The following is a 72,089-nucleotide window of genomic DNA, read 5'->3' on the forward strand; positions in this document are numbered from 1 at the left end:
AGTAAATAAAAAAATAAAAAAGTTAAGGTCACGATTCCTTGATTTAAATTCGAGTCTGCCGTGTGAGGTAAACAACAAAATAGGAAGTGGCGAATTCCACGGCCGAGAATCCATGAACCGTATTATTTTACCGTTTTCTAAGGCTGCACGATATAGGCTAGTAAAGCCATTTAAAAACTACTATAGCATAGTGTTATTGTGAATTCACTAAGGCTGCGATTCAGTTGAAAAAAAAAATATGCCATTAAAATATATTTTCACACGCTTTACACAATTAAGAAACATCCTTGCAGATTATTCTGGCCTAGAAACGCCTGCAGGCTAATTCTGTCTAGCCCACATGAACAACAGAGCACTCACCCTGTACCTTCTAAACAAACTTTATTTCCAGATGGACTAGTGCACCCCAAATGTCAGAAATTGCTTAGAAGCATAGAATCGGATTGACTTGCCTGTGATTATGTATCAGGCTGTCAGTGGATGTACTGTGGGCGGTCCGACTAAGGTTAGGGATTTGATGGATAGGATGTTGATCCCAACAACGTGTCTGTCTTGTGTAAATCACATTGGGCTCCTATGGACAGTGTGGTGAACAGTGATTCAATATCTGCAATCTCTTTCTTGGTCTGTTTCGAAAAATCTAATCATCATAAAACATCTAAAGCTGAAAAAATCCTGCTGCTGCTTCAATACAGACTGTATCTGTATAGGTTTAAAATGAAAGTTTTAAAGGGGTCATCGGATGCAAAATTGCATATAAATGTGTCTTTGCAGTGTGTAGACACAACTACCATACAATGTAAAAAAAAGAAGAAGCAGTTGCTCATTATCATTTAAAGAGACATGAACCACATCAACTTGAAGGACACAACATCAACGTGTCGCTGTGAACAGAGCTGTTTTTGAGGAGGTAAAAAGGGTGTTGTTTTACACAACCATTAAGGAAATTTAACCAAAGTATGTAACAAACTTTACACTAGGACTTTTAAGAATCTTACCAACTTGTGAAAAATTGGCATCCGATGACCCCTTTAAGAATCCAATAAACTTTCATTCATTAGCATAACCTCTGCTTTAAATTCATGACAAAGAATTCTCTTGTCCACGCCTTCACCTTTGGCCTCCTTGACAATATACACTAACTCACAATAACTCTTGGTCTTGACCCCTTAGCCTTTCAAATTAGAAGCAGCTAAATTAATGCAGTAAGATTCTGCTAATTACCAAAGACAATACACTGTGAACTTCACTTTATTTGCATATGATAATACGGTTGTCTGAAGCTGAAGTAATGGCTCAATTAAAACGAGACAGATAAGACCCCAGTTTCTTGACAAGTTTAACTAATCAAAGTTATCGAATTATTGCAGGTTAGCAACGTGCCCAAATTGTTATTGAACCTGGAATTGCTGTGGTCGATGTCGTTGTCAAAATGCTTTTTTGAGTCAGCATTTCGGGCTCTGTACATTGGAGGCTTAAATCATCAGTGTAAGGATTACACAGTAATCCTGTGTTAGTAAATACCCAGCCTGATACATACAGAACGTTATGAATAACTCACTCAGCGAAACTGCTCAACTCTTTTCTAAGGATTGAGGTTTCTGCTAGGATTTCGTGTTTTACAGGAAGTGAAATGACTAGGTATTCTACCACAGAATAAAGATTCTCAATTTGTTTGATTTTTTTCCCCCCATCTTTTTCAGCGTGGATTGAACACAAAACTGATATATAATATATTTAAATAGAGGTTAAATGCATTGACAAAGTATGTATCATTTTTTTCTCCCATTATATCAGTTTTAAAGGAATAGTTCACTTAAAAATTAAAATTCTGTCATCATTTACTCACCCTCAAGTTGTTTCAAACCTTTATAAATGTATTTCTTCTGCTGAACACAAAGGCAGATATTTTGAAGAATGTCTGTAACCAGACAGTTGATGTACCCCATTGACTTCCATAGTAGGAAAAGATTTCAGTTTGGTTACCGAATATCTTCTTAAATATATTTTAAGAAGATATCTTCTTTTGTGTTCAGCAGAAGAAAGCAATTCCTACAGGTTTGAAACGACTTGAGGGTGAGTAAATGAAGACAGCATTTTCATGTTTAAGTGAACTATTCCTTTAAGATAGTGTAAATGATCTCTTACATATGCTCAAATATAAAGTTTCTCCAAAATGCATTTCCAGTAAGATTGTAATGGCGATAAAATGCAGAGCTGATGGAATCTGCTGAACATTTGCTGTTAAGGCTGGATTTGATATGCTGTACTGCTCTTTAATGCTGCTTATTTATCTCTTCATTTTCTATTTCCACAAACACCCGATTTATACTGCCACAATTTAGAGCAGCTTTCCTAGATGATCACAGACGTTGTAAACCTTCTATGCCTCGCATTTAGAAAATTCATCTTTTAAACTCTGCTTATCGGCTGTAGAAAGTGGTATACATATAAGCCTACTATTATGTTGATGTCTTTCCTTTGTTTTTATAGTGAGCTAATGACATTTTCTTTTCCTTACCCCTAGACGTAATCCTTGCACACTCCTTTTTGTATTTTTAGATTTTTATGAAGGCATTATTTATTGTGTTTATTAAGCCGTTTCCTCGTGGGGGTCATTAGCTGGTCACCACAAAATGTGTGATAGGTTTAACTATCCTTGTGGGGATATTTTGGTCCACAATGAAGGCAAAACGTGACATTTCATATCATAACAGCAAGAGTGTATTTTCTTCATCAGGGTTGTTTTCACAAAACCATTCTCTCAAACGCACCAGTTTAATGAGCTTTCCTGCTGTTGCCCGACAGTCTACAGAGTTTTTATTCATTTTCAGCCGGCTAAAGCCATTCCTGTGAAATAAACAGGAATTCAAGATTATTTAGCGCCACCGCTGTCTCTTTCTTCTTCTTCTTCTTCTTCTTATATGGAGTGGAAGATCAGTCATCTTAACAACAAAAAAGAGTTTCTATGTTTCACAAGGAAGAAAAATGTAGCATTACACTCTCATGTAATTTTCAGGATATGGCTCTGTTGCTTCAGTAAACCCACCTGACACTGTATTAACCTTGGGATGAGAAACTGATCTCCCCCTTAGTGGAAACTATGTACTGGTTGAGCTTTTCATAGCCCATATGCAGACTGATTTATCTCTGCAAGCAAAGATTGGGATAGAATTGAGTTCGGATGAACTCCTCTGAGGGGAAAAAGGGGAAGGATGTCTAAAATGTTACATATTTTACTTTAAAATGACGTCACAGGTTTGTCAGCTAAAGCAGGACTGGCAGGTTGTTAGTCAGACGGAGGAGGAAAGGAGAGAGAGAGAGAGAGAGAGAGAGAGAGAGAGAGAGAGAGATGGAGTGAGGGTGGATAGCGCGCGCAGTGGTGATAACACTATCTGTCTATCTACCAAATGACGAGCGTTGCTTTCACGCGCTCTACTCATCACGGGCGTCCGTGAAGTGGTGTTTCATTCCTCACTCTTGTTTTTTTCCCCCCCGCATCACCAATTTATTTGGGCTCTTGGAAGGTTGCGCGAACTATCGAAGATCTTCTACAGCCGATGTATGACATGCTTTTTCGCCACGGAAATCTCAATGTTTTGTCTTGTCGTTTTTTGCCTGCGCTCGGTCTCATAATGACAATGTAGAAAAAGTGCGCGGTGACCGCGAGCGCAGCGCACGGGCGATGTTGACGCCGTCACCTTGCCGCCTGGTTCCCATCGCTTCTTGACTTTTTTTCTCCAGTGGAGTATAATCTAGATGAACTTGCGAATGTAAAAGAAGGCGGCTGTTGAGAAGCAACTGAACCGTCCAGCTGCCCACGCTGTCGCTGGGTCGCTCTGCACGTCCGTGCGCACTTCTGAGGAGAAAACAGCGAGCAACTAAAAAAGGGGACAGGACGCGTCCTTGTTTTTTGTTTGTTTGTTTTTTTTGGTGAATATTTCGCACAGTCCTCGTTTGGTGCGCTCTGGAGAGACGTGGAGCTATTTCAAGCGTTCTGTTTCTCGGATATAACATTAGAATGCTAGCATCCATAACATTTGGAGTAAGGTGTCTAACTTAAGGTGACCATTACGCTTGAGCGTCGACGTTTGTTGGAACGCATAAATGGACGAATACCAGAAGGACTGATTCGGAATTGTTGTCTGGAAAAATGTGGCTGAAACGGTGTGTCACACGCAGGTAATAAATATCCCTTTTGAGATCTGTCAGCTAAAGCCTGAATGCAATAAACGCCCATTGCCAAAATCCTGTCATCTGTGAAGACTTTTGTGGCAAGTTGATGCGCGTCATGCTGTTTTCACTCAACTTGTTTTTAATGTGATGTCTTACTTAAACCTCACAGCTTTGCTTTGTTATTATTCCTTTGGAAACCTTTTAAGTGATGCTGGTTTTTATGAATAACTAGAGGGCTCGTAATTAACAAGATTGCAATCGAGTTGAAGTTATTCACACAGCTCTCGCTAGGGGCCGCCAAATAACCGCCATTCAATACCAAAGACTTGACGCGCGCAAATTAGGTCGAGTATCAGCTAAACACACCCTCACATACCACAGTATACCATGCTAGAACAACATTTTCTGTGTGGTCAAGACATTTATGCCATTTTATGAATCACATCTCTCACTGTTTGTGTGACATTTTGATCATAGGGTTCAAATGGTGTGCAATTTGCCAGTGAAAAGTCAAGTTGACTCAGAATCATAAGAGCTTTAATGGCCAGGGGTTTATTTATGGTTAACAGGAGATCTTAGAACTTATATGGCAAGAGTAGGATTAAATCAGACATGCATGCAACACATCTTTATTATACATTCTGCATGGACAAAAAGTCAGCCAAATGTTAAGTAATACACTAAGCTCTTGAATTACAGCAGCCCATGCATATAAGAGCCACAAAAAGGAAGCACTTTTCATTGAAATGTTCATTACTCCAGTCTAAATAGTTTCCTAGCACTCAGGAACCCCATTCCAAAGATGATGAAAACAGCACAGTTAAAAGTTCGGTTATTCAAAGTGGCAGAATTTGACTGCTGTCCTTGCCATTACATCTGTTTAGCAGCTGTTCCAGAGGCACGTGGAGAGCATGTTTAAGGTGGGAATGATGATGGAGCCAGGTGAGCATCATTGTTCATTCTCTACCTGATGAATGCAACATCTTGCATTCACCGTTTCTCCAGAAGGTGCACTCTTAGCACAGTGACATACAAGAAAGTGTATATTTTACATATTATTTTGCTACATGTTCTGTTAAGATGAGTTCTTACTTTGTAGAGCAATGTCATACTGTCCAGAATGGTTTGTTTGGCTTACTCAAACATTTGTGCAAACTCGTTGTTGGTTTATGTTCAGAGACAGAAAGTGTACAGAAACTCAAGGATCTTGGGTTTTAGTGGCTTTTCTCTGCGCTTTGTTGATTTAAAGGATCAATAATTATTAACAGTTCAGTATGGAATGACAGTAGCAAAGAAGAAAGTTTAGAGTTTAGCAGTGTGTTACATATGGAGAAAATTAGGTATGAAATTGCTGGTAAACCAGAGGATTTATTTTTTTCTTTAGATCTGGGTGATCTTCTGCTAAAAAAACACAACGAAATGCAACAAATGTAGCCTCCCCATGCATTATATATATATATATATATATATATATATATATATATATATATATATATATATATACATACACATATTTTTTTGTAATTAATTTTACAATACACAGTGGCAATATTAAGGCATGCTTTGTTGCACACCATCAAGGTGTGAGGTTGATCAGCTGCCAAAGTTATGAGACAGCGGGGAATGTCTCTCTTTTGCGGTTTATAAAATTCCTCACTATCCCGAGTAAGCTGAATAGCCATGATGAAGATTATTAGCTGCATCTCTTAATTGCTCCATCAACTGCTTTAATATCTTCACATCAAGGTTATGCATCCTCTCACGGTTCTGGCTTTCTACCGAGAGCCTTGATTCTCCAGTGCACCTTGAGGAATTACGCTGATGTTCTCATATTAAGACAACCTGGCGGAAGGCTCCTCATATGCAACAGACTGGGCATGTATCTCAGTGTTCAGTTAACTGACCTGGAAGCCGTTAGGGGAGTAAAGAGTGACGTGGGAATGTGGGGAATATCAGCCCGTGTACTGACCTGAGCAGCAGCTGGTTCATTACGGGCTCTGTCACTGGAAAGGATTAGCTTGTTTTTTTTTGCTTCGACACGAGCCGGTGGGTAAATTTCATTTTTTTTAAATGTTTAAACGACCCAATTTGATCATATTTTTACATTTTCTTCTTCTCCCTGTCAGACGGGGCTCTTTAAGTGCACGCTGTACAGCCGTCAATGTCTTGTATGGCAGCACACAACTATTGCATTACCATGGACACTGTAGCGTGTAATAGCATGCCACTTCTGTAATTTTTTTTCTTCCTGGATGTAAGCTCACTCGCTCGCTCTCACACAGTAATGCATGCCTGTTTAGTGCGAGGAGTGCTTCTGCTCTTCATTTGGCACTCTTGATGGTTTGATATAATGGCAGGACGATTTGATTGCGCCCACCCCCGCTTAAACTATTATGTAACAACGTCTTCAATGGTTCAATAAGCCAGAAACAAGTCTCCATACCACAGCTAATGGCGCAAAAGTCAGTAAAGCTGAAGTTATTTTAATCCAGGAGAGTTTTTAAAGGCCAGGAAAATTTGAGTCTGAAAAAAATGTCTACGATTCCACTCAGGAATAGTCACTCAAGGTTTTGACTACTTCAAAGGCATAAATAAAATTGAGACACCGTGTTTAAAAAGTAGAGCTCGACACATACTGGTTATGTAACTTTTGCCATTTCACAAGGGAAACTGCCGGCATTAGCATATGCACATTCAGAGAGTTTCTTCAAAGCCTTGATCGGAGTCAAGTAAAATATTATATAGCATCCCGTCAGATTGAAAGCATACGTTATAAAGCAGAGGTAATTAACATACAGACTCTCGAGACGTGCACACTCTTAAAAATAAAGGTTATTTATTGACGTCTATAATTCCATGAAGAAACTTTAACATCTGTGGATCCTTTCCATTGTACCAAAGGTTCTTTGTAGTGGAAAAAAGTTCTTCAGATTATTTTGTTTAAAAAAAAAAGATTATTTCTATTCATTGACAGGTTTTTTGGGAAACCAAAAATGGTCACTGCAACACCCTTTTGTTTGGAACCTTTATTTTTTAGAGTTCGATGTTGAGTCACCATGGCAGCCGAGTGCCCTGTACCCTTCAGCACGGCCTGTCTAACAGGGCAGAGGGGGCACACCTGAACCGCACACACACACGTTTCATGTAGTGCCTTTGTTCAATCAATACCACCTCTATAAAGCCTCACATTTATCCGTCATGGCACAAGACCAGCAGTGGCTTGCTAGCCCTCCAGGGCCATGTCTCTCTCCCTCTCCTTCTTTTTCCACACACAATCTTGAAAATGAACGGTAAACACTTTCATATGAGGTTAAAAGGACTCTGAGGATTTTTCCAAATATCCAGGATGTCTAGGTTCGGCATGAGAGCAAGAAAGGAAACATTTAGTAATGCAGAAGTGTATGGGTTTTTTTTTAAGCTTGAATGTATGTGCACATGTTTTATTGAGACTGTGGGCCGTGTACACAGTTATGCTGAGGGATTTTAGTAATGGGTCTGTAAATGCCGGTGGCTGTTCTGGCTCTTTTATCTGCAAACTTTTAGTTTGGAAGATCCCTGCAGTACAAATGCAATGCAGATCTTTTCATCCGTAATAACAGCTGATCCTCTCCTCCAAGCCATGTTCTGTATTAGACACAGATAGAGAGTTAGGTTGTGTGTGTGTGTGTGCCTGCACATTTTTGTTGTTGTTTACTGTGTTAAAGAGCCACTTGACTGTACTTACTTGACCTACTATAACACACATACACACACACACATTATAAGTCATCCAGCGGTGGACACAGTCTGTTAACGCCCATGAAGAAAAGGATAGCAAGCGGGTTCCTATTTACTTCTGAGGCAGTTTAAACCAGTTTATATTGGCTCGATGTCATTGGGAAAGAATGTCTTTACTGGATTATTTGTGCATAAATGGCATCAACGTTCATTTTCACCTGAACATCTGTTTAACAATCTGTAAAATTACATCTGAAAAATAGCTATTCTTTACCATTAAATAAAATGTGTGTAGATGCTGATGAAATTTTTTAATTTTTTTTTGCACAGTTCCACTTATTTGTATTTATTTATTTGAGAGGTGATCTCCATTTCAACCAATTTAATCCGCTCAAAGGTTTCATTCTGCCATTCTGCCTAATTATTGGATTACAATTTGGATCATTCGTCAGGTTTCTGTTTGGCGTTCACTGTAGTATTTGTTGGATCTGATCTTAGCATTGTCTTGGCATTTTGGATTTAATGGGAGTAAACAGAATGTAGAAATATGACATTTCACGATTCAGCCAAACAGTTGTCTTGGGGGAGATGCTAGTGGCATCAGTCCATTATTCATCCACTCAAGAGGAAAGAAAACCATTACATTTATTACGATCAAATTATGTCATAATTTTCCACTAATCTGTTCTTGTGAATCTGCTAGTAGCAGAGGTGGCAGCTAGCTGTAATGGCTCACAGACTTCTATTCATTCATTATCCATCGCTGGCCCTTGCTTGAATTTGAATAATATTTAATCTACTCGCACTGAGTTTTTCAGTTTCACTTATGACTGGTTCAGGGGTGGATCTATGGGTGGGATCTATCAGCTTGCCTCACCCTGTTGTTGTTTTACAATATAATTTTCTAACGTTTAACAATTCTTTAATAATTATTTTAAATGTGATTTGTTTTATCATGCATTAGAACTGTATTCTAATATTAAGTATAAGCTATATAATCTCTTCAGTTACGTGCCATATGGATTCCAACATGCAGCGTCCTTTTTATGTTATTACAAAAATGTGATGTCCATCTGTGATGCATTTAAGAAAGAAACACGTCGAGACAAAGATGACAGGACGCCGTTACAACTTGGCACTTTTGTCTTTTGAAAGAGAACTAACAGATAATTAGGATTATGATTGACAATATCAACATCTCTCTCTCCTGCTTTGTTTTTGTTTTAATTTTCATGTGCAGACCGTTAGCAATTGTGCAATTAGAGTCGGAGCTTTAGTGCTTAAAAGTGAAGTATGTAGTTTCTGCGACACTAGTGGAACCTAGCGGAATTTCCATGCGTCACGCCTGAGCCTCAACACAAATATTACAAACACAGCTCGTATGTGGGCTTGAGAAGGCATGTCTCAACAAGAAGACTATATTAAAAGACAAAAGATAATAAAAGGTCCATCATATGAGGAATACTTTTAGCTGTGTTGCTATGTGTCACGAGTAAGCAGTTAAGTAGGCAACACTGGCTATGTTTACATGCAAACATTTTGTTTCAATTGAAAGGAAGTTTAGATTTTTTTTGACATGCAAATATACAGAGTTTCCCTCTTGCATACTATCAAAGTCCTTTTCTGTATATAAAGTATTTGATAATATTCTCTTGCATTGCTTCTTTTCATTGCTTTAAAGATATATATATATATATATATATATATATATATATATATATATATATATATATATATATATATATATATTTCGGGAGACGACATGAACAGTTATGCCGTGCTGCTTATATTACAGTATATCAAATTGTTATTATCAAAATATATTGATCAAACAGTAAAAATGGCCCTTCCCGCACCCAAAATAAAGTGTCTGTGGATGAGAGTATGAAGTGAGGACTGATGGAACGTTGTTCTGCTCCACTTCACAGACAATTAGTGGTAGGAGAATTTTAGAAATTTCTATTTAACAACAACAACTGCAGCTCGTTCCGCGTGTCATAGGCGTGTCATTACGCCATTTCTACATCATTGCACATGCGCAGTCCTTTCCGGTATCGGTTTTCAATCCGATCAAGTGTTTGCATGTGCTCTCGATTTGGATTACAAAAGGAATAAACCACCCCTTTTCAGTCCAAATGAGCCATCAATCCGATTACTAATGTATTATTTGGTTGCATGTGTCTCTAGAATACAAGCGTCTCGCTTATAATAAATCCATCCAACATATCTGCACCAGGAGTATTTTTTGACATGACGCACCACAACTATTTGAGGCTGTTTGCTTTGACGTGTACATGACCTGTTTAATCTTTATCTTGCATACTTCACCTTTAAGTCATGGGCCTTTATAGTGCCATGCAGGGACCAGTCCATACATTTTTTCTCTTCCAAAACGAAAAGATGTGTATTATTCTGGCCCACCCACACTTTTAGATGCCCACCCATCATCCACTTTCTGCCTCTGCCAGCCCTAATTCACATTTACAATACTGACAAAAACCTGAAAAATATTGAGATTGCATTTTTCTATAGAAACATTTTTCAGGTTTTTTACAATATTTGACAAATACATCTCAGTATTTATTTATTATATCTGAAAATGCTGGGTGATATTTATTTATTTATTTAGTTTGACCAAAAAGCTATTATTGTTAAATAAATTCAAAAAATGTAATGCAAAAACTGAAACACACAGAAAAAATATGTTTTCCTTACTATTTTTCACTAAATTTACACTTGGAGTGATATCTAATCCTTATATTGACTACATCAATATTTAACTTCTTCAGAAAACCTTTTTTTTATTGACTATGCAAACGATTAAGAAATGATTCAATGAAACAGACAGTTAGAGATTCAGAAAAATTAAATAAACTTGCCTAACTAAAAATTATCTTTGCTCTTTTTTAAGGTAGCAGTTTTCTATTTTGTTTTATATATTTTTAAGATTTTATTTTTCATTTTATATTCCTAGGATTTTTTCAGTCAGCCCTATAGTTTGATTAATTGAATAAGTGAAACAATTGTCCTCAGTCTTTAAGTTTCTTTCAGGTCAATGTTTTTTTGCCTGTGATAATGATTTGCGCTCGAGTTCCCCATAACACCACATCAGAGTGCGCAGACAGGGGAACTTTAGCTTACATGCTAATTACAAGTCTCAGATAGTTTAGAAATGTAATTGGACAGTGTAATTGCTAACTATGCGTGACAGCAATATGGACACCAGGGACACATAAACTGCCACAGAGAGTTCCTGAAGCTAACTGGATGTTTTACATACACTGTGACTTATTGAGGTCAAGCAGGGATCGTTTATTTTGCGTGACGAGGCATTAATGTGCTGAAATGCCATATATCATGTTAGTCCAAACATGAGCTTCTGTTGGTATAGGAGCTATCAGAAGAGATATAAATTAATGTGCTCTGTGCACCAATGAATCCTCTGAGTCCATATCAGCTGGTGCCCAAAGAGTTGTTTGCGTAGCCATCCACTGTAAGATACTTTGCACACTGAGGGTATGGATATACCAATAAAGCCATCCTTTCACATTTAATACATAGCAAACAGAGGTAAATCTGGTAGGATCAATGCACTCTACCATGGCTTGGATTGTGTGTGTGTGTGTGTGTATAAATAGATTATTGGTAAAAAGATTTTGTAATTCCTCATACTCACTAAGGCTGCATTGATTTGATTAAATACTGTAAAACAACTGTTTTCTATTTTAATCTATTTGAATATCTCATTTATTAATGTGATGGCTAAAACTGAATCTTCAGCATCATTACTCTAGTCTTCAGTGTCACGTGATCCTTCAGAAATCACATTTATGCTGATTTGGTTCTCAATTATTATCAGTTATTATTGGTGCCCAATTATTAATAATGGTTCTTATTATAAATGTTGAAAATCAATGTTTTGCTGCTTAATATGTTTGTGGAAACTGATACATTCTGTTCAGGATTCTTTGATTAAAAGAGTTTAAAAGAATAGAATATTATAGAATATAGATTTATAACATACATGTCTTAGCTGTCACTTTTGATCAATTTAATGCATCCTTTTTTTGCATCCAACTTTTGCATGGTACTAAATCATGGTTTCCACAAAAATATTAAGCAACTGTTTTCAACATTGATAATAATAATAATAAATGTTTCCTAAGCAGCAAATCAGCATGAAAAAAAATCAGCTTTGCCATCACAGGAATAAATTACATTTTAAAATACATTAAAATTGTTTATACAGTTAACATTATGAACGGTAGTACTTTGCCATTACTGGAACTAAACACTAGGCTGAAACTCAATCAGAATTGGTAAGTCAAAATGAATTCAATGAACTTGCGTTGAAGCTTGTGATGTCTCTATGGAGATTTGATTGACATCACATTTGATTGGACATGAACAGTAATGACAAAGTAGTATAACGCTTGGCAGATAGCAGTAGAGGAGTATGACAGAGAGAAAATAGATGACTCTGCCCCAGATTCTGTCCAAGGAGCACGCCGAGTCATCTGATGGACACTTTTCAGGTAAAAATATCCAGCTCGGGGGTCAGTTAGGAGTTGCTTTGATCCAGCGGTTACTGATATTCCATATACTCAGATCCGTTAAAAGATCTTATTACAGGGCTCTGTGGAATACTTGATTCTGATTGGTCAATCACGCCATCCAGCGGGAAGTTATTCCCAGATAACAAGCGCTCCAAACAGATAACGCAGGTTCATCCGGGTCACTGAATTCAGCAGTGCTATTCGCCTGCTAGGAACGTTTGGTGAGCTAATAAAATATTAAAACTCAGACAAATCAGTATTTTGTGTACATCCAGTATCATGGACTCGCTCTCTCTTGTTTCATACAAACGCAGCTGCTGCCATTTTGTGACTATTGTTTTGTAGCCTACACTGTTGGATTATGAGATACAAAGAGGTACGATTTTAAAACAATCAATATATCTTATCCCCATAATTATTTGTGTGGCGAAATGCTGTGTAATAAGGGTGGGATATGAATGACGGTATACCGTATCTCTTAAATGTCCGTTTACTTTCCAGGTTGCAACAGCTCTCTCCGCGGAAGCTTTGATTTTAAAAACCGAATAAAATATTTAAACTCAGATCAATATTTCGTGTCTTATTATTTACTTATGTGGCAATTAGCCGTGTAATAAGCGGGATAATGTACATCCAGCCGGTGGTTCTCTCAAAATAACCCCCGACAGGATGATGAGGACACCGACGAGAAGCAGAGGTGGATGTTCATTATCCCTTACCTAAATGTTGATGAATCTCGCCCCTTTGAAACTTGATGCCCAGTTTGAGATTTGAGTCATGACCTTGAAACCAGACAGCATTTTAGATCAAATTCAGCTTCAGTGACGGTTTCAGACCCCCATGGCCCTCTCCACACTTTTCCAAATTTGCCTTCAATGGGGAGCTTTCTGCTTAAAGATGATTCCATCAAACCGGCTTTATGCTTGGTTAACCAATTAATTTTCTACTGAAGACTTCAATATGAGGAAGATTTGAATATCCTCACATGGGCAAAACTAAATATTTTCTCCCTAAGAAAAAGAAGACAGTGGTATTCCTTGACAGAGCTCAGTGTTTTGTTCCTGATTAGCAGTCGGCTGTGAAGTCAGGGACACACTTAACGATTGTAAGGCCGATTATGAATGTAATTTTATATGTACGACTGAACATGCTCAAGCGCACCGAGTCAGAGACTGTTGCGTTCAGTCTGCGTTCACAGTCTGTGTTTAAAATCTGCTCCAGTCGTTGGAAACAGTCTGAAAGTGTATTAAGTTCAGTCTTAGAATGTAGTTAAGTGTGTAAGTTAAATGCTTTGATATTTGAGGCATGCTTCAACAGTATGCAAGTATGCAATATGACGTTGCGTTGTGCATCAGGGTTCCTGCTGTTTTTGGAATGCAAGTCAGTTTTATTTATGCCTTTTTTTCCTGCAGTTATGCAAAACAGCATACTCAACATGAATCATTTATCTATCAGATGACTGATTCTGGAGCTCGATGGTGTTTTAAGCCCCCAATGGCTCCTTAGAGGCAGCTAACCCTACCCTCAACCTTAAACCTACCCATCCCCTCGCTGCCTGGAAGGCGCTGTTGCGGGCTTAAAACACCAAGTGCCGATTCTGGAATGCTACACACATTTTTTTTTAGATGCACTAGCATGAATTTAATATGTTTAAACCCAAAAGTAATTTAAATAATATTAATGTATGATACCATATTACCCTAATTTACTTATACCCGAATTTAATCTATACAGTAAATATTTCACTTGGCTAACAAAATAAAACCTTTAATTAGTTGAGCTAGTTTAAATTCTTCATTATTCTATTATTAGATTATTTATTGAAAAAAATTAATATTTTACATTCTTCTTCTGACCCAAAGACTATAGAATAACACAAGATTGTAAAAAAAAATATGAACGTAGTGTCCGTGACGTCTAGCCTGACTAAGTCAGACTTCGTACTTCCGCTCAATTTCAGTTCGCTTCAGTACTCAGTCTGAGATAGCGACCTGTCTATCAGTTTTCCTCCGGCCTGAAAACAGCCGGCCAATCAACGAACAGAGGGCGGGCTGAGAGCCGTGACGTAGACACTGATTGTACCGTGGATGCGTAGATTTACTTCACATAATCTGCAAAAGTCGTTCACAGCCATGTTCACTCCGGTATTTCGCTCGATGCCTTTTGTTTTCGCATCATACATGTGTTTACAGTGGAAGTTAGATGCGCCTGAGCCAGCGCATAACAAATGTCATAACCAAACGTTATGTGATTGGCTTACGGGTAACCAATGATTTTAAACTTCAGACAAGCAACGGTACCGCAGAATGAGTGTAGCCTCTATATCTATAGACGTTTTTAATGAAAACTCCAAAAAGCAACGAAATTGTCAGACATCCATTATCTCACTGCGCAATGTGACGTCGGAGTGACGTCTTTTCTAAAGTAATTTTTGGACGTCCAATTTCGGTCCACTAAAGGGGTTGTTTTGTAACGCCAGGCGACGTCTTTTTTCAACGTCTACCGCACGTTTAATGTTGTCGTCCGTGGGACCTCCGTGTAAGGGCTATTTATAGTCCAAATGTGGTCGGTTGTGGACGTCTTTTCAACATCAAATTTAGACTAATTTAAGACGTCGTTTTTATACAACTTCTATAACTGTAGTCCCATGTTTCAAAAGAGTGGAGGACATGTTTTCTGTACCATGTATTAACATTTACATTTATGCATTTGGCAGACGCTTTTATCTAAAGTGACTTACATTGCATTACACATTTACATTTCTATCAGTTCTTGCTTTCCCTGGAATCAATCAAACCCATGATCTTGGCGTTGCAAACAAGAAAGCTATATTAAGCTGTATTAATTTTCCTGTAGCTTTGTTTGGCTCAGCAGCTAGTTTCAGCAGGAAATGCATTATCACCTGCTGCTGAGACAATCAAATGAGTTTTTGGAAAATTATCTTAAATAATTATAAAAAATCTGTATTCATATGTATTAATCATGTTGATAACAACAATGTTGATATTTGTAAATAAAAAAATATTACATATTAATCATGTAACTTTCCTGCACCTGTCATAGACGTCCAAATGACGTCCAAAAAAATTACCCAGTTCAAAGGTCAAATGTTGAACGTCAATATGACATCCAAGTTGGGTCATGGTTGGATGTCCAAATAGTGGACCTAGTTTGGACGTCGAATAGATTGTCCAGAACAACGACGGAATTCAAAGGCGTGGGCGAAGGTATAATGGGTGTATTAAATTGTATGAAATAATCCCGAAAAAAAGTACAAACACGGCAGAGATGCCAAGTTCAGCGGCTAAATTTAGCTGAGGTGACGTGACGCTAACAGCAGACAAACTGCTAGTAGTGACAGCAGCGGCAATCCACCTGTCACTCAAGTGGCCACGCCCTTAATTATGCTGAACTTAAGGCTTGATATAATTTAAATGGATGAGTTATAAAAAATTCACCCCCTCACAGTTTTCATGAAGGGCAAAATTTGCTATATAGACCAAAAGCAATTTTTGTACCAGGCTGTAAATGTTTTTTTCTGCTGTTAAGTTGGAATTGACTCCATCTCCAAGACGCATCACTCGTATAATTTTGAATGGGGAAAATTGCAACGCTTAATATGTCTGAATAAGTCCCGCCTTCTCAATCGCCAATTGGTTAAGTCATCGCGTCACTGCAGCTGCCGTTAGGAGCTCCGGTTCCCATAGTAACAGTCAGACGCGCGCTTCCACTGCTCATGTGCATTAGCTTGATCCAGCCTGAAAATTTTCGTTTTCTGTCATGATTCCAGCGTTTAGAAACAACATTTTTGAGACAGTTGTTGTGAGATTTCATTGGTGATTTCAGATATTAAATTTAATCGTAAGCTTGGTGAACATTGGAGAATTTGATGTTTCCCCATTCAAAGAGATAGGAGCTGAACTTGCATTCCTTGCATCCCTTTCAAAGATGGCCACTGAGTGAAATGACTTGTCTTAAAGGGACTTTGTTCTGACCTCAATGAATCAGACATTAAGTGACAGCTAATGTTAAGCCTTGATTTTGTTTCGGGGGTCTATAGAATATGTTTTCATGCGTGAATGCTCTAAAAACACCCTATTTTATGTTGTTGCAGCTCCTCTTTTTTACATTCTGTCAGTAACGTCTGTTTAGTTCATGTCCCTATGAAGGCCCTCCTTCCAAAAAGCGCAATGTGCTCTGATTGGTCAGCTGGATCAGTGTGTTGTGATTGGTCAACCGCTTTGAACGTGTTTCGGATATGTCTCTCCCCTTACCATAACCATGTTAGAACCGTGTGTGTAATTTATGTATTGATGAATTTTCTGGTGTGCCGAGTCGTAAATTGCTTTGACCATCAAATCAAGTTGTGGCATAAGGGCACATTATACACACTCACACACACACACGCACGCACGCACGCACACACACACACACACACACACACACACACACACACACACACACACACACTCACACACACACACACATCCACATTCATCATCTCAGCAGTACTCCTCTACACTGATCTTCCTTTATGTTCAGTAAGGTCAGTAATCTCATCTCACAGATCTGCTTAGGGAAACTCTCTCTCTCCTTCTCCTTCACTGTCGCTTAATTAGTGTCTTGTCTTTACTGCTCCATATGTGTGTGGTGGGAGACTCATGAAGTAGAATGGCAGGATTAATCTGGCAGAGGCGGTGCAGAAGAAAATGGAGTCCAGCACTGCTCATAATTTGCTTTTTGCTCCTCTGGACAGGCGTTTTGCTCAGACGCTTGAGCCAGAACTGACCTTAAGGCTTTAAAATTCAGCAGTGTTGACCTCTCTCCTCTCTCCAACCGTTATTATTCTCATCCACTCTGCCTTAAAGGTATAAACTCTTATTAAAGACAGTGAAAAGAACAAGTCATTGTTTCTTATCTATTGTGAATCCTTCTTCTCGGCTATCTCGCTCACTTTTTTTTCTCTCGGGAGCCATTTGAGAGCTTTTTGGAGTCCTGACCAGCATTTGATACCAATAACCAAAAGAATAGTTTCTTTAGTACAAGAAAAGACAAAGACTTTAAATAGTTGCTATTGAGATACGTTTTGTAAAATACACAACTATTAGTTGGTAAGATTGTTTTGTTTTGTGTTTGAAGTCTCTTATGCTCACCAATGCTTTCTCATAACAGCGGAAACAACTTAAAATACACTTTTTGTCATACAGAAACGAGTAAAGCATATTTTTTGATGCATCATACTTATATTTGTGTACACTCACAATAACAACAAAACTTGCGCTTTATTTGTAAAATAAAGAAAACAAACAGGGTGTGCTTTCTGCCGTCTCAATGTCTGTGAACTTCTTTCTGAAACACGTGACAAAAATGAACCGAAACCCAGCGAATACTTGCCACACAGACATGAGAGATATGACTTAGAATAGTTGAAGTGTCTACTTTTAAATTTAGTAATTCATATGGAAAACAAATATTCTCTGTTTATGTAATCCGTATGAAACCAACGAGAGGTACAGTTTCTCATGTGTCTTCTCATTATTTTTAATGTGACCACACGCTGCACAGGCTTATTCACATGGCAATCGTCCACGTGACGTGAATCACACGAACCTGTAAACGCCCCCATCACCTCTATAAACAATGCATCAAGCTTCATCATTCCTCTGCTTTTCAAAGAGTTTTGAAGTAGATGGGCTGTGTGGAATAAGCCTTGAATTTACCTCAGAAGAAGAATAGCTTTTTTTTTTTTTTTTTTTTTTTATATATATATAATTTATCCCTGTGATGTGATGAGTTTTCATCAGTCATTACCCCAGTCTTCAGTGTCACATGATCCTTCAGAAATCATTCTAATATCCTGATTTAGCGAACAAGAAACTTTTCTCATTATTAACAATTTTGAAAACAGTTGTGCTGCGTAATATCTTTGTGAAATCAGATTTTTTTGTTGTTGTTTTTTCAGGATTCTTAAACAGTATTTATTGGAAGTAGAAATCTTTTGTAACATTATACATTTCTTCACTTTTGATAAATTTAATCCTTTTTTAATAAAATTATCGTTTTTTTTTGTTTTTTTGTAAGAAATCTTCTAGTTCCCCTCTTCTAGTTGTATTTCATGCTCCCTCACGGCTTGCTGTTTGTCCGACCTTAGTAAAGCCTGTGGGCATCGCAGACAGGTTACAGGTGAGGCCATGTGCAGGTGAGACAGCGCATTTCCCGTCTTGCTCCCACGCCCCGTGCTTGAGACAACCTCGTAGTGCAGCCGAGCTGAAAGCATAGATTATTAATAGAGCACATATAGCCTGTGGTTTTAGGACCAGAATTAAACAACGTTGATGCTTGTCATTTAGAATTACACTGAGCCACTGAGCATTAAAGAGGCCTATTTTATAGACAGGTACTCAGTGATCCGGAATAAGCGAGGACATGTGGGCTGTCCATTCCATTTTACTGATGAATCCACAGAAACCACATTTATTTCATTATTATTATAGGTCTTTTTGCATAATTTTTTTTGGGAGAGGCGGTTGTCGGTATTATTCCTGTCAGGCACTAAGAAATCCGTCCTTTTCTCTGTCCAAGTGTAGGGGAGATGCCAAAAGCAAACTTTAAAGTCTCCTTCTATAATGCAAGAAGAGAGGGATAAAGTGAATGCACTGGAGGTCATCAGTTATCTGTTTTCCATCAGACTGCTTTTGGAAAAGGCAAATATCACTGTCAGATAAAGAGAAGAACGGTTGATGCTGTTGTCTCTCTGTTTCTTTCTGTCTATCTATCTATCTATCTTTCTGGCTTTTCATTTAGGCAGTTCCATCCTGTCAGATGAATAGGCATGTTTGATCACGAAGAGTTGCCCCCGGAGCAAGAAATGCGTGAGGGGAGTGAAAGAGAGAGAGAGAGAGAGAGCAAAAGGACCCTCATGGAGCTATTCATGAGCTTCTTCTTGTAACGCAATGCAAATGAAAGGATTCTTGTATCTGCGGAGTTCTATTTTAGGTGTGTGAAAAGCAGCATGGAGACTTGCTCAGGGAGATACTCACTATACAACCCAGGAAAGATGGGCTGAATGGACAGGAACTGTGTGTTGTGTGTGTGTGTGTGTGTGTGTTCTGGCACACATTTACTGTATTCATGTGCTGCTGTGTATGTGTGTACAGTGCTGAGTGTTTGGAGGATCTCATCATTTCAGGGCTGCTCGACCCACTTGCTCACTAACACTTATGCTCTCTTGAGCCACAAGCCATGATGCTTATCAGAAATCCCCAACACTGTATGAACACATGATGGATTATGCCGTTGCGGTTTTCAAAATGACCTCCATCTTTACTTATTTTTACGGTTTCTTCTCGGCATCTTCAACATAGTAAGGTAGTAAGGTAGTTTATTTATTTTATTCAGCAAGGACACGTTACATTGATCAAAAGTGTCTTTAAAGACTTTTAAACTGTTACAAAAAATACGTTTTAAATAAATGCTGTTCTTTTGCACTCTCTGTTAGTCAAGGAATCCTGAAAAAATGTATCACGGTTTCCACAAAAATATTAGGCATCAACTGTTTTCAATATTGATAATAATAGTGTGTAATAATGTGCATTCACACAAATTTCACGATTCGATTCGATTTAATTTACAAAGTTGCGATTTGAGATTCAATTCGATATTGATTAATTAGGGGCTATCATTAGCAAATTTAAATATCTCTCAACTAATGCTATAAACTATACAGGGAATATAGTATTAACACTATCACATTAAAGGTTAAAATTAAAACTTAAAATTACACAAAAGTACGTTTTTAACGTTATAATAATACATTATACAGGTTACATTATTATTTAATGATAATTATGTTTCTACTTGGGGTTTTTTCCAGACCAAATGCAGTGATTGGAGGTTGCAAGATGTATACATGAATGCAAGTGGAGGTTTGCCGCTCATTCAGAGGAACAGAGAGGGTGAGACTTCTAGAAAGTCTCATTGTGAAGCAACCACCAGTCACAACCAATTTACTGACAGTAAACAAACAAAAAACAAACAAATGAGCTTTCTCTCTACTCTTGCCCACCCATGCCTTGCCCTGACATTTTTTCCCAATGTTGTGCAGTTGTGACTGGCAGCCAGAAGCCGAGGCGCTGTCCAAGGTGCTGAAGAGAGACCTGCTGCTCATTTGATTTGAGTCTCAGCTCCAGACAGCACCAGCTGTCTAGCACGTCTCTGAAACATTTCAAGAAAATGTTGTTCAGTCTTATCCCAGTGCACTTTCTTGGGACTTTTATGTCTTATTTCTGCAGGTATGGCACTTTTTTTTTTTTTTTTGCTGATTCATAAATCTGTTTGGAGAAATAACATCTTTACACTGAAGTGCTCAGGCATGTCTTTGAAAAACTGGGAAGATAATCTCACTGATTTGCTGTACTACTTAAGACCTGTCAGCAGATTAATGTGTGAAATCTTTCCTACAGCGAGTAAATGGCAGGGCTTTGCAATGACGTCACATCTCCCCAATGAGAGAGCAGGGATTTGTCCTTTTCCTTGGCTAAGCCTCATTACACACTCACATACGCAGACACCCCTGTCATGTCTTTCCAGTTTGCTTCTGACGCTTCTATATTCATATAATTACTAAGAGATACTTTATGAACAGCTTTCCACTGGTCATTTCTAAGCCAAACAAATAAGCACTGCAGTCCAGTTCAATACAGTATACACAATGTAATATTTGTGTACGTGTTCTATTGATCATGGTAACAGTAATTCATCAAATAATGGAGGCATGGAAACATTGTTTGTTTCCCTACTTTAATACTTATAATACTAATAATACCTACTTTAATACTAATACTTAATATAATACTTAATAATACTTAAAATATTTAAATTAACTTTTTTATTCAGAGGTAGCATTTAGTTTTTGCGGCAGCATTTCATTTTTGCTGTGGTTTCAAGAAAAGGTTTAGAGAATCTGTAAAGTTTCATTGGCAATGATTGGCATACTACAATTTTATTATCATTACAAGCCTTAAGACTTTTAGTTCTCTCTCTCTCTCTCTCTCTCTCTCTCTCTCTCTCTCTCTCTCTCTCTCTCTGAGGCATTGTGTGTGTGCGTGTGTGTGTGTGCGTATGTATATGTGTGTTGAGAGGGTGTATGTGTGAAGAGGGAGTCATGTTCTGTCATCATTGTGTCAGGGATATGAAATGTCAGTGCAAGGCTGTTGGAGATATCTCCCCCACAGTCACAACACACACAAACACTCACACAGCTGAGCTCTCCAGTGGTACACACACACACACACACACACACACACACACACACACACACACACACACACACACACACACACACACACACACACACACACACACACACACACACACACACACACACACACACACACACACACACACACTTGTTCTGTAGCACACAGATCAGGGCATGTGAAACAGCCATTTATATCCCAGTGGTCCAGCAGGAAGCATATTCTGATGCGGCGCTACCTATACGCTCATGTGCTAATAGGCCAGTGTGAGGGCAACAGCTGCCTGTTCATTACTGCCAGTCTCTAAATATGTAACGTGAAATCCTTCCAGTTCATTTACGAACCATATATGAAAGACAAGTGCAATTGTGTCCAATGATGGTATGTTTTTGCAGTGCGGTCTAATTGGTATTCACGTTAACTTTTTTGTGCATTTGAATTGAGCTACATTCTCAGCTTATATTTCCTGCTTGGCGAGGTTTGATTATAATTAGGTATGTTTCCATCCAACTGTTTTTACGCACATTTTGGGATATCGCATAAAAAAAACGTTGGATAGAAACGCCAAAATGTGCGTACATTTAAAAAATGCACATAAAAAAAGTGTCATTCTGCAATGCCTAAGCAAAGTCTGTTGTCAAAGTGGTTTGGTATAATTACCTGGCAGAACTGTTACACGACTGTGTTCCCAAACAGCAGGCATCCTCCTCAGAAAGCAAGATAACTTTATTGCATTTCTTCTGCGCGCTCTGAAGGGCGAGTAAATTATTATATACGAAATTGCTATATACAGTTGCTTCTCCTATACTGCAGCAACTTCCATTTTTCTTAGTGATATTTAGCGCCAGTTTATCAGGGAGTGATTTTTTTTTTCTTTTTGGCTCACTGAATGGAAACGATACTTTATTCACAAATGTTTTAAGCGATATTACAAATTTGGATGGAAACATAGCAATTGAAGTTGGCATGAAATGTAAGTTGTGATAGCCTTTCTTTCCTTTTGTGACTTCTGATATCTGAGTTAAACGGCAAAAAAATTTAGGCCGGGACTTTATTGGATCATTGTGGTTTGCTATTGCTGTGTTCTCTTGTGAGTGACAGGTTGTTGTTACAATTGAAAGGGAAGGTATTTTTATTAAAGATTATGAGAGCACAAGTATTCTATAAAAACAAGAATTGTCCATTTTGATTTCATGGTGACTTTAAATTCAGTCAAACAAAGGGTGCATATGACTTTTATTAGTTGCATTTCATCAATAAATTTACCAAAATAAGAGGTATTTTTCTAACACCATCATACAAAAAATGCATGTGTACACTTTACATACAAATAGTTATGAATACTAATCTGATCACCCTGTTTTTTAATTAGCAAAACAGCAGGGGGACTGTATTAGTAGGCATATATTCATGCATTCCATACATTTGTATAAATACAGACTATAAGAACTGAATTAGATTGGATTTCTTCATTATTATGTGTCATTGGAAGTAAATATTAGCCAATTTGATGCTTTCAGACTACCATGGGTTATCTAATAAAATAGATTAGTAATATTTGTAAATACAGATAATTCTACCTGTTCAATTACATTTCCGTTATTTTCACTCTGCTTAGTATAAACCAACTGACTGATCCAAGGATTCAGTCGGCTGTATGAGGATCAGACTGACTCACATTTAAGCTGCCTGCTTATCCAAAATACAGGCATGGAATCCATATTTATTTGCAACACTTCTCTGAAGTGTAATTTAGCTGAAAAATCGGACCATGAGTCATATGTCAGTGAGCATTTGGCTTGCCATCAGAAACCATTCGAGTCTGGTTTCTCAAGTTGCGTTTCTTGTGTCTGGAGAGAGTATGTGTGATGATTCGTAATGGAACGAATGAGTTCACAGCACTTGATTGTCTTGTGTGAAGACATTCACTCATCGGATCTGAACACAGCTGAGTAACTAGTACTGGATGTTCCTGTATTTTCCACCAGCCATATGCTTATCTACCAAACGTCTGATCTCATTAATAATAACCTGGGACAGTGCTTACCATAATCCCTGTGGATATACTGTATAAGGCTTTGCATGACTGTGTATGTTTTTGATATTCCTTTGTGTAACATGGTGTCACATTGACAATATGAGATAAAAAAATTCATTTAGACCTAGAAAAGTTTGCGGATTTTGAGCATTTTTTTTGTAATACTTTATTATACAGTGTGCATGTCACACATCTTACATGTACTTACTATAGTAATAACAGTAAATTATGCATAATTACAAGCAACTATGCCTAAACCAAACCTAAAGTTGTTTTTAGAAAGGAAGTTAAAAAAAGGCTTGTTTTTCATTACTTTAAAGGTGAGGTATTGTGAGTTGCTCAACTTGATGGTGTTTTCTCTCCATATATGATCTGTTCTTCCATTTTGTAAACATAAGAGGACCACAATGAAAATTAGCCTTTGGCTTTTTTTGTGTATATTATCCTCAACAGTTTTTGAAATGTTGTATGAACTTTCTTTGTACAATTATTATTTTTTTTAAATCTTGTTTAATACATCAAACCATAAATATATAGTTGTTACGTTATATATAAATATGTTACTCAGTATTTGTATGTATAACTACCCAGTAACAAGGACACCTTAAAATAAAGTGTAACCCATTTTTAAATAAATAAATAAATGTTGTGATGTAAAAAGAATGAAGATGTATTTAAGATGCTGCACAATTTCTTGGTTGTCAAATTTGTGGCGTTGATCATGTGAACCACTGATGGTCAGATGTTCTTGATTCCATTGAAGCTCAAGATGCTCTTTGAATCGTTTCAAATCATGCTGGAGAACATGATCATTAGGTTTTACACAAACTTCATGCAGATTGAGTGCTACTGTCGTTATAGCAAAGGTAATCAAACTTGCGTATTACAGAAGGAATCTGCCTACCTTGTGGTATTATGTATTACTTAAATAGCTGTCAGTATTATTTGCTGGTTGTAAAAGTACTGTGTGATGTGTTAGTCATGGCTGGATTTTGACATCTAGTCCTGAGAGGGGCACTAAATATCTGTCTATAAGAGGGAGTCAAATAAGACCGGTTCCACCCTGCAACACTAATCAGAACTGACTGAGCAACACAATGAATCCACATGTTAATGTAGAGGAGAACAGAGAAATGTGGGAGAGAAAGGGATGAAGAGAGGGAAAGTTCAAGTAGTCAAAAGAGTGTTCTCTCTTCTCTGTGTAATGGTTAATAAACCCTTTTTATTGTATTATTCCCCATCATTTGTTGCATCATCAAACTAAGTGTCTGTAACCTTTAGCTTCAGAGCTCTAGGAACAAGTGCTTCTGAAGTTCCAGATTCTGTATGAATCAGTGAAACCACAGACGAGCCAGGCCAATAATTCAAATTTGCTGAAATTGCAATGATCAACAAATGCAAGATGAATGGGATGGGAACATGATATTGGATTACACTGGACTTCACTACAATAGCAGATCTTTTACACAGAAAGACCAAAGCTGTAAGTCCTCCTGGAAATCACAAATAAATCAAATTAATCTGGGTTTAACATTGCAAAAATATATATATACTGTAGTTTATATTATATATAAAATATTATAGCGAGTTTATATCACACAATTCTGAGAAATAAGTTCACAATTCTGCATTTTTCTCAGAATTGCGTGAAATAAACGTACAATTGTGAGATAAAAAGTCGCAAAAATAAACTATTTACAATATATAAAGAATACATGCATTAGAACATATTCTCTGAAAATCTCTATATCTCACAATTTTGCTTCTCATTAAATTGATCGTTTTTACGATGTTTAGATAATGTTACTAGAAAAGAAGACAAATGCTGATCAAAATTTTGGCAGTGAATACTTTTTTAGCCTGATTTGGTCTAAAGATATTACATTTCTCATATTATTTTGGCATTTGGTTTTATTGGTGATTTGTTAAATGCTAATGAAATATAAGCTTGGCATTAGTTTTGGTGATTTCAGTCTTTTCACAGAGCTGGAGTCTGTTTTGCATATCTGACTGGAAGTAGCTGGTGTGTTTCAAAGATGGCCTTAAAGGACTTTGGTCAAACTCATGATCAGTTCAGTCAGTGTTTTGAATGTTATTCCCTTTAACAGAGCGAGATTTAAAAGGAGATGGTCTTATCATAATCTTTCAGGCTTTTTCAGATCACATATTTTCCATTTAACTTTTTAGGAACTCCCAAGCTGCTTCTTTTAACTTGCTTGTGTCAGGAAATTTGTTATTTTGGCACTTTCATTTATTAAGTAAATTATATATTTCCCCCCATTATCATGAATATGGATGAGAAAAGAAATGATATATTCCCAGTGAGTCTATATTTGTGCTGCTGTTAAATCTAAGCAACTAAGCACAAATCTTATGCAAGCTTGCAAACATAGTAAACATGAACCTAATGAATATTCAAAAGGGGAAATTCTTGTAGTTTTAATTTATTGTATTGCCTTCTTTATTTTTTTTATTTTTCAGCAAAACTGCATAGAATGCAAGTTTGGTCAGTAAATAAAATAAAGTACTGTTATTCACCAGACTTAACAGAACCGATGTTGTGCTATTAATGATCACCCGTCCGCTGGTTTTTGATGAAATTGGGTGGCTGCATTGTGAATTCAAGGAGGCTGATATTATATTAATGAGGGCTAAATTAAGGGTCACACAAGACAGGGTGTGAATTAGAGTGAGAAACACTGAGGACATTTTTTCATGAACAACCCCTCCCTGGTAATTTTATTAAGAACTTTTACATTGGGTTCAATGCTTAAATATGCTTAATGCAACTAAATCAGTTGTTGGGGAACAAGTTGTGGTTAAAACAACCACGTATCTTCATATGAATATTCATATGAATGGCAAGTAATGGGAAGAGGTTTCCCCATGTCATCTTAATTGGTCAGTGTGGCAAAAAGCTAATTTTGGATCCTGAATGTGTGTGTTTGTAGTCTGGAAATTCAAATTGGGTACTTTGAAAATCGAAATAAAAACAAGACCTTTGCTTTGTGGCTGACGTGCTGAATAACAATGGAGAATCTAAATGGGTTGCACAATGCTGAACTGACCCGAATCGTAGCTGATGCATTATAAGAAAAGAGCAGGGAGGAGTTGTTCATGAAAAAATGTCCTCAGTGTTTCTCACTCTAATTCACACCCTGTCTTGTGTGACCCTTAATTTAGCCCTCATTAATATCATATCAGCCTCCTTGAATTCACAATGCAGCCACCCAATTTCATCAAAAACCAGCGGGCGGGTGATCATTAATAGCACAACATCGGTTCCGTTAAGTCTCCTTAAGTAAATACATTGATGTTCCTGACAGGAATTACATACTAATGTAACACATTAACACTGGGAGTGTGAGTCAGGCCCCTCAGGGTCCAGCCCAATGGGATTGAAGGACCTTATTAGTGGGGTAAAATCTCTGTTGAGTGGCCAACCCAAGGTTCTGACCCAGTTCAGTCAGACCAGATACCACAAGTGCACTTTTTTTTCTTTTTTTTTGAATAGCAACGGAGAAAAATGTAAAGAGAGGCTAGAAGAGGGGAAAATGGAGAGCAAGGGCCCTCTCCTCTCATAGTGTGCTTGAAGAATCCATCTTAATCATGAACAGATGAAGCAGCATGCCAAACACACTCTTAAGTACAGGTAAATGAAAGAGCTCTTTAGATAAAGGGGAATTTATTCCTCTTTGGAATGGTGGTTTTATTAACTCTTTTAGTATTTTCAGATGTATGATTTTCAAATATTACACTTTATGTTTTTGACTTGTTGGTTCAGACAAGCTGGTTCACCAATAGGTCAGATATCTCAATAGAAATCCATCACCTCTGAACTCAAATCAACAGCAAACGCCATTAAGCCTAGGCCTAGGTGTGGGCTCTTTAATCCCTCTAAATTAGCCTTTGACCGTGACCAATAGTGGAAGGACAGGAGAGATTACAGAAATGCCTTGATGAAGTCTCTTTCTGTTTGGATCAATAGAGACTCTTGGCTTCTAGACGGGCTGAGGGTATGGCAGCTCACTCCAATGTGTTTGAGGTTCTGAAATTAAAAACAAAACAAACAGCACCCTTCAAGTAGAAGTCCAGCTAAAACAAATCATAGAGGTAGAATCACAGTGGGACATTTTATGTTATTTTACCAGTGGTTTTGAAACTGGTTTCAGGGATCCTCAGGGGACCACAAGGGGGTGCAAGGGTGTCCATGAAAATATTGAGAGCAATTGTACAAAATGTTTTTTTATGGCTCTCATAACAATGAAATGTGATATTATTATTATTATTATTATTTTATATATATATATATATATATATTTTTTTTTTTTTACAACCACCAATTTGATCATATTACTAGTTCATTCTGCTTTTAAAAGACTACTTAGAAATCATGAGGTTAATTGCTGCTATTTTATCTTATTTGACAGCATTTAGGAACAAAATATTTGGAAATAGTTTGTGGGGAAAATGATATAAATATATAATATAATTAATTGTATTATCTATTTTTTTTTTTACTTAATTTTCTTTAAAAATGTCTCAGTATAATATAAATTGGTTTTAATACATTTATTTGTATACATTTTATAGCTATGTTTATATTTAATAAATCTGTTGCTCATCATTAGATCACTGACACACATTTTAGGAGATTCTGAAACATATCAGACATTTAGCACACTTTTAGCCAAAGCAACATACCATGCATTCAAGCAAGACATTTTTTCAATACGTTTAAACCCATGACCTTGATGTTGCTAGTGCCATGAGACCAATTCAGCTACAAGAAAATGTGTTTACAAAGCCAAGTAATTGAAGAGTGTGAGGGTTAATACTTAGAAAGTAAATGTCTTTGAAAACAACATTGAAGTCTGCTTTTAGCATCTAGCTGTTAAAGGACAATCACACATCTAATTAATATTGGAGTTCAATTTATGAAAACTTAGTGAGTCACAGAGCAGAACGAAGCCTAAAGCAAAAATCACTAGACTGGAAAATGGTGTTGGAAATAGGGACATTACAAAGAGTGCCGTAAAACCCAATCTACTGTAGTGAGTCCTAAGATCTAATAAGAGAGTCTTTAAGGTAAAGAAGTTGTGTAAATTGTGTCGAGCACGCATACTCTTTCTATGATGCAGAAATCACGCACTTTGATTGAGATTATCCAATGTGGCTGATTTCTCTCTCCTTTTTTCTGCTCTCCAGTTCCATGGTTGCTTGGAGACCTGGAGGAATGCTGGGATGTAGAATGTGGATCCTCTTCATCCTTGTACATTTCACAATGGATCTGTCTCTGTGTGCACCAGCGGGCCAGGGGCTTACCCTCAAACTACTGCCCAGATCAGTGCCCCGCCGGCAGCCGCACCCTCTGCCCACTCGGGACACGCTCAACGGCCAGCACTTGAGGACTCTGGGTGTCTTTCTTCATGGTGTTCCCCCTCCCTTGCCATCACTAGGTAACCATGGGGAGCTGGGAGGCACCAAACTGTGGGGGCGGAAAAAACGCCGGTCTCTCCAAAAACGACAACTTTGTTTGGAGTGTAAATGGACCCCCTCCGACAAAGAGAAGTTGGTTGCACTACCGGAGGGGAGTAAATCTGATTTAAATCTGCATTTATCTCGCTCACGGAGGCAGCTGAAAGGGGACGGCTATGACTCCCTGGAGGGGAGGACCACAACAGTGGCAGGATTTATTGACTGGGGCCCTACAGGGGCAGACGAGGTGATTGAGGAGGAGGCGAAGGTGACACCGAACACCACCGTCACCTCTTTAGCCCCCTCCACCACCACAGTTACCATAACTAGCACTACCACACGCAGCCCCCAAAGGACGTATGCGGTGATTACAACCGTGCATCCTAAGAGGCACAGCACCACACAGCCAAGCAACTCCAGAGTGACTGCCAAACCACCGAAACCTTTTGGGGACCCACCAGGTAGGACATAAATCTGAATGGCAACTGTTATACTTTTTCTTTTCTGTTTTCATGTAGCTTTTTTTTTCTAATCAGTGTAAGATATTTAATCAGCTTTTGGTGAAACAGAGATGGTTTAAGGTCATTCATGAACATGGCACAGAGGTTCTTGGATCACAAACCATAATGCAGTGCATCAAAAACACTGTGTGGGTTCTTTGAAAAACTGTGGGTGGAAAATACTCACGAAGCTGTAATTGGCACACAACTGCCCGGTTATTTACAGCAAAGAAGGTGGTTGAATTGTCGAAGGGCCAAGAGCGTGCAGCTAGCTAGCTTTTTTTTGTGTGAAAATATTGGCTTAAAATTTTAATTTGGTGTGAAACACCTCAGCTGCTGTATAATTATGGAAAACAAGCAAATAGGCAAAAATAACACAATGTACTGGTGTTGCAATTTGGTCATTTTGGTTATTAGGCTAATGGGAATGTTGTGTCCAAGTAGAGATTATCAAGATTACCAAGTAGTAGCAGGACGAATATAGAGGAAAGATGACAATCCAGTGTTGGCTCTTTTTATTTTTTTGTCTGAATGTGAATTGAGATTAAATTTATAATGAATTGGCCACTCATAGCATGAAGAATCGGAATAACAGGAAAAGGATTTTGTAATGACATTCTGACAAATACAGTGTTCTTCCATGCTAGTCTATAAAATGAAAGTTGTGTTCAGTGATTTTTTCTCACACGCACGCACACACGCACGCACGCACGCACGCACGCACGCACACACACACACACTCTCTCTCTCTCTCTCTCTCTCTCTCACACACACACACACACACACACACTTAACAAATTATTATATATTTTATATTATAATATATAAATTATTATATTTAATATATAATTATATATTTTATTTAAACACTACCGTTTTATATTTTTGAAAGATGTCTCTTATGCTCGTCAAGTCTGCATTTCTTTAATTAAAATCATAGAAAGCTGAATTTTCTGCATCATCATTCCAGTCTTCAGTGTCACATGATCCTTCAGAAATCAATCTGATATGAAGATTTGCTGTTCAAGAAACATTTCTGATTGGGATCAATGTTGAAACAGTTGTGTTCCTTAATTTTGTAGAAACCTTGAAGCTTTTTATACTTCAGGATACTTTGATGAATAGAAGTAAAAAAAAAACAGCATTTATTTGAAAAAGATTTTTTGTCTCAATGTAAAAGTCTGCCACTTTTGATAAATGTTCTGAAAAAAAAAAAGTAATTTCTTATGAAAAAAGAAAATTAATTTTGAACGGTAGTATATACCAGTTCGGTCCTAGAGAACAACTCTCCTGTTCAGAGTTTAGCTCCAACCCTAATCAAACACACCTGAACAAGCTAATCAATGTCTTTAGGATTACTATGGCTGAGTCGCAATTCGCATACTATCCGTCCTAAATAGTATGCGAAACTAGAATTAGTACGTCCCAAATCATAGTATGCTGAAATGAGTATTCCAAAGATACCCGGATGGTCTACTATTTCCGGTTAGAATTCGAAGTGCAGATCAATGCACACTCTAACGGCTAATATTGCCCACAACCCATTGCGTGCGGGAGGGAGGAGCTTTGTGGTGATGGTGGTGATGTAAACATGGCAGCCGGATGCAGCAGCGGAGATGTGCACTCAGTTTTTAAGTGTAAGAATTCACATTTTTAACCCTAATTAAAGTTATATTTAACCACACTGACTTATTTGTAGTAATACTGTGGCTGTACAAATGTTAACTTTATCAGTCCAACTAAAGAAACATGGTTACTACACTTTTACTATAGTAAAAGCATGGTTCATTTTCATCGGGGTATTTTTGAGTATTATACATAAGTATAAAATTAAGTATAAAATACGTTAAACAATAGTTATACTATAAACTTTAAATATTTTAACTCAGAAAATAAGTAGCTTTCGTTACACACATTGCACATGAACGTCAGAACCAGCAGCCTCACAAACGACCTGCGTTTGGTTGATCTACGACGACGCCCTGCTTCACACATTGTAAATGTATTGTGGAAAAAATGATGAGGAAAAAAAGATGGGAATAGTAAATAAAATTATATTGGACATATAAGAATGAATGAAATGTAAAATGTTTTGTTAACAGTCGCGGTGTGCGTAACTAGGCAACCACGTTCTCGTTCACGTTGCATGACGTCATCGAAGTATGTCCCAGAACATGCATACTCTTTTGCTACACACTCAAAAGTATGTACTTTTTCCTCACAAAAAAAGTACATACTTTTAGGTCGTAGTATAATTAGGCGAATTGGGACTCAGCCCATGGCTATAGTTTTTTTTTTGGAGCCAAACTCTGCAGGACAGAAGCTCTCTAGGACCAAACTTGCCTACCCCTGGTATAAACAGTTTTTTTTTTATTTTTTTTTTTTATGTTGCCTATTTAGTCTTTGCACATGCAGAGGCAGCAACAGGGATTTTATGCACTTCTAGTGTTACATTTATCATTTTTGCCTCCATTGCATAATCTAGAGTAGATATCATGTCCCTGGCATGACAGAGTAGCCTACATATGTTAACCTCAGTATCTGTCAGCTGTATTTGTGTATGCTGGGATGATTATTCTAGTCTCTGTCCTAGAAAGATGATGATTGGCATTAGCTCTCATGTATGCCATTAGGCGGCAATCTGTCCTGTCTGTTTGGTATTGCACAGTATTAGGCTAGTCATCCATTCAATGCAAAGTCCTCTGATGTGTTCCATAAATCTGTGCAAAAGGGGGGAATGTCTTGACACTTTCTACAAATTGGCTTGACTCTAGCTGTGTTTGCCGTGCATTGGATCTGTTATAGCCTGCAAAGTGGGCAAAAGTTTAATGCACACTTAAGTTTACACAAGAGCGTGGATCAGTGGCATACATAATAAAAGACAGATAGCATGACCCCACATTGATGATTTTCAGAAAAAATATGTTTTAATCCCTTAATTCTACACTACTGTGGAGTTATTAATCTTCACACGTTTTGCACATTAGCATGTCATAGATTATATTAGCTGCAAAGGATATTAACAATAAAGACTCCCATAAAATTAGATTCATGGTGAGTAATATACAAGCGAGAATAGTTTTACGACTCCCCTGAATGGAAACTTACATACATCCATGCATGTCGAATTATATTTCAGCACAAAGGTCAAACTCCAATCAAATGTCAAGGCCTCATTAACCATAGGAATGATTAGCAAAATGAAGTCAATCTGGAGTGACGACAGCAGTGTCATTACATCTAAAGGCCAGCGCAAGGTTTCTCTTAATCTCTAAAGTGCTGTTCCAATAATCCTCTCTGCCTTTCTTCTTCTTCATTTCGTCTGATCTTTATAAAGGCGAGGTCAAATATCAATCGCACCTGACAGTCCACAACCACCCAGTCTAACAGACTAATGGGACATTGTAGGATAATTTCAAATGTATGTCTCATATATTCAATTCATTTCAATTCACATTTATTTGTATAGTACTTTTCACAATACAAATCGTTTCAAAGCAGCTTTACAGAAAATGCATGAGTCTATGTGTAATAAAAAAACAAAACAAGCTTTTATCCCACTATGCTACAAGTGTGTAATTAGTGGCATAAAATGGAATTACAATGTATTAAAAGGCCTGACTGGCCTGGACATAATATAACAATGGGAGAGTGTTTGAAACGTGTTAATTATTTGTTATTTTTGCATTATTTATTTATCATTAATTATTTTTGGCTGGCCTGATTGCTGATGCCCTATCTGGCCAGTGCTGTAGGCTATTACTGTATCATCTCATGTTTGTTGGCCGGGCAAACGTAAAACATTTGGTTTTCTAGAGTGCATTAAATATATTTGTTGCAAATTCAGCTGACTTAAATATTAGGCTGGCTATTGAGATTTTGAAATAGCTAAAATAGTATTCAATTAGGATCAATTAAATATATATATATATATATATATATATATATATATAAAATTCATGTTGTATTTTTTTGTAAAGATGTTAAATATAAAAAAATAATGACACAAAAACATGGCTAAAAATAAAATATATAATTTTTGTGGTGAAAATGTTGACATGGCAAGTTAAAATCTCAACTGCTGGGCAGACCAGTAGAAAAAAAAAGAGCTATTGTACCAGTGTTACCTTATATAAATATTTTGCCTGATATAAATCATTTATATAAAAAGTGGATGTAAATATGCTGGTTAATGCTGGTTATTTGTGCTTTGTGGGAACCCTGAGGTAGTGGCTCACGTTCGAGAACTGTCACAGTTTGTACAGTAAGCAGTTTAATCTAATATTTGCCGCTAAATTAATTTGACTGGTTTGTGTTTTTTTATTTTACATTTTTATGCTCCTGGGTTTATAAGCAAGTGTAATGGGTTCCTACAGACAATACTGCAGTGTTTTTGCATATTTGAATCATCTGGTGAATAGGAAGAATAGCGGTGTTAATTGCAGTTTTAATACAACTGAGGCGTGAAAATTGAATAATTTGTTTGCTGCACACAGTCCGTATAGCTCTTTTTTAAGTTCTATTTTGCCATGGGGGAAAAAAAAAATGGTAAGTCACTCGTCAGTGACTCCAACAAATAACAAGCAACCTGAGAATATTAAAACTTAATGGAACTGCAGATGGAAAAAAAGAGCTGGCTGATAAATAAATCCCTGAACACAATCATTCACTCTGTTCTACGCTGTCCACATGGAAAGAGTAGTAAAAACATCAAATGCTGCATGGTGTCTCTTGAAGGTCTTATATTTCTCTCAAATGTCAAGTGCATTATGTAGTATGCTGCCTTGGCATGTCTTTCATATATATACATATAATAGTATGAAAGTGAGTTCTATGTAGTGCCCTTAAGGCATGCCATAATTATCCATCTCTGTCGAGCTACAGCCGAAACTGATGAAACGAAATACCTATCAAGGTGAAATCTCACCGCTTCCTCATTCAGCGAGCATCCCGGGTAAATTTAGCCCTTCGTAAACACCTGGACCAGTACTAAACTGCTTCTGACATATAGAGTAATGGGGGGAAAATAAGCAATGGGCTTTGAATACAAAGCTCTGGAGCATTAGACATGCATACGAGCGGGTGTTCAGCTGAGTTTATGTCAGAGGAACGGGAGTGCATGGAGGTCAGTGTAACTGTTCACATGCCAGATTTAAATCCAGGACTTCAACAGCATCAAATCCTTTCATTATGGCATTATAGATGTTTTACCATTGCTGAAAATGTTGTTCTCATTTACTCACCTTTTGTTCCAAACCTGAAGGATTATCTATCTTCTGTGGAACACAAAAGACGACATAAAAAAAAAAAAAAAAGTTTGTCCATGCAGTGTAGTTCAATGGGGTCTAAAACAACATTTGAACTTTTGGAGTTTGTGATTATGGTACACTTTAGTTTAAATTCACATTCTCACTATTAGCATGCTTATTACTGGGATATTGGCTGTTTATTATATTAATACCGTATTCTGCATGACCATATTCTACATCCCTTAATCCTACTCAATACCGAAACTTAACAACTACCTTACTAACTATTAATAAGCGGTATTACGAGTTTATTGAGTCAAAAGTCCCATTTAAAAGTTAGTTAACGCTGAGAATTGGACCCTAATCTAAAGTGTGACCATATAGTGCCTGTAGCTCAAACAGTAGAGCCTTGACAACGCCAAGGTCATGGGTTCGATTCCCAGGGAAAGCAAGAACTGATAAGAATGTAAAATGTGTACTATGAAATGCAATGCAAGTTGCTTTGGATAAAACATTTGCCAAATGCATAAATGTAAATAGTGAATTTACTTATGTAACCAGGGACAACAGCTAGTTTCTATCCATTTTATTATATCAAAAAGAGCAGCTTGGACATTCTGCAAAATACCTAGTTTTTGATCCACACACAAAAAAAAAAAAGTAATTTAGGTTTGGAACAAATATATGATGACAGAAATTATTTATTGGATGAAATATCTCATAAATTTTCTTTTAATAGCGGTCATCTAAGACAGTCTAGAAACCCTTCACTCAGTTTAATGATGAACTATATCAAGCTTTTCCCCAAGGACCATTGCTTCTTAACTGTGTGCAATGCGTCAAGTACGAGCTTCTCTCCATCAGCTCATTGCTGACTAGACTATAATCTAGAGTCTCGTATTATTCCTGCTGGTGACAGCCTTGACTTTGCGGGTCTGTTGATACAGCACAAGGCAGATTTTATCGCTGCAGACCAAACATGATTCAGCTGTTTACCCATCAGTTTGTCTGTGTGTGTTTGTGATTGTGTATGTGCATTCAGAGAGGTCAAGGTGTGGCTGGTTAGCTTAGTCCAGTTAGTCCCTGTTTGTAGGGACCGTAACTACACCATCTTGTTAGACCATCTTTTTTCCATGATGGCCAACCCAAAGAAGCAATTTTTATTTATTTATTTATTTTTGCAAGCAACATTTACATAGACAAATAATTAATTATTTTGCTCATTGTATATATGGAAAAGTGGAAAGTAAGTGAATTAGAAGTCAGCACCCATGAGCAAAGATGTCATATTTCAAGTGGCATACTTCCAGGGGTCATGTACCTGCTGAGATGAATAGAAATTCTAACAAATTGCTTTCTCCTGGTTTTATAAATGTGCATACCTGCGTATGTGTGTGTCCTTTGTCTCCATCTAAGATGCTAGCATTAACATGAAGATCACAGATGGAGCCGTCAGGTTAACAACGTGCGCGAGTTGATTAAAATGCCTTACAGTCCTGCTGTTCAGCACTGCATGCTTGTTATCACGTCCCCAGGCTCAAAGGTTAATTGAACATTTAATAGGGAAAAGTCAAAATTATGCATTTATCCAAGCCATCTTGTGCTTAAAAGTTAATGGTTGGAAAAAATATATGTTTAGTTAATTTTGTGAAATTATGTTGTGATATACAAATAACTCCTAATAACATTCTGCTCAATGAAAAGTGTTCAATGATAAAATAAGATGTATAATAATTACTGGAGAGCTGGAAATATCATTTCCATGTTCCACTCAAATACATTTTCTCATCTAATCCACACCTAATCCTTCTTTTGTAGATGAACAACAGTAAGTTCGATTTTACTGAGGGGAAATACTTTATCTGACCTGGGTCAGTTGTAGTTGTAATTGTTTGTTACTTTTCAAAGGAATGTGTTACAATATTGCATATCTCATTATAAATAGTAACTAATTTAGCATTTATGTTTTTATTATTATATATATATATATTATATTTTTTTTTTTTGGTGTTTTTCACCTCGACATAACTAATCGAACGGGACTAGTTGTCCAGGGTGACTTTATTTACTTTGCAAATTTAATCCCATTCGAATCTGCCAAGTTTGTGTTTTTCTCACACAACCTCTGTAAAAATTCTAGAGCAAATTACAGTACCTACTATTTTTCGGCAAACCAACGGTCCTCTGAGAAGTCTAATCCTGTCCGAATGCGAATGTCCAACGCTATCTCACGACCAATTCGTACGAATTCGTACGAATGATAAAAAGTTGGCTAATTCGTACTAATTCGTACGACCTCACTCGTACGAATTTGTACGATTTGTCTAAACCCACGTGATGGGTAGGTTTAGGGGCGGGGTCAGGGGTAGGTCATTCGTATGAATTCATACGAATTGGCAAATTCGTAAAATATGTACGATTTTGCAAAAATTCGTAATTCGTACGAGTCAGGTCGTATGAATTCGTACGAATAAGCCACCTCGTAGAATTTGTACGTTTTCCCGTGAGATCGGGTTGGAATGTCTGTGGTTGCTGATGTTGTATTATCCTAACGCTTCTCCTCAGGTGTTTTTTGACTTGCCCGAGCTACCGTTTGCCCTCAAATCTTCGACAGAAATGTAAATCAAATCATCGCTGAAACTGTGAAGGACTGCCCAAGTGCCCATTTTAATATCAGTGTCATGTAAGAGTAGGATAGGCTACTTGCCTAGATTTCTCTGCTCATTTATGCAAGTTTATCATAAACAGCCACTGCTATAAACTCTATAGGGTTTTTATAATACATTAAAATTATATCAACAAATAATAAATGAAAAGATATATGTGATGTATGCAAGTACAGCACATGACCTTCTGTAATACCCACATCTAAAACACACACTCCCACCTCTGTAATAAACACAGACATGTTTGTCCCGTCCGAATCGGTACATGAAATCATAGAAGTAAAGTCGAGTGATAAGAACTGTAACTCAAAGTCGTTTAGACAACTAGCCTCTTCTGAATAGGGCTATAGTTTGTAAGAAATGATATAGAGTATAGGCTATACTGAAAAGATATGATTTCATTCAGACATGATATTTTAAAAAGACCAACAGTATGATTGTGTTTAGTTTGACTGCAATCAAACTCTTAAAGTGCATGTCAACGTACTGTCTGATAAACGTGACACACACACTCACTAGAATTATAATACCCATAATTCTCAGATACTATAGCTCTTCAGTTTCTCCCACCATGGGGCATAGTGATGTTTTTAATTGTGTTTGTCAGTAAATAAGTCAAATAAATATTAAAGTCATGTGAACAACTTAATTGAAAAAAGATATGGTGTAAATGTAACACAAAAAGTAGCATTACTTATTAGGTTAATGACAAAATATGTTTAAAAAATTGTCAATATTGTCAAAAATAACAATAGTTATATCAATCAATCAAACTTTATTTCTATAGCACTTTACAGCAGCCACCAGGTGTCCAAAGTGCTTCACATCAAGTACAACTAAACAAACACCACATTTAACAACAAAGAAACAGAAATAAGAAGAAAACATGAAACATGAAGCATAAAAACAGTAAGCTATATATGGTTACTTAAAATCATCAGAAGAAAGAGTAGAATTGTCAAACCACCACTGTGTATTAAAAGCCATTTTAAACAAATAAGTTTTAAGTTTTGTTTTAAAAAGTACGAGATCTGTTACAGTACGAATGTCCGGGGGGAGCTTATTCCAGAGTTTAGGGCCAGCAACAGCGAAGGCCCTATCGCCCCACTGTTTATACCTCGACTTCGGGACCTGTAAAGTCCGTTGATCAGAAGACCGCAACCGCCGATTTTGTCCACCAAGAGTTAAGAGCTCAGACAGGTAGTCAGGAGCAAGCCCATTTACAACTTTAAAAACAGATATCTATAGAATCTTAAAATCAACCTTAAAACGCACCGGAAGCCAGTGTAACGTAGCTAAAACTGGAGTGATATGTGCGCTTTTAGGTGTACATGTTAAAAAACGAGCAGCAGCATTTCGTACAAGTTGAAGGCGAGAAAGAGATGTTTGACTCAGACCAACATAAAGAGCATTACAATAGTCAAGCCTTGAACTAATAAAGGCATGTAAAGCCTTTTCCAAGTCGCGTCTATTGAGAAAAGGCTTAACTTTAGCCAAAAGACGCAGTTGGAAAAAGCTCATTTTGACTACATTGCTAATTTGTTTATCGAATTTCATGCCGCAATAGAAAATCACTCCCAAATTTCTAACAGTTTGCTTGGCACACGAAGTCAAAGCTCCCAAACTTAAAACTGGACTAACTGACATGCATTTTGTATTGAAGATAATGCATTCAGTTTTATCTTCGTTCAACTTGAGGAAGTTCTGAGAAAGCCAGAGCTTAATATGATCGATGCAATTATGCAGACGGTTTAATGCAATACTGTCATTTGATTTCATAGGCAGATAAATTTGTAAATCATCTGCATAGCAATGAAATGACAGATTATACTCGTTTATTATAGCCCCTAGTGGCAACATGTACAAAGAAAATAATCTAATCGCTCTGTCGCTCTGTTATAGATATACACGACTTTACAGAAGACAACAAAATAAACGTTAAATTAAACAACAAATATGTTAAATGCCCTTTTACCTCCATTCACACTACTTTAAACATATTACGTCCAATGATCTTCCATTGTGCCACTCAACCCTGGACGTTATTATTCTGAAAGAAAGACATCATTTTAGGCCTACCAGATGACCTAGTATTGCAGCCGCATGCAGGGTTTGTGAGATGTTTTAAGGTGCACTGACTTAGGTAAATTGCTATAGTCATTGCTTTCAGTTTGATGTGTTCCAGTTTTATTAAAAGGCGACATTTTCCTTGTCAAAGGTGTGCTAAATTCACTCACAAGTCCTTAGGGATGTGTCTTACCTGCATTGTAATACATGAACTATAATATTTTAGAAGTGCTGTCTTTCTCAAAATTGTTCATCCAATAGGACCGTTCGGTTTCACTGAGGTAAACCTTTAAAGATGTGATAAGCTCACATGGCTGCTCTGACAGACAGCTGTGAAGTAGTTCCATCCAGGACAACTTCATTATCTGTTAAGTAATACAATCATAGAGTCTACTTTGACCACCCCTCCCTCCCGCACTGTACAGAGCTATTGGATTATACAGGAGAGCCTTTGACACTGGGAAAAGGCATTTAGAATAATTGCTTTGGATTTTTTTTTTCTCTCTTTGCTCTATTTCTCTCGGCCTTCTTGCAGTAAGGGTTTGGGAACGTTGTAGCTCAGTGGAAGTTAAGTGAGATTGACACCTTGACATCTACGTTAATTGGCAATCGTGAACCATCAGCAGGTGCGATGAGAGTTTTCCAGCGATCAGGTGGGGCGTGTGGGAGGACAACAAACGGAGCCAGGGGGACAAGGTTAACACCAGGAGGAGGAAAAGACTTCAAACACTTTCTCCCCTCTACCTCTACAGCTCCAATGCATTACAAATTAGAGCTGGATATTTGCAGTTTGTGGGTGTCGGTTGGTTTGCAAAGATTTTTTTATCCAGCCTGTTTCCACAAATGAATGAGAGAAGGGCACACAGCAGGAGTCAACAGCTCTGCGAACAGAAAGCTGATGCAATCAAACGTAAATGTAGCTTGATTCACAAAGAGCTCAAGGATGTAACTGATAGAGATTTAGTCATTCTCACTGGTCTGCGAGAGGAGAACTGGTGCAGAAATAACAGTTTTTTAAATAATGTACTGTGCAAATAAGGTTTACACATGAGAAAGCCTGTACTTGTATTACTATTCCTATTATTGCCCATGAATAAGTTACGATTCCATTCATAAGTGGAACCCTCTCATTCACATCCATTTTTCGGTCTACACACTTTAAAAACTTTTAAAGAAGTAATATTCAGTGGCCATGAAGCACATTCTGTTCCTCTGCTGAATTATAAAGGATCATTCTAGAACTGTGGGTTTTCTGTGTTACATCACACTTGTTATGGGACATAACATAAAAGAAGATATTTTGAAGAACTTCTTTTATGTTCCTCAGAAGAAATACATTTTGAAAAAAACATGAGGGTGATTAAATGACATGTTCATTTGTCCATCTTTGAGTGATTTCTGAAGGACTGAATTATCAGCAGCCAATACTCCAGTTTTCCATTGGAAAATTACATTGTATTGTATTAATATGTCCCATTATTATGGTTTTACTTACTATTTTTTTTTTTTATTAAATAAATGCAGCTGAAAAAAACAAGACTTATTTCAAACACTATTTGAATGGTAGTGGGCATAGAAATTCTTATATAGAAGAATAAAGTTTGCAAAAATAAACAGTTAAAGAAGTTTGTTCTCACTAGAAATCATAATATATAAAATATAAAAGCAGCTAAAGGGTTAAAAAGCCCCCCAGCCTGTGGGTTAAAGTTCCATAAGATGCCCTCAATAACTACTGTATATTCCTATCTGTCATTAGAAAGAGGGGTGCAAGAGGGACTTAGATTCTGAATTTGGCTTTCCACTGCAAATCCCCATATTACAGAAAATGCATAATTGCTTTTAGAAAATGATTTAAAAATAGATTCCTAAACCCCAGAGATTCTGTATGCACAGAGAATATATGCATAGACTCATCATTTTTAACACGCAGTGAAAAAGAACATTTTTAATAGCGAACAGTCATCATGGAAGAATGATTGCTCTTGCCGTCTGTCTCTCTTTCTCTCTGAGATTTCACTTATAATCAAATTACAACATTCCCATTAAAACTAAATCCACTTTTTAGATTACTGTGAAAAATCACCGGTGTTAGTGCTGGGATATGCACCGAACAAATTCCAAGGTGTGATTTTGGTGAGATTGGTGTAAAGTCAAATTTAAACTTGGCGTCTGCACAGCAGTTCATTTGAAGTTTGATAGATCTGGATACTCCTGCATACAAATTCTGAAGTTACGTTTTCACGTTCTTCCCTTTTGAATGTGAACTCAAAGCTGTTGCTTTGCCATGAGTACTCCTTCAGCCAAACCGCAACATGATTGAAAGCACTCAGTGAAGGCATCTCCTTTCCACTTCATCTCACTAGCCCTTTGCAGCCATCTGTAGCTGCAGATGCCAGGCCCGGGCTGCACTAATAGTGCATTTAGCTGACAGATCCACACTATGTCCCGCTCCAAACCTCTAAATGTCCTTTAGGTGCATAGAGGAGTGTCTGTCTCTGTGGTCTCTGCTCTATGGGGCCCCAGCAGCACAAACTCATAAACTTCAGTTAAAATACTGCCCCCTGTGTACTGTATGTCTCTCCTTTGCATACATTTTTTTCAAGGTCCTGTCTGTTAAAACTGTTCTATTTGGGTTTTATATTTGTCCTAGATTTTTAAAACTCTTTTCTTTCCACTACTGTCCTATTTTAATGTCAGTCTCATGACATTTCACTTTGTTAGGCCTAATTTTGTCTGGACCAGTTAACTCTGCTATTATTGGCCATTAGTAGGTCTTTGCTAATGTGTTTTGTATACATCCTGGTTCTAAATATTTTTTTATTGTGAAGAATAATACATGGCACTACATGGCATATGCAATGGTATAATTCAATGTATTTCCAATTTAAACAGAATAGTCAGCAGAATACAGTATCTTTTATGATATGATTGGATTGTGAAAAATGTCCTATGGTATTATTGATTGCAGGGATTTAGTGGAGGATAAACACAGATTTACATTTCTTTTGTAGTACAACATCTTTTAAAAATATTAAGTTAAATTAATTGGTGGTCATGTGTCATGGCTGACTAATGTGATAATTTGTGAACCGTTTAACAAAAAAAAATATCGTCTTGACAAATTAGTAACCTCTCCCAATTAAATTCAAATACCCTGACTGACCCAAAAAAAAAAAAAAAAAAAAAAATTACTGTTTGGATTAAATGGGCAAATGCTTAAGAGTCTATGATTGGATCATTGTTGTCAATAATGTATTGACACTGTGTCTTCCTACATGGTTGTTTAAGCTACATTCTCCATTAATTAGGAGCCAAACATATAACATGCTACAAACATAATAATCACTGCAATAATGATCCAATCATAAGTATTTACCATCTGAAGCATTTCCTTTTTTAAATCCAAAGAGCGACTGTTTTTTGTCGTGTATATACATGAATTATTGTTATTTATTACATTTTGATTTTAACTCAGTTCAATTCAATTCACAATTATTTGTGTAGCGCTTTTCACACTACATACTGTATTGTGCAGCTTTACAGAAAATGCATGTTTCTACATTACAATTTAGAGTGATCTGTTATCAGAGGTGACTGTGTTCAAGTAATGTCCAAATGTACAGTTCTAAAATAATACAAATCATGTAGTTAGCTAACATCATGTATTCATTATAGGCAGACACGTTGAGCTCATTAAAGCAATTATTACAAGTTGTGATCGTAATGATTACAATATATTGAAAATTTGGCAGTTGTGTATGTCGATTTAGAGTTGGCGTCATCTGAAGTCCTCGCAGGAGTTGGCATCATCTCTTCACAGGTGTTCGGTCACCTGAAATCCAAACTGGAGCTGGCGTAATCTCTAGTTCTCTAGAAACAGAAAGCAAATGGAAAATAGTTAGCATAGTTGCTTTTCATAACATTTCAAGCCAAAGATGATAGTCATGCGCATTTCATCTGATATAACTGGAATGCAAGTTTATGAGATGTATTATGTAAACGCTTGGCTAAATAGATGTGTCTTTAACATAAACATAAAGGCTTAGAGGGATAGTGCCATTATGAAGAAGGCTAATCCAGAGTTTAGGAGCCAAATGTGAAACAGCTCTACCGCCTTTAGTGGACTTAAATATCCTAGGCACTACAAAGAGTCCAGAGTTTCGTGACCTTAAAGAGCGTGATGGATTGTAAGGCGATAGAAGATCAGTTAAGTACACAGGAGCTAAACCATTTATGACCTTATAGGTCAGTAGCAATACTTTGTAATCGATTTGGAACTAGGTAACCAGTGTAGAGATGATAAAATTGGGGTTATTTGATAATATTTACTTGATTTTACTAAAAATTCTTAACATACAGTAAATTGACTAGTTTTTATCACAGGAACGAACCTAAACTGTCTTGATGAATAATTGAATAAACTTCTATTGTCATTTTAGTTTGAGGGGTGAAATCTTTTACACTCAACCACGCAAAATGAGGATTCTTTTTTTCCCACACAACATGCCTGATTGGTTAACATTTAAAAGAAAATATAATTTCCTTTATCCATGCATCTTTCAGCATAAAAGAAATTTAATGAATGAGAAAGTTATTACGTTTTGATGAAAGATTATAAAAACAAATATTTTCCTTTAGAATAACATGCACTGATGGAACATGCACAATAAGACTAGGAATGTTTTATTAAGAAAGCATATCCAGGCAGTTTTGTATTTTATGTTGCATTTGAATTGTCACCACCACAAAACACATTCTGAATTAATTTATTAATTTATTTTTTAATCTGGTAATGTAGTTACAGAATCAACTAACTGGGGCTAACTAGATTATGCTATTCAGCCAAACCTTGAACTCTTTGAAATAACTTAAACAGCACTCCAGAAAAAGTGTAATAGTTCAGCTTGTTCTAGTAGAGACGTTTAGCAGTATCTCTGGGTGTAAAGGCTGCACGTCTCTGAGGTTTGGGGAGTTTGGGAAGTATAGTGCCTCTGAGGGTTGGGCTCTTTTTTTCCTGATTATTGGCAAGGCGCCCAGGGAAACAAAGGCTCACCCCGAGCACCTGAAGCAAGGTGACTCCATCACTGGCAGAGTTAGGAAGGAGGGGGCCTGGTACCACAGCACCAGCCTGTGTTCCTCTTTTGACACTTTCCCTGATTGGAATTGGTGTGCCTATCTCTCTCATTGCAGGGCCAGGTGAGACAAGGTGATATACGTCCTGTTCTCTGAGCCTGGGCCGGAGTAATAAGAATATAATGGAGATACATTTGCATTTGTCTACTCTGGTATTATAAAGCTCTATATTACACAAATGTGATGGGTTCGGTCGGGGGGGGGGGGGGGGATGAATCTTTCGAACTGAAATCAATACATAAAACAACAGGCCTAGAAGCCAACGAGCGTTTCGACTCAGAGCAAGGTCGAGGACGGAGAGCTCGTCTCATAAAATTTCACAGATGCATAAACACCTGAATATATCACCCTATACACTCTCTCAATTTAACCTGCTGCCTTCCATTTCAGAGCAAGAGGGACAGAGGGAGAGAGAGGGAAATTTAAATAGCTGTCTGATATGTTTATGTGTTGGTGTAGCTGGGGGACTCCATGCCAAGGAGCAGTGTTCAGGCCAGGGACTGAGATAAAATTAATCCAGCTCTGACCCGAACGCAGGACACAGTGAAGCAAGCATTTCCCAGATGCATCTGCATGCTTCCATCACTCATAGTGCCAGCTAAGCAATCAGGAAGGGTCAGAACATCAATATGAAGTAAACATGTGCCTGAACTCCTCTGAACCGTGACGAATTTTCCTCTAGGTCAAAAAACAAAACAAAAAAAGGCACTGCCAAAGACTTTATGTATAGAAAGACGGTGCACTCATGTTACTATGAATGGGAGAAAGTGTAACACGCAATATGGTGGAAAAAGTTAAAAAAAATTCAATGCTATTTGAGCATAAGATCCAACATTTATGGTAAAGCTGTTGTCAGATTTCATTGGTGATTTCAAATATGAAATTTAATCATAAGCTTGGTGAACAGCTTTGGAGAATTTGATGTTTCCCCATTCAAAGAGATAGGAGCTGCATTTGAATCCCTGAGAGGCGTTTCAAAGATGGCCACTGGATTAAATAACTTGTCTTAAAGAGACTTTAACTACGTAGTGAATCAAAACTGCATTGGAGCATACAGATTATTTATTTTTCTTTAATGCTATTAACAAAGGCTGTGGTAATAGTTAATAATGAAATGTATCATTATAGAGAGCTGGGTCTGCGGGCTGTGCAGAAAACCTCTACCAGTAATGTAATTTTACAATAGTGAAAATGTCTATAGACAAAATGCATCTAAAAAATAGTGGAGGTCACAAAGTAAGCTGCTGCGGGAAACGTGCACAATGATTGAAGTTTGATTGAAGCCCTTCATTTAAAGCTCATCGTGGCTTGCCATTTCAGACGCTTTGACAGGCCCCGTTCAGTGCATTCAGCGTTTGACTTATAGCTATATCCTTACACATAAATGTTTTCTATTTCTATTTTTCATAAAAGGTTCATCCTGAAGGCAAACTTCACGGACTTCACTGATCGAGTGCAACAAAAAGAGAGCGCAGTATTTCTGACTGAAATGCCCAATATGATTTTTCCATTGGCTTATGGATTATTCTTGCAAAAAATAATTTGCTCTGTGAAAAACAAAAATTATTCTTACATGTTTCGTTCGTCATGATAATCTTCACAAATGGACCCAACGTCTATGAACTTTGCAGCCTAAATACAATCGGCAGAAGTAAAAAGCTAAACGTAGGCTATAAATGAACTACACAGTTGCATGACTTCAAAGCCATCACCACTAATATTCTGACAACTCTTTCAGTCTTTATTTAAAAAATATTTTCCGTGAAAGTTTGAGTTAGAAAAGTTTGCAAGAGTGGACTAGTGAGTAGATGAAATTACCTGTTCAGTGTGATGTTTAATGTCCCTGACAACTTCTATTCAACCCCTCATTTAGCCATTTGTTAGCAACCACCTTTTTCAAGACAAGTAAAATCCCAAGGGGGTATTACTGATGTATTTTATGTCGTAGAATAAAACATGAAAAGCTTATGAAAAATTGAAACATGAAAAACATGAAAAATTGAGCTTATGTTAACCACATAACTTATTTTAGGAATTTAAACAAAAACTGCTTCAGTAAACCTATATTTGACTTCTGGACGATGGAACCGAAAGTGCTAAAACGCGATGTGAAATTTAAAAGCCATTTCATTTGCATTTATTTGCATTTCTTGTTCAGTTAAAAAAACATAATTGAAGCATCTTGATTGTAAGTCTAATAAGGGTTTTGTTATATTAGTTAATTCTCTTAGACAAATATTCATTCGCCTTTTTTAGTATGCTTGCTGAAGTAAGACTAGTTAATATGAGGAGTTTGCAATTCTCATACATTCTCAATGTAACATTAAGAGCGCAGCTCAGCAGAGCTTGTTGGCCTTCAGGGCTAATGTAATCTGTCAGAACTGGCCCAGATGTAACGTCACATTCACACATACAATGTACAGGTGTGTAAACGTGCACACGTGCACAAAAGGCGTTTAACTCTCTTTCTCTCTCCGTTGTTTATATCCCTCTCTCTTTCTTTTGTCTCTCTCTCTCTCTCTCTCTCTTCTGGTATTGATTATTCAGCCAGAACTTGAGGGACTCAGCTCCCCACAGGTCTCTAGGGTTAAGTAAATCGGTCCAGTGTTTTTTCGCACAGCAACACAGTATAGCGCAACTTGACCCTTCATGCCAGAACTGAGACATGCCTTGTAATTGACTCTAAAATGAGACACGCCTAATACAAGGGCACTAGAAAGAGAAATGATGAGCAACTTGACAAACGCACACAGCACAGGCACTTATATGTGCTGCCCTGTTATAAATAGATGAATAAAAAAATGCATTAGGAATGCATTTGTGAGATGATATATATCTTATATTACTATATACTGAATAATGCAAACAGTCAGACAGTGTAGTGGTTGCAAAGGACTGTGGTTGAATTAATTATTCTGTTAATCTCCAAAAGAAAAAGAAAAGTCCTGAGTTTGTTTTTGTTTACTGCCAAACACTGTTTTAACTTATTATTATTTTTCTGGCCACCCCACATATACCCCAAATCAAATTGAGGAAGATAACTTTTTGTTCAGATTCCTTCCTGGTTATGATACGCCTGATGCAGTCTTCATGACAGCAAATATTCCACGCAGCACAATCCAGTCAACATGCATTACTGTAAATCTCGTTTCAGCCTCAGATATTTTTGGCAGAAGCAAAGTATATGGGTAGTTGATGCATAAAATGTCAATTTAAACTAAAATCAAGATGCACAAGATATGTTTTTCACGTTTTTACCTTCATTCATTCATTTAAAGGGTCCTGTGGTGTGATAAATAAATTATACAATTGTATAAATATTGCATTTAGTCTCTCAATTAATATGAGATCATAAAAACTGCATGCATAATAATTGCAAATTTTAAATGATTTTAATCGTCAATGTCCCAAAAGGATTCCATGTCAGCTACCCATAGATCACACTAAGGAGCATTTGCATAGACTCAGACTTTGTACTTGAATTCGTAATGTACAGAGGTGGCATAAAAATATTTGCAGAGTATGTCTTTCAATAAAATATCAAAAACACAAAATGAGTAGACAAATGTAACCACGATAACATTATGAAAGAACTTACATAGCAAATTAGTGCACACTCATATGCACTGTCCTATATTCCGGTTGATGCTAAGTCCCATGTGAAGCTTCTGTGCCAGGTGTTATAAGGTTAACTAGTGTTATAACTCTGAAATGGTTCTGTGAATAAATTAATGTTGAAACTGTGAAACTCCTTTTGGTACTGCAAACTAACCACTTAAATAAATGCACCAAGCTGTAATGCATTCTCATTTCCTAGATACTTAAATATGGATGCTGCTGTTCCTCGCAGACCCGCACACAAACACTTTAATATTGATGGGGAAATCCATAAAATTGCTTCCTTCACTCTTATCAGCTCCAGCAAGAAATGGAAGTCGTGGCACTCTTTATATCTAAAAGTCTGTAACTGCGGCTCCCCGCGGGGTCTCATTTCTATCCATTCAGGAGTGACGGAGTGAGAAAGACAGTGTAGCTCATAGTTCTTGTGACACTCTTTATTCTGGAACAGAGAGTTCTTGTTCTGCATTAATTGTTGTTTGCTGACCTTTAGCCAGCTGGTGTGATTGCCATCTTCTCCCTGTTGCTTTCAGCCAAGCTGTTTCATAGTCCAGACTTTGTGAAATGGTAAAATAAATGGGCCGACTGAATTACTTTCATGGTGGCAGACAGGGCTTACAAAAAGCTATGGTGGCGCAGAGGGAGCAGTGCATGTTAAGATGCAGTATCAGTGTTATTGCAATCAAATGCCTTACAAAAGGCACTGGCGCTCATGTTAGTTGCCATGGAGACAGTGATAACTATGCTCTCTTTGTTTTTCTCTTCTTAGGTCTGGCTGTTCACCAGATCATCACCATCACTGTGTCCCTCATCATGATCGTCGCAGCCTTGATCACTACTCTAGTCCTTAAAAACTGGTAGGAAACATTCTTTTCTTTCAGCAGTGTGCAAATGACTTTTTTGTCTGTCTGTCTGTCTCTCCCTATTCCTGTCCCTCTATCTGTTTATCATGTTTTCAATCTGTCCTTCTCTATCCCTCTGTCTGTCAATGTGGACAGTGACCCCTTATTGCACCAAACAATGCAGACACAATTGCTTTTTTCCCAAACTCAGTGAGCTTCCTCCTTAGGCAGCATTTTATGGCATCTTAGATAATTTCTTCTTTTTGATTTGAAAAATCTCTTGACAGTAAATTAAATACAATGACATAAATGAATTATTAGTAAACATACTATTTTAGACCAGTTTGTGTCATATTTATATTTATGCTAAAGTACCCATTCTCCCTCAAGTTATTGCAGTGAAATCAATCGAGAGTCGAGTCACTTTTGCTGCCTATGTAAAGTGTTTCAGATCAGTCATAGCCCCTTTCACACATTCTGTCTTTACTGGTAAATAAACAACACCCTGGCCCACCCAATCAGGAGCTTGACAAAAAATAAGTCAAATAACGACCGATTACAATATTGGTGCGATGTTCAATTCAGAGATCATGCTTTTCGGGGTGCTTGGTATCAAAAATCTGCTTCCCATTCATCAGTGCTGTGACTCTGCAGTTACTATTGTGTAATATAGTAGCTCTAGTACTAAAGTAACTATTATTCATCTTGTGTTTTTAAGAGCAAATTAACATTCTGAGTAGGGATGCACCGATACCACTTTTTCCAGAACGAGTCCGATACCGATACTGTCATTTTTGGTACTTACTGATACCGTAACCGATACCTGTATTTTAAATGCATTTGTAATTTTGAAATGTATTAGTAGAGAAACCAAAAGAATATCAATCATATTAGTTGGCTAAGTTATTTGGCTGAGTTAACTTAGTTGGCTAAGTTATTTTGATGCTTAATGAAAAAATGCTAAAATGCATTGTATGAACTTCTGTTACTTTCACTGTTCATATTGCTCTATCATATTTTATCTTTCATTTAATAGTACAGCACATATTTAGAGCTGCTCCAGCAGGGCTCAGTGCTGAGGATTGGGTCAGTGGTACAAATGTTTAGAGAAAAGTGAAATATCAATTATTTATTCCCATTTTGATACTACAACAAAAACGACAGTAATCAAATGAGAAAAAAACACTGCATATTTATTACTGTATAAATTAAATATAGATGGATCTTTTTGTAAAGTTACTAAAGGTAGCCTATTTAGTCAAGAGCAGTGAGTAATTTATTTGTCCTTTGTTTGATTGAACATTAAATTGAACCAGTCTCGGGCTCATTTACTCGTACTCGTAAAAATGCTCCGATATGCATCCCTAATTCTGTGTGATTACGCCCGTCACTCAGAAGTAAAAAAAAAAAAGGTAGCTAAAATGAAACTAAAGTGCTTCACCTCATCTAGGTGGATGAAGAAACCAGCTCAGCATTTAAAGGTCATTTACGATGATTGAATTCAGAGTTTGCCAGTATTGTGGCACTGGTGTGTGAATAGTATCTTACCAGTAAAAAGAGAGAACACCGTTGCTTGTGTCAACAGCATATTTGTGTATTTACTTGTAATTCTGATAATTTTACGTTAATTTACCGAGATGTGAAAGGGGCTTATGAGGTTCCATTTCAATTAGGATGCCTGTTTATGAAATTCACAGCAAGGCAGCTCACTAGGTTTTTGGAACAGAGCTAATATGTCTGTGTCTGTCTCCCCAGTTCATGTTAAATGTAGGACAGACACAGCGGTTCAAGGTATGATTTTATGTTGGCTTTGTGAATTTGGTGCGTGTTTTTGTAGTTGTGCGCAGTCCGGGAATGGCCGACACAGCAGCCATCAGAGAAAGATCAACCAGCAAGAGGAGAGCTGTCAGAATCTGACCGACTTCACGCCTGCCCGCGTGCCCAGTAAGGTGGACATCTTCACCGCCTACAATGACAGTTTACAGTGCTCACACGAGTGCGTGCGGTCCGGCATACCGGTGTACACGGACGAGATGATCCAGCACACACCCATCTACAAGACCTCCTACAATGGAAACAGGCAAGAGGACATGATTCATATATATTCAGTAGGATCAACTGTGCTGGATGTTGGAGCTGCTGACCAAGTTGTTTGGAAAGCGAGTCGACTGCATTGAAAGCCCTGTCCGTACTTTCTTACAGGGTTTGGCTTCCTCATAGCTTAGAGTGTTTAGTGCTGACAGAAATAATGTTCATTCTGAAAACTTGAACACTTGACCATTTAATGCACAAATGTATAAATTGCTGTTTAAAGTGCACATCAAATTTAACCCCTGCAGTTTACCATTTCTAAACTAAATTTCACAATCCAGGTCATCCAAGGTCACCTAATTAATTTATATTCTTTTTGATATATTTAGTTTGTTATATTTTTTTTTTAACAGTGGGACTTTTAACTATCAAGCTGTGATTTAGCTTATTGACAGTTTGCATGTTAAAACCTTCTCAGAAAAGTTAAATTCATCCTCTTTAATGCACCACCACTGCAGCCATTCACACGCAGACAGACTCTTTGGCATTGCATATTGCCTCATGCTGCATGAGCTATTTGTGAGCTATTTGGGACAGTTTGTCAAGTTCAATAAAACTTTTAAAATGCAGTGGTCTCAAAAGCCCTGCATTCTGTTCCATTCAAACTGTTTTTGAATGTGTCTTTGTTTGAAAATACATAGTTTCATATTTTTCTTTGCTACAATCGTCAATTATAGAATAATTTAGTCTTTAATGTGCATTTTAGAAATAACCAGTTTAATCTGCCAGAGAGTCATTATTTTTCAGATAAGCATGTTGAGACAGTTGTGTTGTCTTGTTTTGTGTCCTTCCATTGCCCTCGCCTTTATAAAAGACTGAGTATGGGCTTAAATTGTATGACTAATTTCAGTGCTGCTTCATTTAATACTGAATGCTTCAGAATACAATACCTAGATGAGAGGGTTTAGAGGAAATGTAACTGTGGGCGCTTTTGTTTGTGGTATAATGCCATTTTTAAAAAGAGAGTCTTGAATCAGGGAGTGGGACAGAAGTGCTTATATCTGCAGGATTGAAGAGCTGATCTGTCTGTCTATTTCAGACCGTCGCCCACTGAAAGGCAGCTAATCCCTGTGGCCTTTGTGTCTGAGAAATGGTTCGAGATCTCCTGTTGAGGCCCTTTTACTACCTTTGGGTTGAGCCCACGTCTTCAGTTTGTGCCCTGGTACGTACTATATTTCGTATGGCTCTAAAATTCACATGGTGTAATTTTGGCATGGTTTTCCAGTGCTTGTGTTCTTTCTAGAAATTCACAGTTCCTCGGGGTTCAAAAAGAATAGTTCACAAGTCCTAGAATTTAAATGAGTTGCAGGCTTGTACTGTAGCTCATATACTTTCAAAAATTGTATCCGCCATACACCAACAGCAGAAATATTAGGTGATGTGACAATATACAGTGGTAACACTTACATTATATTAGGTAACATGAACTAACAATGAACCACAGTGTTAACAAACATTAACAGTGAGCAATACATATGTTACAGTATTTATTCATCTTTGTTAACATTAGTTAGTTAACTGCTGACTGTTAGTTACCTCAGGTTCAATAATAATATTAACACATACAACTTTTGATTTTAATAATGTTGAAAGTAAATGTTGAAAGTAACATTAAGATTAAGAAATTCTTTAGAAGTATTGTTCATTGTTAGTTTACTAATAATAAAAAATAAAAAAATAGAACATTATTGTAAAGTGTTACCAATTAATTAATCTAGTTTAATGTTAATTTCTACATGTACTAATATACTTTTTTAACATTTCAAGTTGTAACATGTCAGTTAATGCATTATATATATTTTTAGAGTAGTTTATATACAAAGTTATACACTATCAAGTCTTGTTCTATTTAAAGGGATTGTTCACCCAAAAATTCTGTCATTAATGACTCACCCTCATGTCATTCCAAACCTGTAAGACGTTCATCTTCAGAACACAGATGAAGATTCCCTTTCTATCCCTTCTTAGACAGCTACACAACTGCCAGCTCCGTTTACCACAACTGACGTGTGAGTTGATGAATGTTTAAATGTGAATAAAAGCCTAAATTCAATCTGTTCATCATATAAAGCGATCGAGTTTTAAGAAAATTTGGACTAAGCCACTCAATTCAAATGGATTAGTTTTACGATCTCTTTCGTCAAAAAGAGGGTCAAACTGTCAGTTGCGTATCAATGGAGGGACAGAAAGCACTCAGATTTCATCAAAAGGATCTTCATTTGTGTTCCGAAGATGAACGAAAGTCTTACGGGTTTGGAGCGACATGCGAGTAATTAATGACTCGACAGAATTAAATTATTTGGGTAAACTAACCCTTTAAAAAGTGATATCAGTTTAATATTCAAACTCAACTAAAATTTAATCTTCTGTACTTTCAGGATCTCATTGGAAAATCTGTGAATCAAACACAAAAAGACTAAAACACAATAAAGCAAAACAAAACCACACGAACAACAACGACAAGCAATCACAGAGATGGGAACTGAGACGAACTGGCAGTTTTGTACAAATGTTGGATCTCTCTAGAAATGGACTGAAGATGTTTATTTTTCTAGACTGATGCAGTGCTATGGAACCACTCCCAAATTATTTTCCATAGACATGTGATCATTTTAGAGATGATATAGAGCTGATATATTATATACGTGTATTACTGCACATGTGGGTGTGCTGGAGTGGAGTTCGGCTGCGGAGAGGCCGCGGGGATGCTCTCTGACACGACACGTCTGCTTGTGTGGAGAAAACACTCTCCTGAACTTTGTGCCAATAATGCCATTATGTGCCACTACATATATAGATGGGACGCGTTTAGTTTCGTGGAAAATTACTGACACAACATCAAGTAATTTCAGTGACTGTCTCCCAATATCAATCTGTCATCCGTTTTTGTATAAAAAGTATGAATATGTATTTGAAATATGTTTTGAAATAGCTGAGGAAACGTGTTACAAATGTCCAAAAAATATTTATATGGAGCACTATTCATTTAGATGAAAAAAAAAAAGAAAAGTAAAAAATGAACCCAGTGAGGAATAGTACAATACCCAGGTTTTAATTTCACTACATTGTTACTAGACCCCGTTTTAAAGGAATAGTCTCTATTTTTATACAAACGAGGACACTAATGAGTCAGACAGACCTAATTTAACTGGACTGTTGGGACTGTTAATCTGCGAGTGGAAGTTCAATGAAATGTTAAAGGGTTGTTCTTTTCTTTTCTTTTTTTCCCCCCTTTTTTTTAAAGCTACCAAACAATGTGGATGCCAGATTCAGTATTCATTCAAAGCTTATTTGATTTGCCAAAGCCATGCTTCAGACGCTTGTTGAGTTTCTGTTTCTTATCACTGATGAGAAATGACCTGTACTGGTTAATCATGTTTACGGACTCACAGACCCTCAGAGAGCCATTAGTTTGAGGGTCGATCCTAAATAACACAATTAGTTATCTATTAGAACATTACAAAATAGCTAATAAACCACAACATTTTAATTGCAAAGCTTAATTTGAATAAAGACAACATTCAACAGTTATCAGCTTTGTGCATAGACTCAAAACGAACAAAATATTGTATGTTTACTTGATTTTTGTGCCTAGTAATTTGTGCCAAATTGATTTAATTAGTTTACCTCTATATTGGAATCTGAAACAAAATCATGAATGTCACTTTCTTTGTGTGCTACGTTCTACTTTTAATTTAAGCTAATAGTTTATTATTTATTGTTTTTCACAGTTTGATTTATTAGAGCAGAACTGACTGAAAGGCAAATATTCCATCAGCAGAAACAGTAATGTTTAGTGCCAATCATTTTAATAGCAATCAAAAATGCAGTAATATACAAACAGCTCGAAACTTGCTAATCAGTTTCAGTTATTGATAAAGCCAGTGGAAATAGACGAACATTTGGAGTTGTGTGTGTGTGTACGTGTGTGTGCGTGTGCGTGTGTGTGTCTGTCTGAGATCACAACACTCTACTCAAGCATCACTAGACCAAAGAGCTCCATTGTGGCTAGCAGTATTCTGTACATAAGTATAGAAAATAAGAGGGAGGATAACTATATAATTTTATCCCAAAAACAGATGTTTAATGGTTACAATTACATATTGTACAAAGGCAAACACTGTGAAAGAGGAAAATAGTTGTTTGCAATAGTCTGTCACTGAAAGTGAAACGTCTTGGAGTAATTTTAATCATAGGTTTTCAGATGTTACTCAAAATGTTTATAACCAGTAGAGAGTTGTGATTCCTGTTTTCATATTCAGAAGACAGCAATACATATAAAGTTATGTCAACCCCCACCCCACCCCAATTGTCCATAATTGACCAGTTTACCAGTTTATGTGAACCACACTGGCCAATCAGGTTAGATATTTAATAATCATATATCATATTGAACACTAAAGCTCTGTATTATGTACATGTGTAAATGTGTTTTCTATATATTTACCTTTATTCTATCTTGTGTGATTTTTTTTAAAGCTTTCTTTTTTCACAGGATCAGTGGAAAAAGCTTTGAAAAAGGTTTTTGTTTACATTGCATAAGTCGCTACAGATGTTACAGACGTTGTGCCAAGCCTCAAAAACACTTGTTTCTGCTGTAGCTGTAGTTCTCTTAATAATTAGGATATTACAGGTCATTTGCGTCACATTTTAATACTAGGAAACTTCATGGGTGATGCATTGAAGGCATTTTACCGGTTTCTAGAGTGAGATTGTTTTTTGTTTACTTGACTGTCCGGAAGATAGGCAGTTCGAAATCCATCCGAAGAAGAATGTGCTAAATGAGACACTTTTTGTTTTGTTGGTTAAATTGTATTAAAAAACACTTCAGGTGTTTGTCATTCTCATTCTCCCAGAGAAGGAAAATGGCTCCAAATCATCTCAGTCGACAGCTCAATAAACTGAACGTCAATTTAAAAAAACAAAACAATAAACCTGAATAGTCGACAGGCCCATGTGACTGCCGGCACAGGATGAGAAGATTTGTGCTGTGAGTCTGATAAACATGTATGGAGTTTGACTGAGTGTGGAATGTTGATTTGCTCTTCAGTCTTGACACAGAGCTCAGAATCAGTTGAATTAAAATCAGCTGGATAAAAGGTTAATTGACTCAGTGCTAAGCCCCGCCTTAAACACTACTGACCTATTCTACCTTAGCAACTGTTGCCATTTGGCATAATAAGATAACCATTTGCTCTACTATAGGAATTAAGGAAATAAAAACTATTATATAATGTCAATATATTATATTATATTATAGTAAAACATTAGTCATTTAGCCTTGACTTTGCCAAGATTTCATAACATTATTACATAATTAAATCGATCCTTATGGGTTTAGTTCACCAAAAAAATTAAATTCTGTCATTAATTACTCACCCTCATGTCGTTCCAAACTCAAATTTCCAAAGCGATCGTGTCCCTTCAGAAAATTTGGACTTAACGGCTCAATTCATATGGATTAGTTGTATGATCTCTTTATTAATTTTTTGAAGCGTCAAAGTGGTAGTTGCGTAGCTGTCTATGGAGGGACAGATTTCATCATAAAGATCTTCGAAGATCTAACGAAAGTCTTATGGGTTTGGAACGACATGAAGGTGAGTGACAGAATTGTCATTTTTGGGTGAACTATCCCTTTAAAGAATGGAAAATCCCTTTCCCTTTTTAAAAAATGGGGGATAACTATAATTTGCACTTTTCATTCCATCCCATGTAATAATATATTTATATATTTTTATTTATTTAACTGCAAATCATAATTTTTATGTAAATCTCCAATCAATTCCTACGAGTAACAAAGGGGGCGGAGCTTAGCGAAATGGTCAATTGACCGTTTTCATCTGTGCGTTACACCTGAATGTGCTTTCTCATTCATTTAGAGTTCATCAGAACTTTCTCTGAATTATACCTGCTGAATCCAGTGCAATATATTGTTTTTCTTATATATATATATATGAAAAAATGCTTCTAAATAAGAGCCCTCCTCATTGTTGACATGTAAATCACACACTGCTTATTGTAAAGGCTTATTTTGTTGTGTTGTAATTTTTTGTTTTCATGTTGTACTATACTCAGGCATCATCTATCTATGAACATGTTATTTTATAAAAGACAAGTATTTAATGTTTACGAACAGGAATCTGGCTTTGGTTCTGTTAGATTTTTTTTCTATTATTATTATTATTATTATTATTAGCAACGCACATTTGCAGAGTCATGTTTCACGATGACAGGTTTCATATGGTGCAGAACGTACTCCCAAACCCCCACCCCTCCCCCCAAAAAAGCCCAGGGCTGTCAGGAGAGATTATGCCAAATTCCTCCTTGTGTGACAGAGATCCGTAAAAAGCGCTTAAACATAGAAACCGGAAACTCTTTGCTGAGGCTTAGTCAGGGAGTATCTGAGATGGTCTTTGGCTTTTGATTTGCTGCAGGTACAATTTATTACATTGCTCCATATTCCAGTCGAAAACAACATGACACATGTCCTGTTGTTGCCATAGAAATAAAAACTTTGTACTTTGTGTACCTTAACTTTTTATATTTGTGTCTAATATATCGATGAGTACCTCTTTTTTCTTTTATATAAGATCTATGAATATAGTACACAACACAATAAACAAGAAAACACATGAAAACACATACACGGATGCTGTATGAACTAACAGTCTCTGTGTCAAAATAGTGCTGTGTACTTTTATTTTGTGTCTTTGAGTCTCTCTCTTTCTCTTTTTGTAGGTATTGGTAAAGTTACATTTCCAGGTGACATTGATTTTGATTCTTGTTCTAAAGCTCTCTGTGTTTTGGCCACTGTAAATGCAGCTGTCATCAGAATGAATCTGTACATTTAGTACTCTCTCAAGTTGCTATTAATAAGATGTTAAAATGAAATGGGCTGTCTTTCTATAAACACCATCAAATGTTTGTAAAATGATTATGGGGTGTTATTTGGACTGGGAAAATGATATTGAAAATAAAAGTCATTCAAAAAAGAAAATCGACGTATGCTGGCATATTACTGCTGATTGTTTATTGAAAATATTTATTTCAGGTTCCACACATCCAGCGCTATTTGCGAAAATTGCATTTCGTGAACAAGATTGTTGGGATCAGCTTCGAACATTTAATCTCTTTTTGACTGAGCCAGATGAGATTGTTTTCCAGACATCTTTGTATTATTTTGCTAAACCATCAGGACTTGTCCCACAGCAGCACCAGACATGAAAAAGTCTTACCAGGTTTTAACCAGATGGACCGCTGTATGATTTCCCACAAAATATGACATTGTCTTGCCATTTATCAAAAGACTAGGCCTAATGAGCAGCATTTCTCTGATGATGATCAACATGAAAATGAAAACACTCCATCATGCTCCAAGGAACAACAGGAGGCTGAGAGACAGAACGAGATTGTGAAAAGTATTGTGCCATGAAATCAACACGACAGAATGCCAAAATATTGTCCATATTGATGGATACCCCAATAAGCAGGTGCTTTCTCGAAAAGTTGCTCACTGAAGTCAATGAAAGTGGCAGACGATAAGTTCTAGGCAGCTCAGATCTGATACGAATCTATTTGGCTCATCTGAATCAAACTGATTTAATTGTATTCTATATTCCGAATTCTGTAAAAACAAACTTACAGAATCTACTCAAAGTTTAGGTAATTTGCAATCAATTCGTTTGGGTAGATTTCATTCCATGTGTTGAGTAAAGATTCAATTAAAACAGTCAAAACATTATGTTCCATTTCTCTCCCATCATTTCTAGTTATTTTAGTTCTAACCATTTGACAAATGTTTCAGAATGCTTTTCTTGCCTCTCTTATCTGATGTCTCCATCGAATGGGACTCTTTAATCTGATTGGTTCTCTTGACTGGGTGCTGCCTCTCTGGGGTGTTGCGAGCGAGAACAGGAGAGGAACACCTGTTGTCAGACCCGCTTACATCTCTGCTTAGAGCTTCAGTCATCCCCACAAAAGCATCACCCCGGCACCAGACCGACTCGCATCCACAACCCTCGCTTATTTATTGATCAGTTTTTGCTACAAAAAAAAAACTGATGGGGTGTACGTGCAGGTAAACGGCACACAAGGCAACTGATGATGGGATCCGAATTGCATAAATTGCCTCTTTATTGCCAACTTTCCCATCAGCCGGCTGCTCGTATCTTCATTAGCGCTGCAGCGGTGTTTCGGCTGTCTCTCTAGTGGGACCCCAGCCGCTCCTGTGACCGGGGTACTAACACGCCTACATTTGCATTTGCTTCATCGTTTCTCTCTGTCACACTCGCCAAAAATAAATATCGAAAGGCTTTGTAATCATGACAAGTGTATTTGTGTTGCTAAAGCAATTACGCGCGATAAAATCAAGGTAAATATTACAAAACATAAAAGCAAATTGTGTTTCTCTCTCACACTGCCTCCTGTTGCTCCAGAGGATTCCTCACTGCATTCATATGAGGCTGTTCTGATCCCTAGACTGCCTGACACACACACACACACACACACACACACACACACACACACACACACACACACACACACACACACACACACACACACACACACACACACACACACACACACACACACACACACACACACACATTCTGGATTCTCTATTCGCACACACACACACACAAATACATGGATTCCGACTGACAGCCACACTTGCATCTTTTCCACCCCTTGACAGCTGCAGACACACTCCAGACTAGCTGACAAAAGGCCATCATCACACACACACACACACACACACACACACACACACACACACACACACACACACACACACACACACACACACACACACACACACACACACACACACACACACACACACACACACACAGAAGATATGACAGACATCCACAGAAATGTGCACTCCGCACACTTCTGTGCTCAGTGACTCCATCACACACACTCTTTTCCAGCTGTAAGTCTATTAATTGCGATTAAGCAGGCAGTGCCCACGTCCTCATCACAGTGGAGGACAGCAGCTGTAAGATGGAGCTGAAATACCTTCAGCCCACTGGAGCTGCTGTCACTCTCGCTGTCTTCCTGACAGTCACGCCCTGCCGCTTCAGAGACCGTCCTTCACACACACATCCTCTAGCATCTACTCTTCTGCATTTACCTCCATCATTCTCCATTGTTCTAGAATCTCCATTAAACTGAAGACAGCTATACATTTTCATGTATAAGACTGTGTGAAAAACCATGACATTATATACAGTTTATTTATAAAAAAAATTAAATAAAAAAAAAATCTGTATTAAGGGATTTTAATATTGGCTTTGTGGATTGTACATTACTGAAGCCAGAGCAAATCTTTTTTTCTACCCTTAAAGTTGAAATGAAACTGAAGTAGTTACTTCCATATTGTTATGTACATTTGAGTGAAGAGGATCATCTATAAAGAAAAACTAAATTGTTATTTAAATTCAAGTTTACCTTGAATAGCCCTTTTTGCCACAATTATCCTTCCAAAAAAGTTTGACAAGGAAAGAATATCACCTTGCAAAACCATGTGCATAACGGAAGCTAAGAGAAAAACCCAGAAAGATTGTACAGTATGTTACATACAGAAATAATGTATGTATGTTGCAAGGACTGAGACAAAACACTGTGGGGATTTGCTTTTTATGTCATACTGCTATTTGAACTACTGTCATTAACAGTTGTGATTAATCAAATGACTACCGAGCAGTCTTTTAGAAAGCAGAACGAAAAATAAAATTAACCATAATAATATCGTGTTAACTTTCGCCAGTCCATTGGACTTACAAACATTGTGCTGACTCAATCCGACAGGACAGAGATCACACCACAAACACAATATCTGTCCACAATTGGCACGTTAACTCTGATCTTCATCTTTTCCCTACAGAACAACTGACTCAATCCACACGGTCTGACCTAAATACATCAGCCTGTGGCAAACTTCATCAAATGGCTAAACAAAAGATCAGCTTTCTCTGCGGCAGGCTTTGTGAATGCTTGGTAAACAAGCACTGATCTGCAGCTCTGCATGACAGTAACGGGGCAGATCTAGTTTCCACCAACAGTTGTTTCGGTTAGAGTGGCTGGTTTACAGCTACTGCCTGGAAAGGACTCTTCAAGACAATAAATATTCACGTATATCCCACAAATCGGCATCTCCCATTCATACGGAACACAATGAAGCTTGATGGGTGGCTCTCATTTCTACTTTTGTAATCAGACATGTTGTGATTGCCTCGTCCTGTCGTGATTCCTCTCCTTAGAGGAGAAGGAGGAATGTTGTGTGATTGCAATTACAATGAGAGATTTTCATATTTCCCAGACATGACTCCGCCAGCATGACCTTTCCCCTGTTTTCCTAGGACAGGGTGGATCTCTGAGCAGCTCCCGGCTGGACGTGTGCGTCTTCCGTGCATGTATTAGACTAACAAATGGCTCCTCCACTACTAATTCAAGCACTTTGGGGAAGCAAGACCCTCTCATGTAACACACATTTTCTTTGACTGCTTGTTATTATACTGTCTGTCAAAATTTGTTTTGTTTAATGCCATTTCTTTTGCCAGGCTTGTAATTTTGCAAGTGCTATTTTGCTTTCAAGAGATAAGTAATTATGTCAGCCAGTAGCACCCAACTAGAATTTAATATTTTCTGAAGACAACAGATGCCAAGTGATGCCTGTCCAGACAAAACCTGCAGCCACAATGTTAAATTGTTCTGGCCGCTTGCTAAGGGGTTTTGAGTGGCCACTCCGAAGTCTCTATCATATATCTCTATCATAAGTCTCTAGGGGTGTTTCTTCACCAGGTTCATCCACCAGGCAAGTCTAATTGCTTCGAAAAAATTGCTCACCTCTACTCAAGAAGCAGCACAATGTGAGGCATCATTCAGGACTCAACAGTAAGGATTTATTATTATTATTATTATTATTAGTGGTCAGGCCAAAGGTTCAGTTTTTTTTTTAAAATACAAAAATAATGAATTTAAATGGATTATTTTATATTTACATATCTAATCTTAATTGTCTAATTTTATTTTTTTATTTTTACATTTATTATTTATTTTTAACTTTTATTATTATCCATTTTTTGCACACATAGTCAATTTTTTCATCAAATGTTTGCAATAATAGCTGGAAATTATGCACTGAAAAAAAATGTGGTAGATTTAAAATGATTTGCACTCAAAAATTGCTAGAAAATTTCACAAATAATTACAAAGAAATAGCAAGTAACACATTGAATTAAACAACATTTTGAAGTAGAAATACTAAAAGTGTTTTCTTGTGTTAAAACATCTTGTTTTATTTACAAAAATCCTTTTAATAGTTTAATCCTTAAAATAAGACAATAAAGACTAAAAATTTATGAACACTGCTGGAAAATGATGACATGCGTGTCAAAACATTACTGATTTATTTGTAATTTTATCTAGGCAATTTTGTGACAAAAACTGTCAAGCGATTTATCTTTGTTTGTGACCCAGAGAAAGGGTAGTGAAGAAAGCAACAGAAATGATCGCTACAGTCTTCATCATTTACAGATATGTCAGAGAAAGAGTACATGTGCGTCTGTGTGAGAGAGAGCCTTTGATTTTGTGTCTTAGCGTTCTGCTCTGAGGTACGAGTGTAATCCAAATGCTCTTTTCAAAAACATATCCTTCCTCATGCCTAACATAATATTAATCTTGAGCCACACCAAATTCCCAGAGTGTGAATCATTTCAGTGTGGGCACATGCTGAAGAAGACTATCACACGCACCACGCTGTGTTTACTAATGTCTGAATAACTGTGAGTATCAGCTCTCTCCATCTCTGACCTGAATAAACAGCACCATCCCACCCCCTTTCACTATAGCTTAATCTTTCTAAAATGTTTCGTTTGGAAGTGTTAAGAGGAAGAAGGCTTGCCAAGGACAAGGACCAGTTCCTGTGGTGTCAAAGTCACTTCCTGCGTCTGGCTCTCTGTGAATGACAGCCGGATGAGTTGCGTGTCGAAGCTGCATGCCGTGGGTTTGATTGGTGTGGATGAATGATCATAGTGTAGCGTGTTGAAATGCGTCTGCTCGAATCTGTCGCCACGATTAAACCATGCACAACGGCACGCTTCAGCACAGATGGACGTTAGTGAGCGTGTGTATGTGGCGCACCACTGTACCACACATTTATCCGTGTTTCGCAGGCCTCCACCAAATATTAATGGAATTCTGTCGTGGTGGAAATGCCTGTCGTGCACAGTAAGCAGACATCAAATATAAAAATGGAATCCTTGGGAGATGTCAACGAGGAAAAAGAAAACGTTCGGGAGGCATGTCAGTCTTGGGATATTGCATCTGTCATTGTAGGCGATTAAAGGGATTGTTCACCCAAACATGAACATTTGCTGTTAATTTACTCAACCTCGGGCCATCCAAGACGTAGGAGAATTTTTTTCTTCAATAGAACAGTAAAGCAGATATTTAGCTGAAACCGTAGTCCTTGGCGATTCATATACAGTCAAACCAAAAATTATTCCGACACCAGATATAATTTTTGATATTTTTTTACTAGTGGGTGCAGGACACTATAGTTCATATTTCATTTATGAACAGGCATAGTTCATTTATGCAAGTGAGGATAGCAAAATAAAGTAACTGACATATTATACCCAAACATTCTTCATACAGTGGACTACCAGTAACATTTATAAAAAAAAAAATAAAAAAACTGGGACCAAACAGACACTTTGAACTGACCATGTTTTGCTAAATGTGTTTTTTTCTTTAATTGCTAATGCGACCTTTTTACACCACAGACTGAACAAAATTAAGCATTGCTTTGTAATTGGTTGACCTAAATTGGTCAAATTATCTAACTGTGTACTTAAATTTAACAGCTGACAGTTATTCAACTTAATTCATTTGTGAGACAGTCTAACAGAAGGATGGCCAAATATCAACTGATTCAACTCATCTTGTCATATTTTATTACCATTTTCTAAACTATAGCGATTAAACCGTGATAATGTGAGAAATATTGAAGGTGTCTGAATACATTTTGGTTTGACTGTAATGCAAGTCAGTGGCTAGAGTCAGTGGTCACAGTCAAAAAGAGCTATGATGCTGTAATAATAATGTTCAGTTTTTTTTTGTGATTTAATGGGTCTCAATTGATTTAACCCAACACACTCTCATGGCAATTTGTAATTATTTTACAGTTTGGCAAATTTGGTGGCTAATTTGTGTGAATTTGTATGATCTCATTTGTATGTTTTTGTACGATTTGCTAATGCCCCATTTGCATACCTCTCTCAAAGAAGTCCTAATATTTGTAAAAACAAATGTTTGGGAATGCATCCCTCATTAATAAATCCTGAAAAAAAACGTAATGTTTCCACAAAAATATCAATAATTTTAGAAATATTTCTTGAGCACCAAATCAACATATTAGAATGATTTTCTGAAGTATCATATGACACTGAAAAATGTAGTAATAATGCTGAAAATTCAAAATTCAAAATTTCTAAATATATTAAAATAGAAAGTTTAAAATTGTAAAAACATTTCACAATATTACTGTTTTTACTGTATTTTTGATCAAATAAATGCAGCCTTGGTGAGCATAAGAGACTTCTTATTTGAGTTGTTCTTTCATTGGTCCCCGAGTCATCTCTTGAGCAGAAGGAGATACAAGTTTGTGTTTTGTTGAGTTCAGTAAAAATGAGGGCGCTGCAGTTTTCTGGCCAAAATGGATCAGCTCCAGACAACCGGATATATAATTCAAAAACACACCCTCTCGCACACACATACACACACATTTTTTTCATAACTCACACACTGTAAAGTATACTATATATTTCGCATGATATATAAAAGGTATTGTATAAGGCTGTTTGATTTGTGGTAAATTGAGGTTTGCTATACAAGGCACAATCCAGTTCCAGTGAATTGGCGAATGTATGGTGACAGACATGCACTTTTTCAAAAAGACAAAATTTCCAATAAAACGTCTTCATATTGCATCATAAAGCAGTCCGATCGGATCAGGCCCTGTTATTGCTATATTTCAGAATCCATCATACCTCCGATGGGACAAAAACACAAGGACAGATTGGCTCGCTGGAGGGCACCTTTCCTCATACATCAAGCAAAACAATACACACCTGCTCCATCACCATGGCAACACCACACTGAGAATGCCATTTTTGTGCACCTGTCTAACTTCACCTAAAATACCAGCGAATCATTGCACTCTGCTCTGCCAAACTGCATTATTAACAGAATTTTGGTTTCTCCAAAAATGAAAACTCTTGTCATCTTTTACTCAGCCTTAAGTTGTTCCAATCCAGTACGACTTCCTTGCTTCTGTAGAAATTGAAGAAAATCTGAAGAATTGTCACTCTACTCCATGCAGTGAATGGAGACTGAGGCTTTCAAGCTTTAAAAAGGACATAAAAGCAGCACACAACTTGTGTGAGGATCAGAGAACAAAGTGAAAGTGAGTAAATGATGTGATCTATTCTTTTAAATTGCCGTTATTGATACTAACCATAGATTTATTTTCAGAGTAAGACTCAGGACTTTGGATTGATCTTCCTGGTCCACATGATTTCTAGAGGCAGCAGAATGATATCAGTTATCTTGTGGCCGATGAGTTCTATCATTCTATCTCATTCTATCTTTCCCTCTTTTCTCTCTGAAGTGGAAACAGTTTTCTCACAGCATGAGGTGGTGCAATATCCTCACAAAGGTTTCATCTCTTTGTCACATTCAAAAATAATTCCCTCCCCTTCTGTTCCTAGAGTAGATTCGAGTAGGTTGGCTCTTCTCTACTGACAAACATGTTTCTGATATTTTTCAACTCAGAAAGTAATTAATTTAGTGTGAAAAATGTATAAGGTCAAGAAAAAAACACTTGCATATATTATTAGCATATGGCTCATGGGCATCAGTCGTATTTCCACAGACCTCCCAGATAAACAAGTCAGATGATGGTAGATGCTTTTCTGTAGTTTCTGGATGGTCATTAGTAGGTCAAACCAGGGGGTTTCAAATTAGGAACTGCAAGAGGCTGTCTGCAGAAAAGTTAAGAAAAAAATGTAAAAGAACAAACTAATTAATGAAATTACCTTGACTAGAATTGCATTCTAAATGCTAATAAACTAATAATTAATAATAAAATAACCAAAATAATAAACACACACACACACAATTATGTTCAAGGTAATATTTGACATTCATTTTAGTTGAAGTGTATATTTAAAATAACTGCTAATAGCCCATCTTGTTAGTTGATAGGGACATGTAAGGTCCCAATAAGGTGCCATATATTTATAAATTAATATGATCATATACACATAATATGTTGTCGTTATTATAATGCTTAATAATGTACTGCAATACACTGAGATGCAAATAGTATCTGACTGCTAATTAAACTTATTGCAAAGAAAATACTTTTAAAATATTTACAGTGTAAATACCATCCATCGCTATTAGTTACTATGTGTTATCATATAAATTGCTCTTTATGCTAGAAAATATATAGCTGACTTTATATTTTATGAAAGGGTTCCCTCATGTAATGAAGGGGGTTCATTACATTAAAAAGTCTGTAAAGCCCTGAGCTAGACCACCTGCTGATTAGGCTGAAGTGAAACAAACAAGCTAAGTTATCATATTGGCTGGAAACTGAAGGTGTCCTCACACATATAGGCTATAGATAGATTTGGCCATTCCATAAAGCTTTTCATAGGCTGTAATAAGCTGAGACGCTCCATACATCAGCTCTGGCAGGACAGGAACAAAGTGGGAGACCGCCAGCAAAGATAGGCATTCATAAATCACAGACACACACACATACAACAGATACGCACACACCTGACTCCATATTGCGCTTATACTGTATACAGACTCAGCAAAAATAAACAACAGAGAACCAATAAAGAACCTACTGGAAACACACCTGTTGAATATTCCCTTCTTGACTCATAAAATGGTTTTCTAAACCCAGCCCCGGCAACATTGTCAAACTTACAGATCAACAATCACAAGGCATTGATTTCAGACTGCTATAAAAAAAAAGCATTTTGTTTTGTCTGCAGGTGCTCGTGCATGATTGCAGCATGTGTTTCGTTTGACACTTGATCTGTTCAGATCGCTCCCTCACAGCTGCTGAAACTCAACTCATGTGATTTGTAAATGAGTCTATGTGGTTTGGCCTCCATAACGACGTGCAGAGAATGCGATGTCTCCTTAATACGCCCGAACGGATGGATATTTAACACTAGATCAAAACCATATACGACGGTGAGTGATCACAGAATGCAGTGTGTGTCCCCAGGCCAGAGTGATACATTTAAAGCATCAAAGCCGATACAGATGTAGATTCATCATGCGTTCTCTGACTATCTTTTATTACATTGTGGGCACGGCCTGTGAGGAGGACGGCAAGAGCTCATTTAAATATCACTTCAGCAACAAAATGTGATTATGTTACGTGGGGATGGAAAGCAGAGCCGTGACTTTTTGTTTTGATTGTCTAACTTGAATCGTAACGATTATAATTGTGACCTTTCTGGCATATCAAATTCATTCCATCCTTCCTGTGCCCACAGATTAGGCCATGACCAGCTGAGAAGAGAAAAAAAAAAAAAATCTGTGACACAAAGTCAGATAAGTAGCAAAGCTTTAATGGTACTTCTGTCAAAGTTGTGTTGCTACAGATTGCCTTGTTTATTTCATTAAAATGGACAAATATTCAAACAAGCAGAAGTGGATTTCAATCCAAAAACAGTTATTAAAAGTGAGCATTTTCCACTTCCACTCAGAGGCCTACTTATCATATTTCAAACATAGTGCCTCTCTTTTCTTGCTTTGCATCAATGTACAATAGATTGTGAAAAGTGGAGCTTGTTTTGAGCAGCTGTGCTGAGCCTTGGCTGCATCTCAGCTGAGGTTTTCCTAATTACCTCCCAAAGGAATGAGAGAGAGAGAGAGAGAGAGAGAGAGAGAGAGAGAGAGAGAGAGAGAGAGAGAGGTAGTACAGAACAAGTGAGAAAGAGCCTTGTGTGAAATATGCTCTCTATCTCTCACCTGATCTAGATCAGTGGTTCTGAATTGGTAGGTCGCCACCCAAAATGGGCCGCAGGTCTGTTCTGATGGGGCAAATGCAAATGACAAACCCCAACCAGCCATATAATCATGCAGAGTTAGAAGAGCGAAACAAATTAAAATTCTACATGTATTTTATCGTAACTGGCAATGTAAAATCTGGGTCCCGAAGCAAAAAACACTGATCAAGATAGCACTCTCTTCCATAAAGTGCTCTTAAAAAATGCATGGACACATTGCTTTTACAGGAGCCAGGGACCTTATGCATGATAGCGTAAAACAAAGACCAGCCTTTTAACAAGACCAGGTCCTGTTAACTCTTCATAATCATGGATTTGAGAAGACAGACACTGAAACTGCATTATCTGTTTCAGTCACATGACACGGTCTAGTTTCTGTATCTTATCTTCTACTAGCTCAATGTTATAAAATGATTCAATGGCATCAAGGCTGTAATGTGATTGGCTATCAAGGCACACGTGATCCAAGTTAGCCTTTACGTTTTCTCCAATAGAGCCAATAGTCTCTCCCAATAATAAGACCATCTCTGGCCATCTGCTCTGTAATCGCTCTTGCAGTACTTTGATGTCATATAGTGATCAGTCTGCACAGCGCCGCCTCAAGTCGAACACACGTACTGTCAAAGAAACCCATGACCTAGAAACTAAACCGAACAAGACAATAGCCACGTTACTATTACCCTTCAAATTGCGCGAATTGAATTTGCTAATTGAAAATACGGCCAATGGAAACACGGCAATTTCGCTAACCCTAACTCCCATATATCGCAAAAAAAGTTTTTACGCTCGCATGAGGTGGTTTTTCAGGCAATTCAAAAAAGGAATATTTCGCAAAACTGCAATGGAAACAGTTTTTGCGCATTTACAGGTCACCTGGCATAGATGGTTCGGTATGTTTAGACAGAAGACGAGACAGAGTTCTTTATTAAACTCATAAAAGACAAAAGAATTATGTGAATACTGGATTCTAAACCACAAAGAAATGCCACAATTTATCAAGACCTTGAAGCAGATATGAGGGAGAAACACCTCATATGTGCCAGCAAGTATAAGGGAGAAAAAAAAAAGACGTTTTAGTCGCATAACATCAGTTAATGGAAACGCTGTCATTTCGCAATAGTTCTTTTTCAACATTTAGAAAATATTGCAAAAGTTTTGCGCAAATCTGTAATGGAAACGTAGCTTATAAAACTCTGAACTAGACATGAATGTGACAATCTCCTCAACTAAAACAATTCAAACATAATGGGGACACATTTGGCTGTATTTTCATTTGTGATTTCACCGAATTGATTAAACTGATAAATGAAAGACTTTTTTTTTTCATTGGAAGACACACAGCAGAAGTAAGATGGGGAAAACACGTGCAGAAAATGTTACACATACAGCTCTGTAAAACGACGGTCAAGTGGAGAACGTGTCTGAAAACGATATGCAGAGAACATTGCTGCCCTAGGCGGTTGCCTGTAGCCTCTGCCAGTCATGATCTACCACTGTACACAATGAATGATAATGAAAAAAATTATGTTGCAGACCTATATCAATTACATTTTCATAAGCTTCTTTTTAAGCATTTACAAAACATAAAAATCCAATTACGAAAAAGAATTATATATTGGTCAAAACTAAATCACAATTGTGTAATGTAAAATCGCAAAAGGTATCATAACATGTTTTGAACTCTTATTTTTCTTTTTTTCTTTTAAAGGCGCCATTCAAACGATTTGTGCCCTGGGTCCTTGTACTGTCATAATCCGCCCTAACAAGAACTTAGCTTATACTGTCATATTTGGTAATGTACGATAAACTTTAGATTATCTCTATTGAGTACAAGCCTCTGACCTAGAAGTACCTTCTATGATTATGCTGTTGAATTATGCACTAATAATGAACTATGAAAATACAAAATATCTGAATATCTGCCTCTGAAGAAATTGCACAACCGTCCTTGTTTCCATCTGCATGACCTGCTGTTCACCAGAACCTGTTCATCTATCAACAGGATGCACAGTGTTTGAAAAGGCAATGATGATTATGATGGTAATGATAATGACAATTATAATGTCAATGATAATAATAATGTCAATGATCGTATGAGCAATTTTGATGATGATGACCAAAACAGAAGTAAAGCATCTGACATAAGGGCACGAGAGTGTGAAAGAGAAAGAAACACCAATGCTCTGATGTCGACAAGAGGAGCCGTTCGTGAGCATGCAGGGCCTCTCTCACATGCCGATTACATTTACGAGTCTGAACTGTTGTTCAAGCGTGTGCGCACTGTTATGCAAAATCTTTTGGCATTCATTAACATGTTTAACCATGCATGCAGGCACTCTGCATCCCTCCTCTCTCGCACACACCAGGAGTTTTCCACACTCTGTCACAGCGGAGTTCAGCACGCAAAGAGTGCAAGCATATGCGATTCAGTTAGATACCACTCTGCGCACAATAACACTGACAATAACACATAAATGTGAGAAATATCACTTTTTAATGTGATAATCCCATGTGTTTGGTGCAAATATTCGTCCTTAAATTGAATTCCATTAAACATACGCTTCAATATTTTACCCTTTCAGCGTTTTTGGCTTATATGATTGTTCTCACTGAAGAAAACACTGATATGTATGGAAATGTGTGATTTAACTGACAAAATAAATAAATAAATACATTTGGGCAAGGTTCCTGAGGTAACACTATAGCGGTAGCAATTTGACTTATGAAAATTAATTTATTTCATGCATTAGGCTTTACCTCAAAGGCATATTATTTGTGAAAAGTGCTAGGAGGCAACATTAGTAAACGCATACTGACAGCAGAGGTTACCTTGAGCAGGCAGGGAGACCTGGTGGCTGTATGTCTTCATTTAACCAAGTATCTGCAGATGCCAAGGGAAAAAATGAAACGCAGAGTGAGAGAGAGAGAGAGAGAGGGAGAGAGAAAAGTTATTCTCTGTGTCCAGCCCGTAGGGAAAAAGAGGAGCTAATGATCTTGGCCTTGGTGATTGTTGCCTCATTCTCAGAATAGAGCGTGTGTACGTGTGTGTATGTTAAAAGTGTGTGTATGTTGAGCGTGTGTTTGCATGTGTGTATATGGTGCAGGGTGGTCCTCTGAACCCAGATGTTTCATTACCAATGAGATTACGCTCGGGTTGACCGGTTGTGATGAATGGACCCTACTGCTCTATATATAGCAGAATGCAAGCAAAGTGGGCCAGTCAGTCATCAAAGCGTGCACACACAAAGGAGCTATACTCTGATACCTGTATGGCAAAGCAATCAAACGGAAAAGGTATGTTTGTTTCATCATACATTTCTCATAAGGGCAAATTTATCCTTCTTGCAATGTCAAGCACAGCTGTGCACAATACCAAATGTGATGTGTTGTGTTCTCAGGGGAAAAGCAACAACTCCCTGTTCAAGATGTTGTCTGTTGGAAGATCCAAACGTGGCCCGTTATAAGATTTCTAGCAGAGGTTGTCAGGTTTTGATTTTTTTTATCTGTTGGTATTTGATCGAATCCATGATGCCATGTATCTGAACAAGATGTCCAGGACCTTTGGCAGAAAATTAGGCCCACAGGTTTAAAGA

The 72,089-nt window shown here is 37.2% G+C and overlaps 1 protein-coding gene across 1 annotated transcript; it reads left to right on the forward strand.

Annotated features, from left to right (window-relative positions):
• Nucleotides 1-3,319: 3,319 nt before the first annotated feature.
• Nucleotides 3,320-58,375, forward strand: ajap1 (adherens junctions associated protein 1). Its single transcript, XM_082187483.1, has 6 exons — nt 3,320-4,182; nt 28,953-29,683; nt 49,225-49,312; nt 51,135-51,377; nt 52,428-52,550; nt 53,767-58,375. Exons 1-5 carry the CDS (start codon nt 4,154-4,156, stop codon nt 52,498-52,500), a joined length of 1,164 nt encoding a protein of 387 aa, XP_082043609.1. The 5' UTR covers nt 3,320-4,153; the 3' UTR covers nt 52,501-52,550; nt 53,767-58,375.
• Nucleotides 58,376-72,089: the final 13,714 nt, after the last annotated feature.

This window comes from Leuciscus leuciscus (assembly GCF_965113295.1).
Source record: "Leuciscus leuciscus genome assembly, chromosome: 13".
Classification (NCBI taxonomy): domain Eukaryota; kingdom Metazoa; phylum Chordata; class Actinopteri; order Cypriniformes; family Leuciscidae; genus Leuciscus; species Leuciscus leuciscus.

Coding starts and splice junctions, on each gene's coding strand:
- ajap1 (XM_082187483.1), top strand. CDS start 4,154: ATGTGGCTGAAACGGTGTGTCACACGCAG. Junction 29,684..49,224: donor ACCTTTTGGGGACCCACCAG/GTAGGACATAAA, acceptor TTCTCTTCTTAG/GTCTGGCTGTTCACCAGATC. Junction 51,378..52,427: donor ACCTCCTACAATGGAAACAG/GCAAGAGGACAT, acceptor TGTCTATTTCAG/ACCGTCGCCCACTGAAAGGC.